Source organism: Ictalurus punctatus, chromosome 19 (genome assembly GCF_001660625.3).
Source record: "Ictalurus punctatus breed USDA103 chromosome 19, Coco_2.0, whole genome shotgun sequence".
In the NCBI taxonomy this organism is placed as follows: Eukaryota; Metazoa; Chordata; class Actinopteri; order Siluriformes; family Ictaluridae; genus Ictalurus; species Ictalurus punctatus.
Genome location: NC_030434.2, coordinates 2,074,911 through 2,146,999, shown reverse-complemented (window position 1 = coordinate 2,146,999; position 72,089 = coordinate 2,074,911). Strand labels below are relative to the sequence as shown.

The 72,089-nt window shown below is 43.5% G+C and overlaps 4 non-coding genes and 6 pseudogenes across 4 annotated transcripts; all 10 read left to right on the top strand.

The window, feature by feature from the left end:
* Nucleotides 1–8,590: 8,590 nt before the first annotated feature.
* Nucleotides 8,591–8,767, top strand: LOC124628211 (uncharacterized; annotated as a pseudogene).
* Nucleotides 8,768–9,217: 450 nt separating this feature from the next.
* Nucleotides 9,218–9,332, top strand: LOC128635485 (U5 spliceosomal RNA). The gene has a single exon (XR_008398458.1). It is a non-coding gene; the product is annotated as a U5 spliceosomal RNA (small nuclear RNA).
* An 11,314-nt stretch (nucleotides 9,333–20,646) lies between these two features.
* Nucleotides 20,647–20,822, top strand: LOC128635463 (uncharacterized; annotated as a pseudogene).
* A 461-nt stretch (nucleotides 20,823–21,283) lies between these two features.
* LOC128635484 (U5 spliceosomal RNA) lies at nucleotides 21,284–21,398 on the top strand. The gene has a single exon (XR_008398457.1). It is a non-coding gene; the product is annotated as a U5 spliceosomal RNA (small nuclear RNA).
* A 4,190-nt stretch (nucleotides 21,399–25,588) lies between these two features.
* On the top strand, nucleotides 25,589–25,696 carry LOC128635547 (uncharacterized; annotated as a pseudogene).
* A 4,851-nt stretch (nucleotides 25,697–30,547) lies between these two features.
* Nucleotides 30,548–30,674, top strand: LOC128635479 (uncharacterized; annotated as a pseudogene).
* Nucleotides 30,675–46,485: 15,811 nt separating this feature from the next.
* LOC128635546 (U5 spliceosomal RNA) lies at nucleotides 46,486–46,602 on the top strand. Its single transcript, XR_008398519.1, has one exon. It is a non-coding gene; the product is annotated as a U5 spliceosomal RNA (small nuclear RNA).
* A 1,931-nt stretch (nucleotides 46,603–48,533) lies between these two features.
* LOC128635540 (U5 spliceosomal RNA) lies at nucleotides 48,534–48,648 on the top strand. Its single transcript, XR_008398513.1, has one exon. It is a non-coding gene; the product is annotated as a U5 spliceosomal RNA (small nuclear RNA).
* An 8,960-nt stretch (nucleotides 48,649–57,608) lies between these two features.
* On the top strand, nucleotides 57,609–57,771 carry LOC124629260 (uncharacterized; annotated as a pseudogene).
* A 259-nt stretch (nucleotides 57,772–58,030) lies between these two features.
* LOC124629272 (uncharacterized) lies at nucleotides 58,031–58,139 on the top strand (annotated as a pseudogene).
* Nucleotides 58,140–72,089: the final 13,950 nt, after the last annotated feature.

Here is a 72,089-nt window from a genome sequence, read left to right as displayed (position 1 = left end):
TTTAAGAATTTTAGTTCGGGTGGCACATCGATTAACCCCATATCCCCATATAATGTTCTTTCAAAATAGAAATGACCTGGTGTGATAAACGTAAGATCGATGTGTGAGAGAGCAATTTTCCCAATGATCCGCACTAAGAGAGCATCTCCAGCCTGGCAATCCTTGTGCCACCAAATCCAATGTTTTCAATACATAAACTACAGCCCTGTAAGCGCTCCATTCTCCTGAGCCAGGACCCCCCCCCCCCCCCCCCCCAGCAGCACCCCCCTTTTCCAGTCACACGTGAGACACAGTCTTTGTTATTGTTTGTCAGCCATAGTTCAGGTGCAAAGCATAAGTTCATTCAATGTCAGGCTTGTCCAAAGAACACCCGGATCTCAGGATGTTGTCCTGTAGTGAACAATCAGTGATCCACTGCAGACCATACTTGATAACGTCCAGGAACATTTGTTGTGCTTTTATGGGGCGGAGGATGACCCCAATCATGTCCTGACGGCCTTGGGAGCGTGCAAGGGAGTCTATGACCACAGAGGAGTACACCACAGGGGAGCCCACAGCCCCCGAAGGAGACGCTTCCAGGTGTACTACCGATCTAGGAATTGTTAAGAGGAATAACGGCCTTGAGCTCTCACATGCAGTCATTTGGAAAAAGCGCGGATCCATAATAATATTATGTGGAATGGAATTAGAGTTATAGGTTACAATTGGGACATCTTATATATATATATATACACACATATATATATATATATATATATATATATATATATTCTATATACATCATACTATAAATAATGGTTACTGGGTGGGTTGGTTGTATCGCAAAACTCATCACTTCTGTTATCACAGCTTGCTGTAATAATGCTAGACTAAGTGGGCATGTCCTTTCAAGATATTGTTTACAGGGCAATAGTACTGGGAAACTGGAGACAGACAACTGGGAACACACATCTGCAAAACCCATCATTAAATGTTCAATTTATGCATCAGATCTAGGCCTTAAAACAGTGAATATTTATCGTGATTTACTATACCCTGATTTTAATAAAGCAGGAAGCTATTAAAAACAAGTCGATATGAGGAGTTCGGTTTTTAACGTGTTAAGACATGTGATGTTTACAGATCACTCAAGTTCGATATAAACACATCACAAGGCCCTGATTGTGTGGAGTCTGTATTTCTAAACTATTATTTCATCTCTTTCAATTTATCATTTTAATCTTTCATTAGACAAAGGGGTTATACTAGAAATTTGGAAATCAGTTTTCTTATTTATTTATTACATTAAATCAGGGACACCCAACTATATTAGATCATTACAATCCAATAACACGGCCTCCTCGCCTATGTCCCTTGTAGAAAGCTTTTTTCAGTAAACCGTTCACATGTTATCAGTCTGCAAGAAGTCTAAGGTCATACAAACATATCAGCACAACTGTTGTTTTGAAAGTCTTAAAACAATGTCACGGTTCCCTCTGCCCTTCCCTGTCTGTTGATTTAGAAGAGGCTCTCAACACAGTGAATCAGGAAATATTGCTGCAGAGATTAAATAATGTTGGTCTATCGAATCATTTAAAAAATTTACTAAAGTAATCCCCACTGCTCTAATCAAACGAATAACACCTCTCTTAAAGGGGTTTTCCACTCTCATGTATAGTTATCCCTGTAAAATAGTTCTAGTCCATTTATTTTTAAAAGTACAAACCCAATTGACAAGGATACATTCTTATCCCTTCCTGTTTTTCATTTACCAGAAAGATATTGAGAAAGGAAAACAAAATTCCTTTAGTCTGAAAATTTGTGGTGCACACTACCCGAACATATTAATATTCCATCTGTGCTAACGAGTGATAATCCCAATAAGATAGAACTAAAATAGAGTAAATGAGGTTGAGATCTAGATATGCATTTACAGTCCTCTAGCCACTTGTATTCCACTAATTTACATTCAAAACAACCTAGTGAATTTGGTTCTATGTGTACAGCACTAGTCTGTAGTCTAAATGGTATACATGCATGTACATGCATTTTGTTTCTTATTAATTTATAACTGTATCAAAATACTGTACTCAAAATATCACTCAGATCCTTCATACATGACATTTAAATGTTGCTCACTTTCGAGGAATGTGAATATGTATTTAACTTAGTCTAATAAAATTTATCATCTTGGCTGAATGCACAATTGTAAGAAGCATAAGATTCGCCCTATAATTTTATCCATTTCATTTAAACTGTATTTGACCATATTGAGGTAGTGTTAAATCTACTCATATCACAAACCACATTTCCCATCCTTCACTGCGGTCCACAAACATGGCTGGCTGCCATGGACCGCAATTCCCAGACCACACACACATAAAAATACCACACCTGCATCCAGTTCACAGCTCTCAGTTTTTATCAGTTTTCAGCTGCTGTATAACATATTGTCAATTCAATTCACTTCACAGGTTATCGAGTTTGTGACCACTGCTTTGTATTATTAAGTATTGTAACTCGTATACTTTATATGACATATCCATAGCACACCATATAGCACATATGTGTATACATATACACACCCACACATATATATATATTTGCATAACTACTCTATTTACCAATCTACGGTTCAGGAAAAAAACACTTCAAACTACACTATTGTAAAGGGACCGTAATTAAACTACCTCCCAAACTCATATCGGCACAACATGTCTGCAAAAGTAAGTAATCAAATCATCACCTTATTTTAATGTTACTGATCCAGATATCACATCTGTAACAGGCGTATAAAGAATTTAAAATGTGCAGACTACTACTGCCATCTGATCTTACTAATTACTTATCATTGGACATATACACAGCATTTAAAGAGAAAACATGCAGAAATTATTCAGCATTATACAACACAAATACCACACGCCAGAAGAATTCGCACTTACACTGCTTAAGATATTGTATAGCCACATACCCATATAGGAATCACCGATACAAATTAATTATGGTTACTCCAGCTCTTCTTAGCGAGTCAGTTCATGAAGGTAGACTGCTCTCTAATACCAAATGTTTAGGCTCAACATTATCTCAACAGGGAGGATGTGACCTCCCTGATACGGACCACATTGTGATCAGCCTGAGACTGTTACCTCGGGTCGGTTTTACTTTTCAGGGTTTTTTTTATTAATATCACTCAAAACGAACAGGTTCACATGTCAATTTTATCATTAGTCAGGAAAAGATGCCTCTGCAGAAGAAACTAAGTGGCACAATACACACCACATAAACTATTATTAAAGTTCTCTTCGGACTGTTAACATCAAGACATGCTGATTGATTTTAATTTTTACAGGAATATATCCACGTATATATATAGAACGTAAGATAAAGGATTGGGAAAAAAAGGGGTAAAAACAGAAATCTCTCGTACGCGCTCTCTCGCGCGCTCGGTGGTTTAGATAACCGTCACCATGGAACTCAAAACACTTTCATTCAGTTTCCAAACAGGGAAACACATGGAATTCAAATTAAAATGAAAAGAATGATTTGGAGCTCCGGCGCGCATGATTCTGACCAGCCGTGCACCCCATCTAAACATGGAACTGTGTACAATCTGCGCAACACGGTCTCAATCCAGTCTGGTGTCATGCCAGGAGACTGAGGAGCCAGGCCGGACGGAGACCCTCCCTCCTAACTTGGAACACGCACAGTAACACCATAATACTAAACAAACAACAAACACACATAAAACTCTTTTAGGCGAACCACACAGACAGTTTTGCAAAACACCCATCATTTTTGAGTTATGACAACTTTAAATTAATTTCAACCAATGAAGCGCATTGAGTTGGAGAAATCACCTTTTCCTCTACAGTCAAAAGGTCTTCCATTAAAACTCATTTAATAATCTGTATAATAACCACAAGTTTTTAACTTAATTACTCATAGAAATAATGTTGTTCCAACTAGTTTTTCCACACTATTTAAAAGGAATTTAAGTGTTATGTACTTATTTACCATAATTGTGAACACAATTTTTTTTAAAATATAATTTACTAACTTCAAGTTGAATAACAATAGTTACTAAAATGCTACAAATATAAATGAAATGAAATATAAATATAAATGGAATATAAATGAAAGGTCCAAATGGACTTTCTCCTTCACATTTGGAGCGTCGGACTCATTCATTTCTTAACAGTGACTTCTGGGGCCTGAAAATGCACACTTTTTTTTCCGCCTTCAGTCTTCCTTTTTCCCTGGATCACACAATCTGGGAATATGTTTTTATATATTACAGGTCTAGTAATTCTTCTTTACACAATGGGCAGTCGAACAGATGTCTAAAATATGTGCCATTGGCGTGCATGCTCCCCAAAATTTTTAACACACTTATACAGCAGTTATTGATACCAAATTAATTATAACACACACAGTCTCGCCGACTCACCGAAAGTATGTACCGGATTCGAAACATTCAAAGTCCGCAAGATATCTCACAATGCTCCGCATTACCCAGCTCACTCTGAAGAACACACACACACACCGAATTGTCTTACCTTTTTCCCCCTTGTCCTTCCACACAGACGCACAGATAAGAACGGACAGGAACACACACACATACACCCCCCCTTTCTATCAACAACGCAGGCAAGCTCACATACACACATTGTATTCCACATTATTACACTTATTTTACTACATGAAGTTTTCAAAGTATAAAGCACCTCCAAACCAGCTCCGTATGCATGAAGCTTACAGTCATACAAATTAAATCCAACTTTCTCCAAAGGAAAAATTTTCTTTTCTCTAAATCTTATCCCACTTATCCAATACAGGTATGGAGCTCATGTTCAGAGCACTAATAAATACATTTTCCCTGTCTCCAAAACTCACACGCTCTCACACCACACTCATATTATACATATTATAAGCACATATATTTTAAGCACACACATTTGTTAGTACATATTCCATTCATACACCGGGCATGCTGTATTGCACGACCCGGACCTGGGCCCAGGATTTATTCCCCTCTCTATCCAGCCCTGGAATCTAATCTATCTATCTTTTATCTAATCCTTTTCCAGCGGTATTAGGGGTCCCCACCAATGCAGCCGCCACTAGACTGCTAGTCAAGTCTAGTAGCCGGTATCTGGGGTCTGAGGCCTCATTTTTCCACCTGCTTTCTATCCCAGCCCTGGAGAATTTCTCTATTTCTCTTTTTTCTACCTTTTTTCTACCTCCTCCAGCGGTATTGCAGGACTTTCACTCACACAACACATATACCATTTCTTTATTACAATTAAAAAAGTACATTCTATAATCTATACTTCTCTTACCTCTTCTCACTCACTCCAGGTTCTTTTGGAGACCCACTTAGTCTTTCTTCCCACCCCGGGGCTTCTCAATCGTAACAACAGACCACTAAAACAGAGCTTTGAAATAACAGGCGTCTGCAATGCCTTTTCCTATACGGCCTGTCTGTTGCTTAGAGAGCGAAGTCCCACGGGAGAGATTCCAGACATATAGATCTTAGCCCAGTCCCTTCGTGGTCGCCAAATGTTGGCTCGAATTTAGCCTATTACCCAAAAACATTTAAAATTCAACTTAGAAGCCAATACTCACATCTACCTCTGAGACCAGTTGGAGATAGAAAAAATACACCAGCCGTGAGTGAGAAGAAGCAAGGGTCCAGCTTTATTGTTCCATTCCACCACACGAGATCCACACCGATGAGAATTCTCAGAAGTGATCCCAACTACCCTGAGCTTAAGCTCCAGTATTTATACTGTATTTACACACTAGATAACCCATAGGTTTCCAGAAAAGGCCTATTTCACTTACCCATAGAATTGAAACCCGGGGTTTTACTTTACACATAAAATCAGAACTCAGGCATTTCCAACAACCCAGGAAACAAAAACCCAGTGTTTCTATTTACCTAGGTTTTCAAAAACCAGGGTTCTCTTTTACCTAGGTCTTCAAAAACCAGGGTTCTCCCTTACCTAGGTCTTCAGAAACCATGATTCCCATTTCCCTAGGTAATAAAAATGACGTAAGCAAGACGACTAAACAACCGGGAGGGACCTTGGTCTTATCGTTATCTCGAGGGGGGGGCAGCCACCCTTATAACTGGCTTTCTTCATGGTTCTCTAAAAATTAAGGCTTTCCTTGCGAGACGAGAATCTTCACCATCTGAATCATGAGTAAGTTATATTTTCCTTTTTTTCCCGTACTTCTCATTTATAATTTATTTTCATATTTGCACTATATTTCTTATTTTATATATATTTATACTACTTGAAAAGCGGTTTACTGTACTTCCAACTTCTTAATATCATTACAGTTCTACTGTCCTGCATATCCTACTATTCTGTTTTTTATAGAGTTTCTCTATTACTATAAGATATTATTAAAGTTATTCATGTGTGTGTATGTATGTTGTGTCTTGACTGTACGAGTGTGTGTGTGGGTGTGTGTTTTTAGCACTCCTCAGCTCGTACACTTCTTTTTGACTTTTTTCCTATTACTGCTCTTAAATTGCTCGTAATTCCAATCCGCCTAATCCCGCTTCTATGTGTCTAGGTGCCGGTGCCCGTCGTCAGTCCCCTCTCTCTCCGTTACTGGACCTGGATCAGGGTTTGGACCTGGATCTGGATACTCATTACCAGCTTGTGCATCTCACTGCTGATATCATGATGCTACTTAACTATCTTCGCCGCACCCCCCCTAAGAATGGAGATCCGGGGTTCCCCCCTCTTCTTCGGTACAGAATCTGCCCCACGAACGTGCGTGTTGACGCTTCTACCCAGTCAGACCCAGAACCCCCCTCCAGCTTCCAATCCGAGGATGATGATGATGTCTTCTCCGATCCGGGCCCCGACCATCCGTCCCTCTTCTCACCCACCAGTCCGCCCGACTCTCAGTGGTCCGCTCACTTCACCCACCCTGATTTCCCCATGTCCCCAGGACGCACCCCATTTTCCTCCCCCTCTTACTCTCCTCCAGACTACGCACCCACCCGTCCTGTGAATTACCAATAAAATTACATTTTTTACTCATACTCAATCTCCCTCGTGTTTATTTCATGTCATTTTTATCCACAACAGACCCCAATTGATCGGGAGTTGGTGCTGTATGGAAAGGGTGCCCGCAACAACACAGAGCTGTGGAAGGTCGTGTCAGTAGCTAAGAGGGTGTTGTGGGGGGGCGGGGGGGCTGCATCAGGGAGCGGAAGCCGGGGCTGGAGCCTCAAAGCTTGTTCCATGCCTTCCTGAGAGGGATGGCCAGGGTGGAACAGCTGGGAGGCAAAGGGACAAGGGCAGACCGAGCCAGGGTGGGGTAGGGGCGGGTAATTAAAAATGGCGGGGATGGGAAAGGAAAGATACTTCCTTTAGGGAACGCTAGATTTGGGGGCACGGCTTCCTAAAAGGGTGGCAAGTCCAGGCCGATCGGGGGGGAGGGCCGAGGATGTGGGAAGGTAGAAGGAGAAGCTCGCATAGTAAAAGTAGGATACGCGGGGTGAAGGTTTAGGGGGATATGCATTGGAATAAGTGGGATGTGAATGCTTTAGGTAAAAGTAGGATGTACCTGGTGAAGGGTCACGTGGAGATGCATAGAAATAAGGGTGAGGGGATGGCTTTATGTAAAAGTATGAGACACTGGGTGAAGGTTCAGGTGGAAATGCTTTGAAACAAGTGTGATGTGAATGCTCTATGTAAAATAAAAATAAAAAAAAAAAAAAATCTGTTCTTATCAGAGGCAGCAGACACTTGCCCTCCTGAACCCAGTCCCACTGGGATAAAGGAAGAGCAAGTGTCACAAGAGATAATATGCCTCTAATTTGTTTTTAACATTGTCTCTGCATGTTCTAACACTGTTTTATACCTTTTTTTTTACCATACTGCTCATGGCCCTCACAATCTCAACAATCAATGTGAGAAGTGTGAGGTCCACCCTGAGAGCACAGAGTGTATTATCCCTTTTAAAATCTTTTAAGTCAGATGTGATTTTATTACAAGAGTGTGCTTTGCCCTTTTTATCCAGTTACAGGAAATGGGAAGACATGTGGACACCGGGACCCTCCGTGTGGAGTGGTTCCAATTTTAATAAATGTGATGGGGCCGCCACCGACCCTGGCCGCTCGTAGATGCGCCCTCACCTGCAAAGGCTACGGGAGCAGCGAGCCGGAGGGTAGAGGATCTCCTCTGGGCACCGGAAGTGACGGGCCTTGGCCGTGGCTGGAGAGCAGTGAGATGGGCTCCCTTGGTAAGGACTCACACCCGATCTTGGAAAAGAGAGGAGGCTTGAGTGGTTTTTTATTTTGTGTGTTTTATATAAAGATATGTATGTGCTTTTTTTAAATCAATTGTTTTATTTAACTATATTTAAACACGAAACGATTTTATGGACACTTTTATTCATGGTTTTTTACACACACAATTTATGTATTTATATATTTTTCCTTTAAACAGTTTTTAAAATAAGAAATTGTTTTATCTAAGTTTAATTATTTATTTATTTAAAACAAATTGTCTTGTAAACTGAGAAGGAAAAGAAAAGAAAAAACTGTGTACACTGTGAATATGGAAAAAAAGAAAAAGTGACAATAAAATTTTTTTCGAAAGAAAAATCTGTTCTTATCAGTTTAATACCTGATACGTCCTCCATTCGAGGACTTTATATTAAACGGATTTTTAGAGCGAGGAGCTGGAAGAGGGGCTTGCTCCGTCCGCTCCACGCATCGACCTGGTATCGCAGTACCTCCAGGAACGGTGCACCTTTTCAAAGGGGTCAAATGAAAGAAGAAGGAAGGAAGGAAGGAAGGAAGGGAGGAAGGAAATAAATAAATAAATGAATGAATGAATGAATGAATGAACGAATGAATGAATACGTATTCATGTTAAACGATTGGGGGGAAAAAAAAAAGTAGGAAAAAAAACAAAGTGACATATGGTACTTAAAAAAAAAAAAAAAAAAAAAAAAATTTCTTGTATTTAATTGTACAAAATGGAACAGGTGTCAGTCGTAAAGGTTTCAGATGTACTTAATTGGAAAAGGGAGGGGACCTATTAGGTTTTAATACAAACCACAGCCCACATCCAGCTCTAGACCAATCCTACATCTGTAGCTATCAAGGCTGTGCAGGTGTAAGGGGCCGGCGCAAGCCAACCTACCCTAGACCGGATTTCTAGGCCTCCGATGGAGTTTCGGAGGCCTGGACTGACTTCCTGTATAGCTCGGGTTTCTCTTCATTCACGCATAAATCTTTCGCCTTTTACTAAAGATTTCCGTGGAGAGGAACGTTGACGAGTTCAACTTATTTTTGTGAGCTTTGCTGAGGCAAAGCTGTATTTGTTTCACAGTTTAACGTAAGAGAGGGAAGAAGTTTGGCTTTGGGATGCAAGGTCGGTTGGGCGTGGTGCCTAGTTGCTCAATCCTCTCTGCGCAAGGTCTTCAAGCGCGTGGTCAGGCATGTCATCCAGGAGTGGAGGCTCTGCCAGCTGGTGCTCGTTAGGCCAGAGGCCATAACGGGTTATCGCTTCTCGGCCTTTTGGCTAAGATCAATCGGGTGAGACAGCGATCGGCTCTTTGGTGGCCATTGCGCTCAACCTTTTCGTGGTTTTGGGCAAAACCGTTCAGAGAGGAAATTTGTGCGGACCTTGCGACTTTCAGCTTTCGTTGGCGAATGGAACATCGTGCCTGTGAATCTGCGTTTGGGTAAGTACAAATCCATAAATTTATTTACTTTTTTCTCTTTTTTTCATTTTCAAAATATTTATTTCGTTTAGTCTTGTGTCTGTTTTACTTAATCTATTTATTTATTTATTTATTTATTTATAGGCTAGTGGTGCCTCCAAAATGTCGGCTGCTCGTGCCGGCATGAGGAGGCACCACAGCGTGCGCTTTTTGTTTAAAGAGGTGGATGGAAAGCTCCTGGGGATGTCACGCCTTGATTTCTCCAGGAAGCTAATCCAGAAATCTCTTGGTTTCAAACCTGACGAACTGAACTGTCTCGTGACTCTGCCCCTGAACAAAGGTTTTGATGTTAGTTTTAGGACTGCATCTGTGCTTAATGATTTCTGGCAACGGTTTGATGGTTGTAAGGCCCATTTCTCCATGTTCACCGTGGAGAAACTCTCTGATAATTCACTAAAAACGGTGATTGTTAGGATGTTTAATGAAACGGTGACTGGGGATGACATATGTGTATGGCTGGGTAGATTTTGCACTGTTCGCGGACAACCAGTCAAAGTGTTGGATGAGGACGGCATCTGGAATTGTTCCTGGCGAATTCCCATTAAACAATGGGAAGACGCTGGGGGCTACCAGGGCCTGAGACATCTGCCTTCCATGATTGTGTTGGGAGAGAACAGAGGCTACATCCATTACCAGGGGATGCCCAAACTCTGCCGTAAGTGTGGGAGGATGGGACATCTAGCCGAGGCGTGCCAGGAAATCATTTGTGGAAAATGTAGAGAAATTGGTCACGTTTTTGATGAGTGCACCATTGGCAGACGGTGCAATCTGTGTGGGGAGACAAACCACCTCTACAGAGATTGCCCAAAGAGCTTTGCCAACAAATTGAAAAGCAACAAGATGGCCGCCCCACAAACGCGACAAACCGAGCAAACAACGGAGAAGGAGGCGGGCCCTGTGGTTTTGGCGGGAGAGCCAGCTCTCCCGTCAGCCTCAGGGCCTGAACAGATACGGGTAAGTGGGGCGGCCTCAGGGGCGGAGTCAGACAAGCAGAGGGAGGAAGCCCCCCCCTCCCCGGAAAATAAAAGACAGGAAATGGAGGAAGGGGAGGAAGGGACGGCTTCCTCAATGGAGACAGTTTCAGAGTTAAGTGTGGTATCTGGGGAGAGTGGGCCAGACAGTCCCCTCCCAAATGCTCAGGTGCAGAAAAGACCTGCGGGATCTCCTCTGTTAGTAACAGAGGAGAAGAAACTGAGGGCAGAGCATAGGCGGGACAGTTCTTCCTCGGAAGACCTGAACCGCTTGTGGCCCTCAGAGCCCCCCAATGAGGTTGCTTTCTTGCACCCCCAGCTAAGAACATCTTCGCCAAAGGAGCCGCGAGAGGTTGCCTCCGCGGCCCGTGAGGCAGCAGACACTTGCCCTCCTATACCCAGTCCCACTGGGATAAAGGAAGAGCAAGTGTCACAAGAAATCATATGTCTTTAATTTGTTTTTAACGTTGTCTCTGCATGGTTTTAACACTGTTTCATACCTTTTTTTACCATACTGCTCATGACCCTCACTATCTCAACCATCAATGTGAGAAGTGTGAGGTCCACCCTGAGAGCACAGAGTGTATTATCCCTTTTAAAATCTTTTAAGTCAGATGTGTTTTTATTGCAAGAATGTGCTTTGCCCTTTTTATCTAGTTACAGGAAATGGGAAGACATGTGGACACCGGGACCCTCCGTGTGGAGTGGTTCCAATTTTAATAAATGCGATGGGGTCGCAATCTTAATAAATAATCCCAACATCGTGGTGAAGGGCAGCACAGTGGTGAGAGATGGACGGGCACTCTTAGCTAATCTGACCTTTTTAGATAGGGATTTTACTATTCTTAATGTATATGGTTTTACAGAAAAAAATGAAAGGTATGAACTTTTAGAAGACCTGCAGTCCCACATGCTAGGGAGGGTTCCTTTAATCGTAGCAGGGGATTTTAATTGTATTTTAACAGCTAAAGATAGGAAAAGGGTAGCAGGGGAGTGCGTAGTAGACAAAACATCGGTTTTACTCCAAGGATTAGTCAAAGATTTTAAACTAGTCGACTGTTTTAAAGCGTTGCATCAAAGAGAGGAGGGCTTCACCTGGTTCAGTGGTGATGGCACCAGAGCCTCTCGGATCGACTATGGTTTTTACACGGGACTGCCCGCCGACCGATGCTACACTGACCCCTCTCTTCTTTTCAGACCACATGATGCTGTCCTGCACCCTTTCACTGTCCACTGGTGTGACGGTAGGAGGAGGGCTGTGGAGGCTGAACTGCTCAGTGTTAGAAGACGAGGAAGTAGTCAGAGAGTACAGGGAGCAGTTCAGCCAATGGCAGACCCTCCAGGACTTTTATGAGTCACGAGCACAGTGGTGGGAGATGATAAAGGAAAGGACAAAAAGATTTTTTAAGAAGGTAGGAAAAGAAAAGAAAAACAGGGAAAAAAGATGCATGATGGGACTGCAAAAACGACTGCAGAGATATTTTAACCTTTTTAACTGTGGTATGGATTTTACAGACGAGATCAAAGCAGTAAAAGAAGAAATGCGTGTTTTATCGGATATACAAAGCAGGGGGGTCATTTTAAGAAGCAGAGAGAGGGAGATTGAAGAAGGGGAAAAGTGTACAAGATATTTTTTTTAAAAAGATTGTTTCAAGGGGAGGTATAATCACCGCAATAAAAGATGGAGGGAGGGAGTTAAAGTCAACAGAGGAGATTTTAGGTGGGGTGGAAGAATTTTATACCGACCTGTATAAGGAAAAATCTGTACACAAAGATACCCTGGAGGAAGTTTTAGCCTTTTTAGACAACAAGGTAAACAGTGAAACAGTGCTTTTATCCCAGGATTTCACGCTTTTAGAAATGCAAAATTCTTTAAAAGGTTTTAAAAAGGGGAAGTCCCCAGGAATGGATGGACTCCCCCTGGAATTTTATCTGACTTTCTGGGACATTTTAGCACATGACTTATTCACTGTTTTTAACGAATTTGAGACCTTGGACAGACTCCCAGACAGCTTTAGAACAGGGATAGTGTCGCTTCTTCACAAGAAAGGCGACAAGACGGACCTAAGGAACTGGAGACCGATCACGCTTTTAAACTTTGATTGTAAACTTTTTAGCAAGATTTTATCAGCACGTATGTCGACCGTCTTAGAGGACGTGATCCACCCGGATCAAGCGTGTGCTGTGCCAGGGAGGAAGATCACCGACAGCCTGGTACTGATCAGAGACGTCATCTGTTACGCGAGAGACAGAAACATCCGTCTAGCGGTCCTGAACCTAGATTTTGAAAAAGCATTTGACCGAGTCTCGCATCAGTTCCTGTTTCAGGTACTGGACAAAATGGGGTTCCCTGATAGGTTCATAGCCTGGGTGGGATTACTGTACAAGGGCATAGTAAGTAGAATGTTGGTTAACGGGCACGTGTCCAAGGCGGTGAATATCCGCAGTGGCGTCCGTCAGGGGTGTCCTTTATCTCCCCTCCTGTATGTGGCTTGCATAGAGCCACTGGCACAGATCTTGAGAAGGGATAAATGGGTCAAAGGACTCGAAGTGCCTGGGACGGGTGGACTGACCGCAACATGCGTTTTATATATGGACGACGTAACCCTTTTAGCCACAGACTTTTTATCCATGCGAAGAGCAATGGACCTGACTGACTGGTACGGTCGGGCCTCGGGTGCCAAGCTCAACAGGAGCAAGTCCGAGGCCCAGCTCTTCGGGCCGTGGGGTGACGTGGACATAGGCGGACTGGAATTGGTTTTTAAAAACGACTTACGGATTTTAGGAGTCAAATTTGACAAAGAGGGTGGAGGACGGGCAAACTGGGCCGACTTGTTAGGGAAAGTCAGGCAAAAACTGGGCTTTTGGGGACTAAGACAGATGACTTTTGAAGGTAAAGTTTTAATTTTTAAAGCAGTGATTTTACCTTTAATGTTGCTCGTGTGTTCTGTTTTTAGTCCCCCACGTAATTTTCTCTTAGATCTGGAGAGGGCGGTGTTTTACTTCGTCTGGGGGTCCAAGTGGGAGAGAGTGAAGAGGGAGGTCGTGAAGAAGAGACCGGAAAAAGGCGGGAAAGGCCTCCCGGACCCCCACCTGTTTTTAGGCAGCCGTTTCACCGCCCTCCACATCGCATACGCCGTGGCCCCGTCCAGAGAGAGCAAGACAGCGGCCATGACCCGTTTCTGGATGGGGTCGTACCTACGAAGCCTTAAGATTTTACCAATAGATCTCAAAACGCCTGTGTCTTTTAATCTGACAAAAGAGCATGATTTTATCAAGAAATTTTTAAAGAAAAATGTTTTAGAAGGAGAAGATGTTTCAGTTTTAACTAACCACAGGTCTCTTCTCTCTCTCGTTCAGGATCGGGAACCTGTGAGTCCAGTCCCCGGCCTCGCTCTAAGTGAGGCCAAACAAGTTTGGAGGAACGCCGCCCACCCTGCTCTTCAGAACAGGCACAAGGACCTGTCATGGATGGTGGCCCATGAGATTCTCCCGGTCAGGGCGGTCATGCACTCCCGGGGCATGGGCTCCAACCCCATCTGCCCACGACCCGGATGCAACGCGCCGGAGACCGTGCGACACCTCTTATGGGAGTGCGGCGCCGCGCGGGACCAGTGGACCACGACCGGCCCCCTGTATTTCCCGTGCCTGTCGGCAGGTGGGGTCCAGATGGACTACAAGCTCGCCATCCTCGGGGTGGGCCCAGGCTCGAAGGGCCTAACGGCGCAGAGGTTCACCACGCTCTGGCTCACCCTCAACGCCGTGAAGGATGCCATCTGGACCACCAGAAACCTGCTGGTGGGGAAACGCGTGACGGTGCCCCTCCATGCGAGCGAGCAGATGGCGAAGTCCACGCTGCAGGGGTACCGCGCGGCGACATTCGGAGGAGGGGGCCGGGGTTGCACGAGAAAGGTCCCGGCCGCCACCGACCCTGGCCGCTCGTAGATGCGCCCTCACCTGCAAAGGCTACGGGAGCAGCGAGCCGGAGGGTAGAGGATCTCCTCCGGGCACCGGAAGTGACGGGCCTTGGCCATGGCTGGAGAGCAGTGAGATGGGCTCCCTTGGTAAGGACTCACACCCGATCTTGGAAAAGAGAGGAGGCTTGAGTGTTTTTTTTATTTTGTGTGTTTTATATAAAGATATGTATGTGTTTTTTTATAAATCAATTGATTTATTTAACTATATTTAAAAACGAGACGATTTTATGGACACTTTTATTCATGGTTTTTTACACACACAATTGATATATTTATTTATTTTTCCTTTAAACAGTTTTTAAAATAAGAAATTGTTTTATCTAAGTTTAATTATTTATTTATTTAAAACCAATTATCTGTAAACTGAGAAGGAAAAGAAAAAAACTGTGTACACTGTGAATATGAAAAAAAGAAAAAAGTGACAATAAAAATTTTTTTTCGAAAGAAAAATCTGTTCTTATCGCTTCTCGGCCTTTTGGCTAAGATCAAGTGGACGAGACTGCGATCGACTCTCTGGTGGCCATTGCCCTTAATCTCTTCGTGGTTTTGGGCAAAACCGTTCAGAGAGGAAATTTGTGCGGACCTTGCGACTTTCAGCTTTCGTTGGCGAATGGAACATCGTGCCTGTGAATCTGCGTTTGGGTAAGTACAAATCCATAAATTTATTTACTTTTTTCTCTTTTTTTCGTTTTCAAAATATTTATTTCGTTTAGTCTTGTGTCTGTTTTACTTAATTTATTTATTTATTTATTTATTTATAGGCTAGTGGTGCCTCCAAAATGTCGGCTGCTCGTGCCGGCATGAGGAGGCACCACAGCGTGCGCTTTTTGTTTAAAGAGGTGGATGGAAAGCTCCTGGGGATGTCACGCCTTGATTTCTCCAGGAAGCTAATCCAGAAATCTCTTGGTTTCAAACCTGACGAACTGAACTGTCTCGTGACTCTGCCCCTGAACAAAGGTTTTGATGTTAGTTTTAGGACTGCATCTGTGCTTAATGATTTCTGGCAACGGTTTGATGGTTGTAAGGCCCATTTCTCCATGTTCACCGTGGAGAAACTCTCTGATAATTCACTAAAAACGGTGATTGTTAGGATGTTTAATGAAACGGTGACTGGGGATGACATATGTGTATGGCTGGGTAGATTTTGCACTGTTCGCGGACAACCAGTCAAAGTGTTGGATGAGGACGGCATCTGGAATTGTTCCTGGCGAATTCCCATTAAACAATGGGAAGACGCTGGGGGCTACCAGGGCCTGAGACATCTGCCTTCCATGATTGTGTTGGGAGAGAACAGAGGCTACATCCATTACCAGGGGATGCCCAAACTCTGCCGTAAGTGTGGGAGGATGGGACATCTAGCCGAGGCGTGCCAGGAAATCATTTGTGGAAAATGTAGAGAAATTGGTCACGTTTTTGATGAGTGCACCATTGGCAGACGGTGCAATCTGTGTGGGGAGACAAACCACCTCTACAGAGATTGCCCAAAGAGCTTTGCCAACAAATTGAAAAGCAACAAGATGGCCGCCCCACAAACGCGACAAACCGAGCAAACAACGGAGAAGGAGGCGGGCCCTGTGGTTTTGGCGGGAGAGCCAGCTCTCCCGTCAGCCTCAGGGCCTGAACAGATACGGGTAAGTGGGGCGGCCTCAGGGGCGGAGTCAGACAAGCAGAGGGAGGAAGCCCCCCCCTCCCCGGAAAATAAAAGACAGGAAATGGAGGAAGGGGAGGAAGGGACGGCTTCCTCAATGGAGACAGTTTCAGAGTTAAGTGTGGTATCTGGGGAGAGTGGGCCAGACAGTCCCCTCCCAAATGCTCAGGTGCAGAAAAGACCTGCGGGATCTCCTCTGTTAGTAACAGAGGAGAAGAAACTGAGGGCAGAGCATAGGCGGGACAGTTCTTCCTCGGAAGACCTGAACCGCTTGTGGCCCTCAGAGCCCCCCAATGAGGTTGCTTTCTTGCACCCCCAGCTAAGAACATCTTCGCCAAAGGAGCCGCGAGAGGTTGCCTCCGCGGCCCGTGAGGCAGCAGACACTTGCCCTCCTATACCCAGTCCCACTGGGATAAAGGAAGAGCAAGTGTCACAAGAAATCATATGTCTTTAATTTGTTTTTAACGTTGTCTCTGCATGGTTTTAACACTGTTTCATACCTTTTTTTACCATACTGCTCATGACCCTCACTATCTCAACCATCAATGTGAGAAGTGTGAGGTCCACCCTGAGAGCACAGAGTGTATTATCCCTTTTAAAATCTTTTAAGTCAGATGTGTTTTTATTGCAAGAATGTGCTTTGCCCTTTTTATCTAGTTACAGGAAATGGGAAGACATGTGGACACCGGGACCCTCCGTGTGGAGTGGTTCCAATTTTAATAAATGCGATGGGGTCGCAATCTTAATAAATAATCCCAACATCGTGGTGAAGGGCAGCACAGTGGTGAGAGATGGACGGGCACTCTTAGCTAATCTGACCTTTTTAGATAGGGATTTTACTATTCTTAATGTATATGGTTTTACAGAAAAAAATGAAAGGTATGAACTTTTAGAAGACCTGCAGTCCCACATGCTAGGGAGGGTTCCTTTAATCGTAGCAGGGGATTTTAATTGTATTTTAACAGCTAAAGATAGGAAAAGGGTAGCAGGGGAGTGCGTAGTAGACAAAACATCGGTTTTACTCCAAGGATTAGTCAAAGATTTTAAACTAGTCGACTGTTTTAAAGCGTTGCATCAAAGAGAGGAGGGCTTCACCTGGTTCAGTGGTGATGGCACCAGAGCCTCTCGGATCGACTATGTTTTTACACGGGACTGCCCGCCGACCGATGCTACACTGACCCCTCTCTTCTTTTCAGACCACATGATGCTGTCCTGCACCCTTTCACTGTCCACTGGTGTGACGGTAGGAGGAGGGCTGTGGAGGCTGAACTGCTCAGTGTTAGAAGACGAGGAAGTAGTCAGAGAGTACAGGGAGCAGTTCAGCCAATGGCAGACCCTCCAGGACTTTTATGAGTCACGAGCACAGTGGTGGGAGATGATAAAGGAAAGGACAAAAAGATTTTTTAAGAAGGTAGGAAAAGAAAAGAAAAACAGGGAAAAAAGATGCATGATGGGACTGCAAAAACGACTGCAGAGATATTTTAACCTTTTTAACTGTGGTATGGATTTTACAGACGAGATCAAAGCAGTAAAAGAAGAAATGCGTGTTTTATCGGATATACAAAGCAGGGGGGTCATTTTAAGAAGCAGAGAGAGGGAGATTGAAGAAGGGGAAAAGTGTACAAGATATTTTTTTTAAAAAGATTGTTTCAAGGGGAGGTATAATCACCGCAATAAAAGATGGAGGGAGGGAGTTAAAGTCAACAGAGGAGATTTTAGGTGGGGTGGAAGAATTTTATACCGACCTGTATAAGGAAAAATCTGTACACAAAGATACCCTGGAGGAAGTTTTAGCCTTTTTAGACAACAAGGTAAACAGTGAAACAGTGCTTTTATCCCAGGATTTCACGCTTTTAGAAATGCAAAATTCTTTAAAAGGTTTTAAAAAGGGGAAGTCCCCAGGAATGGATGGACTCCCCCTGGAATTTTATCTGACTTTCTGGGACATTTTAGCACATGACTTATTCACTGTTTTTAACGAATTTGAGACCTTGGACAGACTCCCAGACAGCTTTAGAACAGGGATAGTGTCGCTTCTTCACAAGAAAGGCGACAAGACGGACCTAAGGAACTGGAGACCGATCACGCTTTTAAACTTTGATTGTAAACTTTTTAGCAAGATTTTATCAGCACGTATGTCGACCGTCTTAGAGGACGTGATCCACCCGGATCAAGCGTGTGCTGTGCCAGGGAGGAAGATCACCGACAGCCTGGTACTGATCAGAGACGTCATCTGTTACGCGAGAGACAGAAACATCCGTCTAGCGGTCCTGAACCTAGATTTTGAAAAAGCATTTGACCGAGTCTCGCATCAGTTCCTGTTTCAGGTACTGGACAAAATGGGGTTCCCTGATAGGTTCATAGCCTGGGTGGGATTACTGTACAAGGGCATAGTAAGTAGAATGTTGGTTAACGGGCACGTGTCCAAGGCGGTGAATATCCGCAGTGGCGTCCGTCAGGGGTGTCCTTTATCTCCCCTCCTGTATGTGGCTTGCATAGAGCCACTGGCACAGATCTTGAGAAGGGATAAATGGGTCAAAGGACTCGAAGTGCCTGGGACGGGTGGACTGACCGCAACATGCGTTTTATATATGGACGACGTAACCCTTTTAGCCACAGACTTTTTATCCATGCGAAGAGCAATGGACCTGACTGACTGGTACGGTCGGGCCTCGGGTGCCAAGCTCAACAGGAGCAAGTCCGAGGCCCAGCTCTTCGGGCCGTGGGGTGACGTGGACATAGGCGGACTGGAATTGGTTTTTAAAAACGACTTACGGATTTTAGGAGTCAAATTTGACAAAGAGGGTGGAGGACGGGCAAACTGGGCCGACTTGTTAGGGAAAGTCAGGCAAAAACTGGGCTTTTGGGGACTAAGACAGATGACTTTTGAAGGTAAAGTTTTAATTTTTAAAGCAGTGATTTTACCTTTAATGTTGCTCGTGTGTTCTGTTTTTAGTCCCCCACGTAATTTTCTCTTAGATCTGGAGAGGGCGGTGTTTTACTTCGTCTGGGGGTCCAAGTGGGAGAGAGTGAAGAGGGAGGTCGTGAAGAAGAGACCGGAAAAAGGCGGGAAAGGCCTCCCGGACCCCCACCTGTTTTTAGGCAGCCGTTTCACCGCCCTCCACATCGCATACGCCGTGGCCCCGTCCAGAGAGAGCAAGACAGCGGCCATGACCCGTTTCTGGATGGGGTCGTACCTACGAAGCCTTAAGATTTTACCAATAGATCTCAAAACGCCTGTGTCTTTTAATCTGACAAAAGAGCATGATTTTATCAAGAAATTTTTAAAGAAAAACTCGCTCTAAGTGAGGCCAAACAAGTTTGGAGGAACGCCGCCCACCCTGCTCTTCAGAACAGGCACAAGGACCTGTCATGGATGGTGGCCCATGAGATTCTCCCGGTCAGGGCGGTCATGCACTCCCGGGGCATGGGCTCCAACCCCATCTGCCCACGACCCGGATGCAACGCGCCGGAGACCGTGCGACACCTCTTATGGGAGTGCGGCGCCGCGCGGGACCAGTGGACCACGACCGGCCCCCTGTATTTCCCGTGCCTGTCGGCAGGTGGGGTCCAGATGGACTACAAGCTCGCCATCCTCGGGGTGGGCCCAGGCTCGAAGGGCCTAACGGCGCAGAGGTTCACCACGCTCTGGCTCACCCTCAACGCCGTGAAGGATGCCATCTGGACCACCAGAAACCTGCTGGTGGGGAAACGCGTGACGGTGCCCCTCCATGCGAGCGAGCAGATGGCGAAGTCCACGCTGCAGGGGTACCGCGCGGCGACATTCGGAGGAGGGGGCCGGGGTTGCACGAGAAAGGTCCCGGCCGCCACCGACCCTGGCCGCTCGTAGATGCGCCCTCACCTGCAAAGGCTACGGGAGCAGCGAGCCGGAGGGTAGAGGATCTCCTCTGGGCACCGGAAGTGACGGGCCTTGGCCGTGTGCTGGAGAGCAGTGAGATGGGCTCCCTTGGTAAGGACTCACACCCGATCTTGGAAAAGAGAGGAGGCTTGAGTGGTTTTTTATTTTGTGTGTTTTATATAAAGATATGTATGTGCTTTTTTTTAAATCAATTGTTTTATTTAACTATATTTAAACACGAAACGATTTTATGGACACTTTTATTCATGGTTTTTTACACACACAATTTATGTATTTATATTTTTTTCCTTTAAACAGTTTTTAAAATAAGAAATTGTTTTATCTAAGTTTAATTATTTATTTATTTAAAACAAATTGTCTTGTAAACTGAGAAGGAAAAGAAAAGAAAAAACTGTACACTGTGAATATGGAAAAAAGGAAAAAGTGACAATAAAATTTTTTCGAAAGAAAAATCTGTTCTTATCAGTTTAATACCTGATACGTCCTCCATTCGAGGACTTTATATTAAACGGATTTTTAGAGCGAGGAGCTGGAAGAGGGGCTTGCTCCGTCCGCTCCACGCATCGACCTGGTATTGCAGTACCTCCAGGAACGGTGCACCTTTTCAAAGGGGTCAAATGAAAGAAGAAGGAAGGAAGGAAGGAAGGGAGGAAGGAAATAAATAAATAAATAAATGAATGAATGAATGAATGAATGAATGAATGAATGAATACGTATTCATGTTAAACGATTGGGGGGAAAAAAAAAAGTAGGAAAAAAAACAAAGTGACATATGGTACTTAAAAAAAAATAAATAAATAAAAAAATAAAATAATAACTTCTTGTATTTAATTGTACAAAATGGAACAGGTGTCAGTCGTAAAGGTTTCAGATGTACTTAATTGGAAAAGGGAGGGGACCTATTAGGTTTTAATACAAACCACAGCCCACATCCAGCTCTAGACCAATCCTACATCTGTAGCTATCAAGGCTGTGCAGGTGTAAGGGGCCGGCGCAAGCCAACCTACCCTAGACCGGATTTCTAGGCCTCCGATGGAGTTTCGGAGGCCTGGACTGACTTCCTGTATAGCTCGGGTTTCTCTTCATTCACGCATAAATCTTTCGCCTTTTACTAAAGATTTCCGTGGAGAGGAACGTTGACGAGTTCAACTTATTTTTGTGAGCTTTGCTGAGGCAAAGCTGTATTTGTTTCACAGTTTAACGTAAGAGAGGGAAGAAGTTTGGCTTTGGGATGCAAGGTCGGTTGGGCGTGGTGCCTAGTTGCTCAATCCTCTCTGCGCAAGGTCTTCAAGCGCGTGGTCAGGCATGTCGTCCAGGAGTGGAGGCTCTGCCAGCTGGTGCTCGTTAGGCCAGAGGCCATAACGGGTTATCGCTTCTCGGCCTTTTGGCTAAGATCAAGTGGACGAGACTGCGATCGACTCTTTGGCGGCCATTGCGCTCAACCTTTTTGTGGTTTTGGGCAAAACCGTTCAGAGAGGAAATTTGTGCAGACCCTGCGACTTTTCAGCTTCTGTTGGCGAATGGAACATCGTGCCCGGGAATCTGCGTGGAGGTAAGTACAAATTTATTTATTTATTTCTTCTTCCTTTTTTTTCGTTTTGAAAATATTTATTTCGTTTAGTTTTGTGTTTGTTTTACTTATTTATTAGAGCTTATTTATTTATTTATTTATTTACTTATTGGCTAGTGGTGCCTCCAAAATGTCGGCTGCTCGTGCCGGCATGAGGAGGCACCACAGCGTGCGCTTTTTATTTAAAGAAGTGGATGGGAAGCTCCTGGGGAGGTCACGCCTTGACTTCTCCAGGAAGCTAATCCAAAAATCGCTTAGCTTTAAGCCTGATGAACTGAACTGTCTCGTGACTCTGCCCCTTTAAAAACTTTTCTATCCCGTTTAAAAACTTTTAAGTCAGATGTGATTTTATTACAAGAGTGTGCTTTGCCCTTTTTATGTAATTATAGGAAATGGGAAAACATGTGGACCCTGGGACCCTCCGTGTGGAGTGGTTCCAATTTTAATAAATGTGATGGTGTCGCTATTTTAATAAAAAATCCCAATATTTTGGTGAAGGGCAGTACAGTGGTGAGGGATGGCCGGGCAATTTTAGCCAATCTGACCTTTTTAGATAGGGATTTTACTAAAACCATGTGTATGGTTTTACGGAAAAAAATGAACGGTATGAACTTTTAGAAGACCTGCAGTCCCACATGCTAGGGAGGGCTCCTTTAATCGTAGCAGGGGATTTTAATTGTATTTTAACAGCTAAAGATAGGAAAAGGGTAACAGGGGAGTGCGCAGTCGATAAAACATCGGTTTTACTCCAGGGATTAGTCAAAGATTTTAAACTAGTCGACTGTTTTAAAGCATTGCATCAAAGAGAGGAGGGCTTCACCTGGTTCAGTGGTGATGGCACCAGAGCCTCTTGGATCGACTATGTTTTTACACGGGACTGCCCGCCGACCGATGCTACACTGACCCCTCTCTTCTTTTCTGACCACATGATGCTGTCCTGCACCCTTTCACTGTCCACTGGTGTGACGGTAGGAGGAGGGCTCTGGAGGCTGAACTGCTCGGTGTTAGAAGATAAAGAAGTAGTCAGAGAGTATAGGGAGCAGTTCAGCCAATGGCAGACCCTCCAGGACTTTTATGAGTCACGAGCACAGTGGTGGGAGATGATAAAGGAACGGACAAAAAGATTTTTTAAGAAGGTAGGGAAAGAAAAGAAAAACAGGGAAAAAAGATGCATGATGGGACTGCAAAAACGACTGCAGAGATATTTTAACCTTTTTAACTGTGGTATGGATTTTACAGACGAGATCAAAGCAGTAAAAGAAGAAATGCGTGTTTTATCGGATATACAAAGCAAGGGGGTCATTTTAAGAAGCAGAGAGAGGGAGATTGAAGAAGGGGAAAAGTGTACAAGATATTTTTTTAAAAAGATTGTTTCAAGGGGAGGTATAATCACCGCAATAAAAGATGGAGGGAGGGAGTTAAAGTCAACAGAGGAGATTTTAGGTGGGGTGGAAGAATTTTATACCGACCTGTATAAGGAAAAATCTGTACACAAAGATACCCTGGAGGAAGTTTTAGCCTTTTTAGACAACAAGGTAAACAGTGAAACAGTGCTTTTATCCCAGGATTTCACGCTTTTAGAAATGCAAAATTCTTTAAAAGGTTTTAAAAAGGGGAAGTCCCCAGGAATGGATGGACTCCCCCTGGAATTTTATCTGACATTCTGGGACATTTTAGCACATGACTTATTCACTGTTTTTAACGAATTTGAGACCTTGGACAGACTCCCAGACAGCTTTAGAACAGGGATAGTGTCGCTTCTTCACAAGAAAGGCGACAAGACGGACCTAAGGAACTGGAGACCGATCACGCTTTTAAACTTTGATTGTAAACTTTTTAGCAAGATTTTATCAGCACGTATGTCAACCGTTTTAGAGGACGTGATCCACCCAGATCAAGCATGCGCTGTGCCAGGGAGGAAGATCACCGACAGCCTGGTACTGATCAGAGACGTCATCTGTTACGCGAGAGACAGAAACATCCGGCTAGCAGTCCTGAACCTAGACTTCGAAAAAGCATTCGACCGAGTCTCGCACCAGTTCCTGCTACAGGTATTGGACAAAATGGGGTTCCCTGATAGGTTCATAGCCTGGGTGGGATTACTATATAAGGGCATAGTCAGTAGAATGGTGGTTAACGGGCACGTGTCCAAAGCGGTGAATATCCGCAGTGGCGTCCGTCAGGGGTATCCTTTATCTCCCCTCCTGTATGTGGCTTGCATCGAGCCACTGGCACAGATCTTGAGAAGGGATAAATGGATCAAAGGACTTGAAGTGCCTGGGACGGGTGGACTGACCGCGACGTGCGTTTTATATATGGACGACGTAACCCTTTTAGCCACAGACGTTTTATCCATGCGAAGAGCAATGGACCTGACTGACTGGTACGGTCGGGCCTCGGGCGCCAAGCTGAACAGGAGCAAGTCCGAGGCCCAGCTCTTCGGGCCGTGGGGTGACGTGGACACAGGCGGACTGGAATTGGTTTTTAAAAACGACTTACGGATTTTAGGAGTCAAATTTGACAAAGAGGGTGGAGGACGGGGAAACTGGGCCGACTTGTTAGGGAAAGTCAGGCAGAAACTGGGCTTTTGGGGACTAAGACAGATGACGTTGGAAGGTAAAGTTTTAATTTTTAAAGCAGTAATTTTACCTTTGATGTTACTGGTGTGTTCTGTTTTTAGTCCCCCACGACACTTTCTTTTAGAGCTGGAGAGGGCGGTGTTTTACTTCATCTGGGGGTCCAAGTGGGAGAGAGTGAAGAGGGAGGTCGTGAAGAAGAGACCGGAAAACGGCGGGAAAGGCCTCCCGGACCCCCACCTGTTTTTAGGCAGCCGTTTCACCGCCCTCCACATCGCGTACGCCGTGGCCCCGTCCAGAGAGAGCAAGACAGCGGCCATGACCCGTTTCTGGATGGGGTCGTACCTACGAAGCATAAAGATTTTACCTGTAGACCTCAAAATGCCTGTGTCTTTTAATCTGACAAAAGAACATGATTTTATCAAGAAGTTTTTAAAGAAAAATGTTTTCGAAGGAGAGGTCGTCTCCGTTTTAACTAACCACAGGTCTCTTCTCTCTCTCGTTCAGGATCGGGAACCTGTGAGTCCAGTCCCCGGCCTCGCTCTAAGTGAGGCCAAACAAGTTTGGAGGAACGCCGCCCACCCTGCTCTTCAGAACAGGCACAAGGACCTGTCATGGATGGTGGCCCATGAGATTCTCCCGGTCAGGGCGGTCATGCACTCCCGGGGCATGGGCTCCAACCCCATCTGCCCACGACCCGGATGCAACGCGCCGGAGACCGTGCGACACCTCTTATGGGAGTGCGGCGCCGCGCGGGACCAGTGGACCACGACCGGCCCCCTGTATTTCCCGTGCCTGGCGGCAGGTGGGGTCCAGATGGACTACAAGCTCGCCATCCTCGGGGTGGGCCCAGGCTCGAAGGGCCTAACGGCGCAGAGGTTCACCACGCTCTGGCTCACCCTCAACGCCGTGAAGGATGCCATCTGGACCACCAGAAACCTGCTGGTGGGGAAACGCGTGACGGTGCCCCTCCACGCGAGCGAGCAGATGGCGAAGTCCATGCTGCAGGTGTCAGTCATAAAGGTTTCAGATGTACTTAATTGGAAAAGGGAGGGGACCTGTTAGGTTTTAATACAAACCACAGCCCACATCCAGCTCTAGACCAATCCTACATCTGTAGCTATCAAGGCTGTGCAGGTGTAAGGGGCCGGCGCAAGCCAACCTACCCTAGACCGGATTTCTAGGCCTCCGATGGAGTTTCGGAGGCCTGGACTGACTTCCTGTATAGCTCGGGTTTCTCTTCATTCACGCATAAATCTTTTACTAAAGATTTCCGTGGAGAGGAACGTTGACGAGTTCAACTTATTTTTGTGAGCTTTGCTGAGGCAAAGCTGTATTTGTTTCACAGTTTAACGTAAGAGAGGGAAGAAGTTTGGCTTTGGGATGCAAGGTCGGTTGGGCGTGGTGCCTAGTTGCTCAATCCTCTCTGCGCAAGGTCTTCAAGCGCGTGGTCAGGCATGTCGTCCAGGAGTGGAGGCTCTGCCAGCTGGTGCTCGTTAGGCCAGAGGCCATAACGGGTTATCGCTTCTCGGCCTTTTGGCTAAGATCAATTGGAGGAGACAGCGATCGACTCTTTGGCGGCCATTGCTCTCAACCTTTTCGTGGTTTTGGGCAAAACCGTTCAGAGAGAAAATTTGTGCGGACCCTGTGACTTTCAGCTTCTGTTGGCAAATGGAACATCGTGCCCGTGAATCTGCGTGTAGGTAAGTACAAATTCATAAATTTATTTATTTATTTCCCTTTTTTCGTTTTCAAAATATTTATTTTGTTTAGTTCTGTATTTGTTTTACTTATTTATTATAGTTTATTTATTTATTTATTTATTTATAGGCTAGTGGTGCCTCCAAAATGTCGGCTGCTCGTGCCGGCATGAGGAGGCACCACAGCGTGCGCTTTTTATTTAAAGAAGTAGATGGGAAGCTCCTGGGGATGTCACGCCTTGACTTCTCCAGGAAGCTAATTCAAAAATCACTTAGCTTTAAACCCGAAGAACTGAACTGTCTCGTGACTCTGCCCCTGAACAAAGGTTTTGACGTAAGTTTCCGGACTGCATCTCTGCTTAATGATTTCTGGCAACGGTTTGATGGTTGTAAGGCCCATTTCTCCATGTTCACCGTGGAGAAACTCTCTGACAATTCACTTAAAACGGTGATTGTTAGGATGTTTAATGAAACGGTGACTGGGGATGACATTTGCGTATGGCTGGGTAGATTTTGCACTGTTCGCGGGCAACCAGTCAAAGTGTTGGATGAGGACGGCATCTGGAATTGTTCCTGGCGAATTCCCATTAAACAATGGGAAGACGCTGGGGGCTACCAGGGCCTGAGACACCTGCCTTCCATGATTGTGTTGGGAGAGAACAGAGGCTACATACATTACCAAGGGATGCCCAAACTCTGCTGTAAGTGTGGGAGAATGGGACATCTCGCCGACGCGTGCCAGGAAATAATATGCGGAAAATGTAGAGAAATTGGTCACGTTTTTGATGAGTGCACCATTGGCAGACGGTGCAATCTGTGTGGGGAGACAAACCACCTCTACAGAGATTGCCCTAAGAGCTTTGCCAACAAGTTGAAAAGTAACAAGATGGCCACCCCACAAACCGAACAAACAGAGCAAACAACAGAGAAGGAGGCGGGCCCTGTGGTTTTGGCGGGAGAGCCAGCTCTCCCGTTAGCCTCAGGGCCTGAGCAGATACGGGTAAGTGGGGCGGCCTCAGGGGCGGAGTCAGACAACCAGAGGGAGGAAGCCCCCCCCTCCCCGGAAAATAAAGGACAGGAAATGGAGGAAGGGGAGGAAGGGACGGCTTCCTCAATGGAGACAGTTTCAGAGTTAAGTGTGGTATCTGGGGAGAGCGGGCCAGACAGTCCCCTCCCAAATGCTCAGGTGCAGAAAAGACCTGCGGGATCTCCTCCATCGTCGCCAAAGGAGCCGCGAGAGGAAGCCTCTGCGGCCCGTAAGGCAGCAGACACTCGCCCTCCTGAACCCAGTCCCACTGGGATAAAGGAAGAGCAAGTGTCACAAGAGACAATATGCCTTTAATTTGTTTTTAACCTCGTCTCTGCATGTTTTTAATACTGTTTTATACCTTCTTAACCATACTGCTCATGCCCCTCACTATCTCAACCATCAATGTGAGAAGTGTGAGGTCCACCCTGAGAGCACAGAGTGTATTGTCCCTTTTAAAATCTTTTAAGTCAGATGTGTTTTTATTGCAAGAATGTGCTTTGCCCTTTTTATCTAGTTACAGGAAATGGGAAGACCTGTGGACCCCGGGACCCTCCGTGTGGAGTGGTTCCAATTTTAATAAATGCGATGGGGTCGCAATCTTAATAAAAAATCCCAATATTGTGGTGAAGGGCAGCACAGTGGTGAGGGATGGCCGGGCAATTTTAGTCAATCTGACCTTTTTAGATAGGGATTTTACTATTCTTAATGTGTATGGTTTTACGGAAAAAAATGAACGGTATGAACTTTTAGAAGACCTGCAGTCCCACATGCTAGGGAGGGTTCCTTTAATTGTAGCAGGGGATTTTAATTGTATTCTAACAGTTAAAGATAGGAAAAGGGTAGCCGGGGAGTGCACGGTAGATAAAACATCGGTGTTACTCCAGGGATTAATAAAAGATTTTAAGCTAGTCGACTGTTTCAAAGCTTTGCATCAAAGAGGAGGGCTTCACCTGGTTCAGTGGTGATGGCACCAGAGCCTCTCGGATCGACTATGTTTTTACAAGGACTGCCCGCTGACCGATGCTACACTGACCCCTCTCTTCTTTTCAGATCACATGATGCTGTCCTGCACCCTTTCACTGTCCACTGGTGTGACGGTAGGAGGAGGGCTCTGGAGGCTGAACTGCTCGGTGTTAGAAGATAAAGAAGTAGTCAGAGAGTATAGGGAGCAGTTCAGCCAATGGCAGACCCTCCAGGACTTTTATGAGTCACGAGCACAGTGGTGGGAGATGGTAAAAGAACGGACAGGGAAATTTTTTAAGAGGGTAGGGAAAGAAAAGAAAAACAGGGGAAAAAGATGCATGATGGGACTGCAAAAAAGACTGCAGAGATATTTTAACCTTTGTAACTGTGGGATTGATTTTACAGATGAGATCAAAGAAGTAAAAGACGAAATGCGTGTTTTATCAGATATACAAAATAAGGGGGTCATTTTAAGAAGCAGAGAGAGAGAGGTTGAAGAAGGAGAAAAAATGTACAAGGTATTTTTTTAAAAAGATTGTTTCAAGGGGTAATGTAATTTCCACAATAAAAAATGGAGGGAGGGAACTAAAAACAACAGATGAGATTTTAGGTGGGGTGGAAAATTTTTATGGCAATCTGTACAGTGAAAAATATATACATAAAGATACCTTGGAGGAAGTTTTAGCCTTTTTAGACAACAAGGTCAACAGTGAAGCAGTGCTTTTATCCCAGGATTTTACGGTTTTAGAAATACAAAATTCTTTAAAAGGTTTTAAAAGGGGGAAGTCCCCAGGAATGGATGGACTCCCCCTAGAATTTTATCTGACTTTTTTGGACGTTTTAGCACACGACTTACTCACTGTTTTTAAAGAATTTGAGACCTTGGACAGACTTCCAGACAGCTTTAGAACAGGGATAGTGTCACTACTATACAAAAAAGGTGACAAGACAGACCTCAGGAACTGGAGACCCATCACGCTTTTAAACTTTGATTGTAAACTTTTTAGCAAGATTTTATCAGTACGTATGTCGACCGTCTTAGAGGACGTGATCCACCCGGATCAAGCGTGTGCTGTACCAGGGAGGAAGATCACCGACAGCCTGGTACTGATCAGAGACGTCATCTGTTACGCGAGAGACAGAAACATCCGGCTAGCGGTCCTGAACCTAGACTTTGAAAAAGCATTCGACCGAGTCTCGCACCAGTTCCTGATTCAGGTATTGGACAAAATGGGGTTCCCTGATAGGTTCATAGCCTGGGTGGGATTACTGTATAAGACAACCATGGATGGGGTCGTACCTACGAAGCCTAAAGATTTTACCAGTAGACCTTAAAACACTGGTGTCTTTTAGCGTCAGCAAAGAACACGATTTTATTAAAAAAATTTTAAAGAAAAATCTTTTAGAACGAGAGAATGTCTCCATTTTAACTAACCACAAGTCTCTTATGTCTCTTGTTCAGGATCGGGAACCTGTGAGTCCAGTCCCAGGCCTCACTCTAAGTGAGGCCAAACAAGTTTGGAGGAACGCCGCCCACCCTGCTCTTCAGAACAGGCACAAGGACTTGTCATGGATGGTGGCCCATGAGATTCTCCCGGTCAGGGGGGTCATGCACTCCCGGGGCATGGGCTCCAACCCCATCGGCCCACGACCCGGATGCAACACGCCGGAGACTGTGCGACACCTTATGGGAGTGCGGCGCTGCGCGGGACCAGTGGACCACGACCGGCCCCCTGTATTTCCCGTGCCTGTCAGCAGGTGGGGTCCAGATAGACTACAAGCTCGCCATCCTCGGGGTGGGCCCAGGCTCGAAGGGCCTAACGGCGCAGAGTTTCACCACGCTCTGGCTCACCCTCAATGCCGTGAAGGATGCCATCTGGACCACCAGAAACCTGCTGGTGGGGAAATGCATGACGGTGCCCCTCCACGCGAGCGAGCAGATGGCGAAGTCCACGCTGCAGGGGTACCGCTCGGCAACATTCGGAGGGGGGGGGCTGGGGTTGCAAGAGAAGGGCCCCGGCCGCCACCGACCCTGGCCGTTCGTAGATGCGCCCTCACCTGCAAAGGCTACGGGAGCAGCGAACCAGAGGGTAGAGGATCTCCGCTGGGCACTGGAAGTGATGGGCCTTGGCCGTGGCTGGAGAGCAGTGTGATGGGCTCCTTTGGTAAGGACTCACACCCGATCCTGAAAAAGAGAGGACACTTTAGTGGTTTTTAATTCGTCTGTTTTATATACAGAAATGTATTTGCTTTTGTATTAATCAATTGAACTATTTAACTATATTTAAAACCGAAATGATTTTATGGACACTTTTATTGGTTTTTTTTTTTTTTTTTTTTTTTTTTTTAAATACACAATTTTTTTCTTTAAACAGTTTTAAAATGAAAAATTTATGTTTTATCTAAGTTTATTTATTTATTAATCAAAAAATGTCTAAACTGAGAAGGGAAAAAATGTGTACACTGTGAATATGAAAAAAGAAAAAAGTGAATTTTTTCGAAAGAAAAATCTGTTCTTATCAGTGTAATACCTGATACGTCCTCCATTCGAGGACTTTATATTAAACGGATTTTACTAAAGATTTCCGTGGAGAGGAACGTTGATGAGTTCAACTTTTGTGAGCTTTGCTGTGGCAAAGCTGTATTTGTTTTACAGTTTAACATGAGAGAGGGAAGAAGTTTGGCTTTGGGATGCAAGGTCGGTTGGGCGTGGTGCCTAGTTGCTCAATCCTCTCTGCGCAAGGTCTTCAAGCGCGTGGTCAGGCATGTCGTCCAGGAGTGGAGGCTCTGCCAGCTGGTGCTCGTTAGGCCAGAGGCCATAACGGGTTATCGCTTCTCGGCCTTTTGGCTAAGTTCAATTGGAAGAGACAGCGATCGACTCTTTTGGTGGTCATTGCCCTCAACCTTTTCATGGTTTTGGACACAACTATCCAAAGAGAAAATTTGTGCGGACCCTGTTTTTTTTCAGCTTCTCTAGGCGAAGGGAACATCGAGCCAGTGAATCTGCGAATAGGTAAGTACGAATTCATTAATTTATTTAACTTTTCTCCTTTTTTTCATTTTCAAATATTTATTTCGTTTAGGTTTGTGTTTGTTTTACTTATTACAGTTTGTTTATTTATTTATTTATTTATTTATTTATTCATAGGCTAGTGGTGCCTCCAAAATGTTAGCTGCTCGTGCCGTCATGAGGATGCACCACAGCGTGCGCTTTTTATTTAAAAGAGGTGGATGGAAAGCTCCTGGGGATGTCACGCCTCGATTTCTCCAGGAAGCTAATCCAAAAATCTCTTAGTTTTAAACCTGACGAACTGAACTGTCTGGTGACTCTGCCCCTGAATAAAGGTTTCGACGTTAGCTTTCGGATTGCATCTCTGCTTAATGATTTCTGGCAACGGTTTGATGGTTGTAAGGCCCATATCTCCATGTTCACCGTGGAGAAACTTTGATAATTCACTTAAAATGGTGATTGTTAGGATGTTTAATGAAACGGTGACTGGGGATGACATTTGCGTATGGCTGGGTAGATTTTGCACTGTTCGCGGACAACCAGTCAAAGTGTTGGATGAGGACGGTAACTGGAATTGCTCGTGGTGGATTCCCATTAAACAATGAGAAGATGCTGGGGGCTACCAGAGCCTGAGACATCTGCCTTCCATGATTGTGTTGGGAGAGAACAGAGGCTACATTCACCATCAAGGAATGCTCAAACTCTGCCGCAAATGTGGGAGAATGGGACATCTAGCCGAGGCATGCCAGGAATTAATATGTGGGAAGTGTAGAGAAATTGGTCACGTTTTTGATGAGTGCACCATTGGCAGATGGTGCAATCTGTGTGGGGAGACAAACCACCTCTACAGAGACTGCCCTAAAAGCTTTGCCAACAAACAAGGGTAACAAGATGGCCACCCCACAAACGGAGCAAACAATGGAGAAGGAGGCGGGCCCTGTGGTTTTGGTGGGAAAGTCAACTCTCCCGTCAGCCTCAGGGCTTGAGCAGAAACGAGTAAGTGGGGCGGCCTTAGGGGCGGAGTCAGACAGCCAGAGGGAGGAAGCCCCCCCTCCCCGGAAAAGAAAGGACAGGAAACGGAGGAAGGGGATTAAAGGACGGCTTCCTCCATGCCGACAGTTTCAGAGGCAAGTTTAGTATCTGGGGAGAGTGGGCCAAACAGTCCACTCCCAAATGCTCAGGTGCAGAAAAGACCTGCGTGTTGGTAACACGTTGCGATTACCAACAGAGGAGAAAAAACTGAGGAACTGAGGGCTGAGCAACTGGGATAAAGGAAGAGCAAGTGTCACAAGAAATAATATGCCTTTAATATGATTTTAACTTTGTCTCTGCATGTTTATTTAACGGTCTTCTATACCTTTTTAACCATACTGCTCATGACCCTCACAATCTCAACTATCAATGTAAGAAGTGTGAGGTCCACCCTGAGAGCACAGAGTGTATTATCCCTTTTAAAATCTTTTAAGTCAGATGTGTTTTTATTGCAAGAGTGTGCTGTTATAGAAGATTTAGATCTCAGATATATGTAGCCTCAGTCCTACCGTTATTTCCAGCTTATTGTAAATTACAAGCTGACGTATTATGTTATGTGATGTTATGTGAAAATGATTAAAACTGTCTTATAATTAAACTATGTCAAGAACCCCAACCTTGACAGTCTGGGGAAACAGAACCACGCAAGACAGCAACATAGAGGAAGACAGACTGAAATGTCTTCTGGTTAGGCAGCACAAGACCTAAGAGATCTACACACTGGATATAAAAAGAACTGAAAAGTATTTTATTTAATTTTAATAGTGTTTTTTCCTCTGCTTTATGTCCTACACTGTTATATTATTTGTTACAAGTCTTTAAAAGTTGAGGATATTATATTTGTTTGTGCGCAGACTGTTTATCAGACTTGAAGTCAGTAGGGGCTTTTTCTCTTACTGGAACTTTTTGTCTTGGTAATTTTGTTGGTTAGTTCAGCTTACTCTGAGTTGTTTTCACATTGTGGACAACTTTTGGTTATTGTGGGAAACACTGCTGTCTCCTTTGTTTTATGGAGACTTTGGGTGGGTGTGTGTTTGGGGGATTGTGAGAGTAAACAAAACATGATATTCATATTCGGTTTCGGTCGGGAGTCGCTCGTTCATGTGACTACTCTTTGTTTTGCTAATTAAAGAGGCGTGCTCAGCTGTGAAACACCGCAGTATTTAATAATTAAGAAACGCTGAGGCAGAAGCGTCAGAACTTGTCAAGTGAAGACCGAGCTCGTGTTTGCCACAGGCGCAGACTGCGGCATACTCCCACAAAAGTACGCAACTTGGACAACCTACGCTCTCTGAATGTGGCCTCTGTAGATTCCCTCTCATTCTCTATAGGACTTTCTCTAACTGCCAATCTGCTGTCATCAAGGCAGATTTCATTCCTGCCTTTGTAACCCACTTCAACCTCAGTGTGCTGGCTCTGACTGAGACCTGGATCCATACTGAGAACACTGCCACACCCGCTGCCCTAGCCTCCAACTTATCCCATACCTCACGTCCCAACAGACGAGGGGGTGGTATAGGTTTGCTTCTCTCCAAAACATGGATATTTACCTGTCTTTCTCCCTCTTGCTCATGCACTTCCTTTGAATTCCTGTTACAGTCACTGACCCTGCCAAAATGCACTTTGTTTACCATCCTCCAGGTCAACTGGGGAAGTTCATCGATGAATTTGACACGCTACTGTCCACCATCCCAGAAGATGGAACGCCTCTTCTGGGCCTTGGTGATTTCAACATTCATCTAGACAAGCCACATGCAGCTGACTTTCTTGCTCTCCTTCCCACATTTGACCTCAAGCAGTTCACCACACCATAAATCCGGCAAACAGCTCAACCTCATCCTCACATGTAATTGCACCACACACAGTCTTCTCATTACTCCTCTCCACACCTCTGACCATTTCTTTATCCAGTTCTCCATTTCTCTCCCCTCACCCCCTTCACTGTCTCCACTCTCCATCTCTTTTCGTCACAATCTTAGCTCCCTTTCCCCCTCACATTTCTCCTCCGTTGTCACAACCTTACTTCCCTCTGATAGCCACCTCTCCTCACTTGACTTAAACACTGCAACTGACATGCTATGTTCCACCCTAACATCTTCTCTTGACAGCATTTGTCCCCTAACCTCCAGACCTGCACGCACATCACTCTCTAGCCCTTGGCTCTCAGAAGCTCTGCGTAACACCCGGGCCAAACTAAGAGCATCTGAAAGGAAATGGCGTAAATCTAGCAACCCAACTGACCTAACCAATTACCAAACACTTCTCTCCTCTTTTTCCAATAGCATCTCCATTGCTAAAGCCACATACTACCAAGAGAAGATAGACAGTTCTCCCAACACCCGCACTCTCTTCAAAACCTTTTGCTCTTTTCTCTGTCCCCCTACCTCTCTCACTGCAGATGACTTTGACATTTTCTTTTCCAACAAGGTTACATCAATCAGGAACCAGTTCTCAACCCCAGACATGCATAGACTGGCGCCTCCTTCATGTAACTCCCAACTGACTTCCTTCTCTCCCCTCTCAGAGACTGAGGTCTCTAAACTCCTCCTCTCTAGCCGTCCCACAACCTGTATTCTTGACCCTATCCCTTCTCACCTTCTTCAGTCCATCTCTCCCACACATCTTGAACACATCCCTCTCTACTGGCACATACCCTACCTCATTTAAGCAGGCCCGGATTTCCCCACTGCTTAAAAAACCATCACTTAATCCTGCTGTAGTTGACAACTACAGACCTGTTTCTCTCCTCCCTTTTCTTTCCAAAACTCTTGAAAGAGCCGTTTTTAATAAACTCTCCAATTTTCTCAAACAGAACAACCTCCTGGATGCCAAGCAGTCTGACTTCAAGAGCAATCACTCCATGGAGACTGCTCTTCTTTCGGTCCACGAAGCCTTACGACTAGCAAGAGCAACCTCTAGATCATCTGTCCTCATCCTACTTGACCTCTCTGCTGCTTTCGACACTGTGAACCACCAGATCCTCCTGTCAACTCTCTCTAGCCTGGGCATCACTGGAACGGTTCTGCGCTGGGTGGAATCTTATCTCTCTGACAGATCCTTCAAGGTATCATGGAGGGGAGGTATTTCTGAAACTCAGCAACTCAGCAACTCACAACTGGTGTTCCACAGGGGTCGGTTCTGGGTCCTCTCCTCTTTTCCATCTACACTACCTCTCTAGGGCAGGTGATCGAGTCTCATGGCTTCTCATATCATTGCTATTCTGATGACACCCAGATCTATTTGTCCTTCCAGCCTGACAATCCAGTCTCTGCACGCATCTCTGCTTGCCTGCCGGACATCTCGGTCTGGATGAGGGAACACCACCTTAAGCTTAACCTGGCAAAATCTGAGCTTCCCATCATCCCAGCCTGTCCCTCAATCAACCACAACCTCATTGTACAGCTCACCTCAACCACACTCAAGCCAACCAGGAAGGCCAGGAACCTTGGGGTGATTCTTGATGACGGCTTGACCTTTACAGACTGCATCTCAACAACTGCACAGTCCTGTATGTTCATCCTGTACAACATCAAGAAAATCAGATCCTACCTCACCGAACAGGCTACACAGACTAGTCCAGGCTCTTGTTATCTCAAAACTGGACTACTGCAACTCACTACTCTCGGGCCTCCCAGCCAGCTCCACCAAACCCCTTCAGATGATTCAGAATGCTACAGCATGCCTCATCTTCAACCAACCCAAGAGAACCCAAGTCACACCCGTCTTCATCTCCCTCCACTGGCTTCCTGTAGCCAGCCACATCAAATTCAAAGGTCTTGATTCTCACCTACAAGACCTTGTCTGGAACAGCACCCTCCTACCTCAACTCTCTCCTGACAGCTTACGTTTCCTCACGCAATCTGCAATCGATTAGCAACCGACGTTCAGAAGTAGCTCCTACTCAGCATGGCTCAAGGTCCCTTTCAAGAACCTTCAAACTAACTGTTCCTCAGTGGTGGAATGAACTTCCAACCTCAATCCGGACCACAGAATCTGTCAAAATCTTCAAAAAACAGCTAAAGACCCACCTCTTCCGTGAACACACAACCAACTCATTAAAAAAAAAAAAAAACTGCACTTACACCTCTACTCTGCGCACTTTGCTTCTTCTGGAACTCAATTAATGGATCTTGTATGGTAGCACTACAAATGTACCCATATGAAAACAGTGTAGCAGTGTATTTGTAGTGTAGTCAAAAGTAAGGTCAAGGGAGGGGGTAGCTAAGTGTCGTACAGGCTGATGGCTGTCGGCACAAAGGAACATCTGAAGCCAGGTACACAATATGGCACTGCACAACTTTCCTTTTCTGACACCTGCTTATCACTGAGAAGAAGAGAGCCAGTATTTACGTCTTTGCAAAAGCCGTTCACACATTTTGCGAACTGGCTAAAGCACGTCAATATGTTGGTCAATATGTTAAAACAACGATGCAATAATGGGGCACTTAGCTATTTCAATAAGAGGTTAAGAATACTTATATGCATATATATATATGCCAGGTGCAAAATAAAGGCAATAGACTATCAATCAGTGGATTATCATTTGCATATTTCCAGGGAAGAGACAAAGAAAAACAATGCTTTTTAATATAGAAAGAATTAAATTATTACACTGAAAAAAATTTAATAGATCACTTAGAATATACAGTGGGGGAAAAAAAAAGTAATGGATGCATCACTTTTTCAGTAAATATATTTCCAGTGAGGCTCTTCACATGAAATTTTCAACAGAAAAAGTAGAAAAAAATTAGAAGCAGTGGGAAATGTTTTGGTAAACAAAATAAAAACTGAAGTCAAAGATACCACCTTTGTGGCAATACTTTACACAAGAAAGATTTGTGGGGTTTCTGATGTGAGCACTGACCAATCAGCCGTTGCCTTAGCAGAACATATTTTTGCTGCCATAGCAGGGATGGGATGAAGTTCCGAGCTTGTCTGCCAAACATATGATGGCGCAGAAGTCACATCCGGTGAACTAAATGGCTTGCAGGCAAAAGTTCAGGAACAACGCCCCTGTGCAAGTTTTGTGCATTGCTGTGGTCATGTTCTCAATTTTGTGCTTTCACAAGCTTGCAGCACTCTGAAAGGTGCAAGGTGCCCCCCCCCAATTTGAACGACCTAGCCTCCAAAGTGCACTCAGGCCTTGGATAACATCATGAAGAGGCGATTTCCCAAAGCTGCACCTACACGATAGAACTATACATCTCGTTTTTTCAACACTGCCAAAGAGAAACACGAATCCTTGATAGAGCTCTTTGACAACATAGTGCAACAACGACACATTGGACTGGGATGAAAAATACATTCGGTCAGCTGGGGATTTTCAAGATCCCAAATTTATTATTCTTTTGGAGCTTTTCTGATGTTTTTTCCCCCCTCATACAGGGGGAAATGAAGAAAACAGCTGAGCACTTGCAAAACCAACAAGGAGCATCTTGACTCTACAAAGAGGAACAAAGGTGCTGACAAAAAGGAACAATATCAACATCTTTTTAATTTTAGACACCATTGATTTACATATGAAGAGGATTTCCTCCCTTGAAAAATTGGACTTTTCTAAATTTGTGGAGTATGATAAGACCTTTCCAGACACTGCATTCATCTCTTTGAAAGAAACATATGCATGTTTTTTCTATGATGTCCTTTTGCGCCGCAAGCTGAAAGTATTATATTCATCTCCTGAACTTGCAAAGATAAACGTCTCCAAGTTGACATTGTTCATGCGCTCCACTGGCCTGTGTAGTGGCACGGCCAAACTGTACAAACTATGTGAGCTGTTTTGAACAGTGCCATCCACTACTGCATCAATAGAGAGAACATGTTCTGCTTTGAAAAGGATCAAGACTTTCCAACGCAATGCTACTGGACGACAGCGCTTGAGTTGCCTTGCTCTGATGTCCATTGAAAAGCGGATGCTGCACCAACTGAAGAAATCGGACAGCTTCTTTGAAAAGGTTATAGATGAGTTCACAAAGAAGGATTGGAGAATGAATTATGTACAAATAACGTAGGAAAATACTTTTAAATTGACGCCTGCCATGGTGTTTCTTATTTGGCGTTTCTGATTTTGAGTGTGTCCTAAACTGGTGCCATACCATTTATCTACTGTGTTTAGTTATGTCATGTGAAAAATGGGGTGGGTTGCGTCACAGCATACCCGGTATAGAAAATATCTATGAAGTGTAATCAAAATGTATAACTAACTTTGTGCTTTGTGTTTGTCTAAAGCAAATTCACTCTATGGTAGTAAATTAAGAACTTGTGTTTGTCTAAACGCAGCTTCACTCTGTGGCAATAAATTAGACACATTCCAGAACTGGGTTTCTGAACTAAGCCCCCTAAGCTTGCAAATCAGTGACAAAAGAAGAGAAGAGTTCAAGGGAAAAGTACCAAGATGAGGCTATAGGGTGAAGTACGTGACATAGTAAAAAACCCAGGTCTGGTAAAACTTTTAAAAGGACATGTGCCACAAAGATAAGGTATCATATGGATGTGAATAATTAGTTAAGGCAATGGTGATTGGTCTATTCTAGAAAGAAAAGTTGGATGTCACACCTAGGAGTAATTTTATTGCATCAGGGAGGTATGTAAAAGACATGCTTGTGTATGTACAATTCGGACTCTCTGCAGACAGTCACACTTTGTTTGTTTTCAATCAAGTTTATTTACTTTTTGACATCTACTAAACTCTCTGTCTCTGAAGTTTTTGACTTAGGCTAAAAAGGTTGATTTTATTCACAACACCGGTTATAGAGGTCACCACTGATACACACACACACAGTATAGTCTCGTGTCAAAAACAAACACCACAAGGCATCAGTGATCAATTTATACTATTTTCCAATTTAGTGGTATTTAAATAAAGATGGAATGAGTTGTCAGAGGCTTAGTGGTGGTGGCTCTGAAGTCATGCGACCATGATGTAGTTTGTTTATAGCCTACATTTAGCCTTTTACTATTGCTGATTGTATTTAGGCTTCAAACATCAAGTAAATTGTGTTAATTTGTGAAGATTATCTTGAACAATAAATAAGTAAACTTTTGCTGGTCACAGAGCATATTTTCTTTATTAAACCAAAAGCCAATGCAAAACACCCCCCCGGAACCAGGGTGATGCTAACTTTCGGGTTCGCCTTCAAAAATGTGTCCTGCCAGCAGCACTCTATTAAATACAATGTATTAGTTTCATTTTTGTATTTTTCTTTTATTTCAGTTTATTTATTTTTGCAGTATAACGATTGTAACAATGGGTACATTTTCTAAATCCTCTGTATATATTTGTTTGTGAATGTTGTTCTGCAAGAAAAATAAAACTATTAAATACATCATATACCCTACCATTCTGAATGTATACAACTAGCTATGATAATACAACTGGCCCTGTAGTAACAACAAGCCACAATAAATGAAATACAACTAAAACTATTTTATACTACTACATGTGTCTTTAGGTATAGGCACCAATAACGGGATCCCGATTAGCGAAGGGCTAATTTGTGCTATCCAACATTCAGTGGAGTCAGCTAGCTTAGCTGTTGTAGCTAGCTAGCGCTTAGCACAGTTTCTGTACTAGTTAACTTATAAATGCACATTTGTACACAAATTGCAAAGACACCGTGTAGCTAAGTGTTTACATCAGAGTGTCTAATGGACTGAATGAGACCTATTATTTTTATTAACTACCATTTACTCTCCGTGCTCCCACACTCCAAGAGCGTTAGCATTGCTACAAACAAAGCATGTAAATGCTAACCTTTAACTCGCAATTCTCTGAAAATAAACATAGCAAGTCACAATTACCTCTTTATTTTTTGCCTCCTTGTCAGAAACAGGCTTCTAAAGGTGTTTATATTCCATAGGTATTTAAGATACATGTGTAGTATCTACCCTTATCTATGTACTATTTTTTTCAGGACTGCTCTGTATGGACTCGGTTGCAGAATAAAAAGCTTGATTATAAATAAATGTGCAAGCAATGTTTTCATAAATGTAAGACACGTGTTTAAGGAAGCGTTTGGGTCCGTTTGTGCATTTTGAAAAATGGGGGGGGGGGGGGGGGGGGGGGTTAATTTATACAATGATCTAGATCAGCCAATTATGTAGCAGTTGCACAATCTATAAAATCCTGCAGATACAAGTCAAGAGCTTCTCTGATCAGTCACTAGGTATTGTGGCTTGGTCGTTTGTGCCAGATGGGCAGGTCTGTATATTTTAGAAACTGCTCATCTTCTGGGGAGCTCTAATTGGCTTGACAAAAAGCACAGAGTTGATGATGGAAATCTGAAGAAAATTACCAGATTGGTTCAAGCTACCAGGAAATAGTTAATTCAAATAATCACCTTCGCAATCACCCTCACATATCATACTGGCCACTCCTTTTCAAAAGTGCGACTAAGGGCTGTACCAAAATCTGGCCTTAAGTATTTTGCCTGGCAGGTGCAAGCAATTTAGGTTAATCAGCCTGGAGAATTCTGGGCAACTGAGTTCTCCTTGACAGCTGCCTGCTGCTGCTCTTACAGACGTCATCATCATATGAAAAAAGTACAATGTAGTAAACAATTAAGAGCAGATAAAGAACTAAATCTTGGTCAAAAACAAATAAGCATAGTGAACAACTAACATTATTGAATGACTAATCAATAGAATGAAAGAAGAAGTACTTCATTGAGATTATCATATGATCAAAGTATAATGTATTAAACAGATAACAGCAGATACTACACTAAAGCTTAGTCAGTAAACATAGTAAATACCAGAGTTGGGGTACTCAATCCAGGACTCAGACTCAAGTCATGCATTCGGGGTAATTTGTACTTGAGCTGGACACCGACTCGGACATTTTGGACTGTGAAATTTTTCTGAGTACAGTCGAGTCCATGTCATGTGCAACATGAAAATAAAGATAAAAAAAAATTACAGCATAAAATTAAGAAGGCAAGAAATTAAGGAACGTCTCTCTGCCTGACCCGGGGGCTTTCTGTTTGCACGCACTTGAAACTCGTGCACAGAAAGCCGCCTCATCCTGCGAGTACCGAATTGAGTTCTCTTTAGCGGTTTCTTATGCTTGGACGGTCAAATAAATACACACACATCATGCAGGTCTGGCTGAGTTTTCATGCAAACACTGTCAGTTATGTCTTAAGTGAATGTAAACAGTGGGGGGGGGGGGGGGGGGGTCGGTGGTTTGTATTGGATATTGGATCTGTGCATTAGGTTACAAGAACAGAGCTGTGTTCAGAAATGAGTTTGTTGTCATTCATAGACAGATTAAAATCAGTAATAAAGCATGCAGCTTGTTACGATGACATACTGCTAAATGTAACTACTCTGTACTCTTTCTCAGCCTATGTAACTGTGGGGGAGAGGCATCAAATAATTGAAATGTCAAATCGAACTGGACGACACAGTATAGTTTGATAGAAATACTCGAGAACTTTTCCCACCCTCAGTGTGAAATTACACTATGAGAATTAAGACAAAAACCATCAGACCTTAAAAAGTAAAAAGCCCCTTTTTGAGTTTTCCCAGGCCAGCCTCCCATCTCCTCAATTGGTAATTGGCCAAACACTCCTGTTTGCACTAGCTATCAAAGCTATTATAGTTTTGGAGGCCTGGTCCAACTTCATATATAGCACAGATTTCTCTTAATTTATGCACTTTTAAAAAAATAAATAAATAAATAAAAATAAAATAAAAAAAATAATAATAATAAACCTTTTACTAAGGTTACCTTTTCTGTGGTGAGTTATATTGCTAAGTTCAACTTTTTTGTTGGCTTTGCTGTTGCAAAGCTGTATGTGTTATGCTTTAACAATAACAGTGGAATGGGTTTTACTTTGAACACACCACCAAACATGTCTTTGTTTTTGCATGTCAGGCTTCAGGAGGAGTTTTTTGGAGTAGAGTCTGGTTGCTCAACTCTCTGTAGCTAATCCTTTTACAACTCCCTGCACAAGGTCCTCAAACATGTGTTAACACACCAGGTTATTGCTTCTTATCATTTTGATTAAGACTATTGTTCAAGTGATGGAGACTATATTCCTTTCAGGGCCGGCCAGTCCAGTGAGGTCCATCATCTTGTTTTGCAAAATGATGATTCCGTCAGGAGTTGAAGAAAGAGACATTGTACTGTTTTGGCAAGTTACTGTTTGGAAATTAAAAATCTGTGCAAGAAATGTCTTAATTCTTTTGGTATGTGGAATGGTAAAAGAAGATTTGTTAATAAATTAAGAAATGCCCCACTGATGACTTGATCTACCCACCAAGGAGTTTTGCCAAAAGGACCCACCCGAGTCCTTTTGAAATTTCCTGGGCATATTGAAGAAGGTGTGGTGCAAATTGGCACATTAAGGGAGACTGCAAAGCCCCTCAGTGCCGACTCTGTGGTTCATCAAACCACCAGACAGGAGTGTGCTCTGTCCCCATGGCCTCCAGTTTGTGAGGAAGCAGAGGGCACCTCTTTAGAGACAGAAGTCATTTGCCAATTAATTCAAGGATGGAAAAGACATTGGGGGGCTCCTACATCAAAACACCACCCTTCAGTTATATCAGCAAAGGAAAACAGACCTCCCACTGATGAAGTACAGGTGCCAGGTATCTCAGACACACCAGAGGCAGCAGATAAACCTTCTATTCACACAGCAACAATATCAGGAACAGAAGAAGGGCCTACAGGTAAGCCTGCTTCACAGTTCAGGATCTCCAAGGTGGGCCTCCACTTGGAAGATTGTGCCAAGCATGAGAACTTAAATGAGGCTGCTTCAAAGGACAAGGATGTAACCAGACTGCCATGCTTACACAGTCCCATAATAACCTCAGAGTGATAGCCTCAGAAATCTGCATGCCTGCAGTTCAAGAGCCTGACAGTGCAGCAAATGCTAAGCATGTCAGGCAGATGGTCTTGGCAGAGGAAAATAAATTCCTTCAACCTGAATTACCTTCCACAATCCTATTTGGGAGTCAGGGGGTATGTCAGTGGGAATAGAGACTGTTTCACTGTTAATGACAGCAGATATGCAATCTCCTGTAGACAGGTCAGACAGTCCTTTTCCAGGAGAGGTGGAAACTGCAGCGTAAGCAGCAGTAGCTCAAAAATGCCCAGTGGACATTCACTGATCACTATCCTCCCCAGAGAATGGACAGTGAAAATGCCCAAATTGGGCCCAAAGTGTCAATATTTTGTGTGGCCACCATTATTTTCCAACACTGCCTTCACCCTCTGGGGCATGGAGTTCACCAGAGCTTCACAAAGTGGTCGTCTTGGAGGTGTGTTTGGGGTCTTTATCATGCTGGAATACTGCATACTGGTCATGTTCTGCATCAGTATGTCACAGTACATATTGGCATTCATGGTTCCCTCAATGAACTGTAGCTCCCCAGTGCCGGCAGCACTCATGCAGCCTCAGACCATAACACTCCCACCACCATGCTTGACTGTAGGCAAGACACACTTGTCTTTGTACTCCTCACCTGGTTGCCACCACACACGCTTGACACCATCTGAACTAAATAAGTTTATCTTGGTCTCAGAAGACCATAGGACATGGTTCCAGTAATGCATGTCCTTAGTCTTCTTGTCTTCAGCAAACTGTTTCGGGCTTCCTTGTGCATCATCTTTAGAAGAGGTTTCCTTCTGGTACGACAGCCATGCAGACCAATTTGATGCAGTGTGCGGCGTATGGTCTGAGCACTGACAGGCTGAGCCCCCACCCCTTCAACCTCTGCAGCAATGCTGGCAGCACTCATACATCTATTTCCCAAAGACAAGCTCTGGATATGACGCTGAGCACGTGCACTCAACTTCTTTGGTCGACCATGGCGAGGCCTGTTCTGAGTGGAACCTGTCATGTTAAACCACTGTATTGTCTTGGCCACCATGCTGCAGCTCATTGTCAGGGTCTTGGCAATCTTCGTATAGCTTAGGCCATCTTTATGTAGAGCAACAATACTTTTTTTCAAATCCTCAGAGAGTTCTTTGCCATGAGGTGCCATGTTGAACTTCCAGTGACCAGTATGAGGGAGTGTGAGAGCGATGACATGGTTTGATGGATGATGGTTTGGGGTTGCTATGCTGCATGCAAGAAAACCTTCAAACATTCTTCAACTGAAAGAATATTGCATGGAATAGTGGTAAAATATTCCATCAAGCTGATGTGTGAGAGACTGGTGGCCAATTATACAAAATTCCTGCAAGAAGTTATTTCTGCTAAAGGGGACAATACTAATTTCTGAGGCCAAGGGTGTACTTACTTTTTCCACAGAAGAATATCATAACTATTTATATTTCTGTTGAATAAATGATTGAAAAGGCTATTTTTCATTGTGGTTTTGTTCAAGTATATCAACTTCATTAATAGGCACTGTTTCAAAGATAATCAAATGTTTGCTTGTCCAAATATGTCAAAATATTGCCAGCAATTTCCATGGGGTGTACTTATTTTTTCACATGACTGTAAATGCTGATGGTCTGGGGAACATTCAGGGGTAAAAGACTCATCTCTCCATACCTGTTGGTAGGGTGGGATGAGGAATTTAGGAAAGCAACATTGGGAACAATAGAGCAAAATGAGTCAGAAATGGAGTTAAAAGACAATTAACTTGTGCTGAATGTATATTTATTTGTTACACATCTATCAGTGTATATGCGTATGAATATTTATGTACATATGTGTGCATACACATCCATAACTACAGTGGTGCTTGAAAGAATTTTCTATATATCTGCATAAATATGAACTAAAACATCAGATTTTCACACAAGTCCTAAAAGTAGACAAAGAGAACAAATGAGACAAAAATATTATACTTGATCATTTATTTATTGAGGAAAATGATCCAATATTACATATGTGACTGGCAAAACTATGTGAACCTCTTGGGTTAGCAGTTAATTTGAAGGTGAAATTAGAGTCACATGTTTTCAATCAATGGAATGACAATCAGGTGTGAGTGAGCACCCTGTTTTATGTAAAGAAAAGGGATCTATAGGAATCTAACGTGTGGGAGCGATGTTTGTGGAAGTGCATGAACAAAGGATATTTCTGAGGATCTCAGAAAAAGGTTGTTGCTGCTCATCAGGCTGGAAAAGTTGCAAAACCATCTCTAAAGATTTCGGACTACACCAATCCACAGACAAACAGATTATGTACAAATAGAGGAAAGTCAAGGCCATTGTTCCTCTCTAGGAGTGGGGGCCAACAAAGATCACTCCAAGAGAAAGAATTGTAGTAGTCTGCAAGGTCACAAAAGAACCCAACTAAAGGTCTCTCTCACATTGGCTAATTTTAATGTTCATAAGATAAGATACAATAAACTTTATTGATCCTACATTGGGGAAATTGCCAGAAATGTATACATCTACACCCTGGATTCTCACTGGCATAGACTGGGGTGGCCTCCTGCGGAGGTCAACTACCATCTCCTTTGTCTTGCTGGCATTGAGGCAGAGGTGCTTTAATTCACACCAGTTGACAAAGTCAGCGATGACCTACCAGGATTCCTGATCGTTTTCCTCTGATACTTGTCCAACATTGACTATCATCATAGAACATCTGCATGTGGCAACTGCTAGTGTTATGCCTGAAGTCCGCTCTGTATAGGGTGACGAGAAAGGGAGCGAGCACTGTACCCTGAGGTGCTCCCGTGCTGCTAACCACCACATCAGACATACAGTCCTGGAGCCATAAATACTGTGAGATAGTTGATGATCCATGCAGCCAGATGGCAGTTAACTCCAGCTCTCAAAAGCTTCCCCCTAAGTAGTGATGGCTGAATTGTATTGAAAGCACTGGAGAAAAAACCCTGATCCTCACAATGCTCCTGGTATTCTCTGGATGTAGAAGTGATCTGTGCATCATATAAATAATGGCATCATCAACCCCAATGCCTGATTGGTAAGGGAACTGTAGTGGGTCTAGCTCTGAGCTCACTAGGGTCCACAGGAAATAAATAAATAAATAAATAAATAAATAAATAAATGTTCAAGTTGAGCAATTGTACAAAATGGAACAGGGGTCAATCGTAAAAGGTTTCAGATGTACTTAATGGAAAAAGGGAGGGGGCCTAATAGTTTTTTTTAAAATACAAAATAGGGTTAGAAGAAGGAGAAAAAAAGTAGGGGAAAAAAACAAAGTCATGGTACTTAAAATAATAATAATAATAATTATACAAAATGGAACAGGTGTCAGTCGGAAAGGTTTCAGATGTACTTAATGAAAAAGGGAGGGAACTTTTAATACAAACTATAGCCCACATCTAGCTCTAGACCACTCCTACATCTGTAGCTATCAAGGCTATGCAGGTGTAAGGGGCCGGCGCAAGCCAACCTACCCTAGACCGGCTTTGTAGGCCTCCAATGGAGTTTCGGAGGCCTGGGCTGACTTCACTTATAGCTCTGGTTTCTTTTCGTTCACGCATAAATTTTTCGCCTTTTACTAAAGGTTTCCGTGGAGAGGAACGTTGACGAATTCAGTTGGTATTTGTGTGGGCTTCGCTGTGGCAAAGCTGTATTTGTTTTACAGTTTAATGTAAGAGAGGGAAGAAGTTTGGCTTTGGCATGCAAGGTCGGTTGATCGTCTGGCAAAGAAAATATTCTGGCAAAGGCCATCACTTTGAGGGTGGGAAAAGTGATGAGTCTCATCATCCACCCGGACCAGACATGCGGTGTGCAGGGTCGGACGTGTGCCCTAAATTTATGCCTAATACGAGATGTCTTAACTAAGGCAAAGGAGCAAAGCCGGCCCTTGGCCTTGCTGAGCCTAGACCAGGAAAAGGCATTTGACCGGGTTAGCCATGCTTTCCTTTTTGCTGTGATCAAGAGGTTGAGTTTTGGGCCAAGGTTTATAAGGGTGGTGAAGCTGTTGTATGAGGAGGTGGGTTTGCATCAACATCTTTCTGTTGAGGCCGGTGAGGCAGGCGGGTGGGGTGAGACAAGGGTGTCCGCTCTCCCCGCTGCTATACATGTTGGCAATTGAGCCGCTAGTGGCTAGCCTGCAAGCAGACCAAAGACCGGCAGGGTTCCATGTCCCTGGGGGGGGGATGCAGAGCCTTAGTCTCGGTTTACGCGGATGACCTGACTCTCTTTATAACAAATGAGGAGTTCCACAGGGCCAGGCCTCAAGCACTTTGGTGAACTCTGAGAAGTCCAGGGTTATGTCATGCAGATCCTGTCAGGGTACATCAAGTGCTTGTTGTGGCTACCCAGTATGCCCGGATGGAATAAAGATCTTAGGCATTAATTTCTTCCATTCAGCCAGCGGCACCAGGAATCAGGCCAGTGTGCTGAAGGTACAGCAGCGCCTTGCCCTATGGGAAACCAGAAGGCTGTCAATCAACAGCTGAACTCTTGTAATAAAAATGGACATCTTGTACAGGCTGATCCATATAGCCAATGTTTTTCCATGCCCACTTGTTGGGGGGGCAGGTTAGAAAGATCAGTCTTTCATTTTATCTGGGGAGGGAGGACAGAGCTGGTGCAGAGAGCTGTTATGTACCTTGGGCCACCTCCCTGTAAGTGAATGCCTGTATTGCTTTGGGAGTGTTAGGACACGAAGAGACGGTGGAGCATGAATTTTGGAAATGTCCCTGCATACAAGTATTTTGAGGACTAGTGAAGGAGTGGTGGAGAAACTTCCCCAACGTCCCCTTGAATGATAACCTGGTAAGGTTTGGGGAGGGATTGGAAGCCTTGGACCCAGGGCAATGCAAGATTGCGTGGTTAGTTGTCTCAGAGGGGAAAGTGTTTGTGAGCACAGAAGCCAAGGCTGGTGCTGGGCTCCATTTTCTGCAGCTTCCTAGGCAGAATAAGATGGATAGGGGAGAGACAGGAAGCTTGGCGACTGTACAGGGAGGTGTGGAGGAGCTAGTCGGGGGTTCCCAGGACGGGGATGGGGTACGTCGGGCTTATGGTCCCTGTTGGCCACCCTGGTTTCAGGCTTTGGTGCAGAGAAGGAGGGACCCTCACGCCAAATGCAGTCTAGGCAGGGGTTTTGAAGGGAATGGAGGGGAAGGGACATGGGGATGAGTAGGGAAAGGTTAGGCAAGCATTTGCATATGACAAAAGAAAGGGATTTCTTCCTCATGGGAAAAGGTAGCTTTCACTATAAGAGGGGTTCGAAAGTGTATATTTCAGGTGACAGTATTGCCATTCTTAAATAACAGTATTTGGGTTTATTGCAGAAAACTGGGTTTTCTTTCACGTTTTTTTCAACTAATAACGGAACAGGGTTCAATCGCAAGGGTTTCAGATATACTTAATGGGAAAAGGGAGGGGACCGATTTCGAACCTATATACCAGCCCACATCCAACTCTAGACCAATCCTACATCTGTAGCCATCAAGGCTGTGCAGGTGTAAGGGGCCGGCGCAAGCCAACCTACCCTAGACCGGATTTCTAGGCCTCCGATGGAGTTCCGGAGGCCTGGACTGACTTCCTGTATAGCTCGGGTTTCACTTCATTCACGCATAAGTCTTTCGCCTTTTACTAAAGATTTCCGTGGAGAGGAACGTTGACAAGTTCAGCTTATTTTTGTGGGCTTTGTTGTGGCAAGGCTGTATTTGTTTTACAGTTTAATGTAAGAGAGGGAAGAAGTTTGGGATGCAAGGTCGGTTGGGCGTGGTGCCTAGTTGCTCAATCCTCTCTGCGCAAGGTCTTCAAGCGCGTGGTCAGGCATGTCGTCCAGGAGTGGAGGCTCTGCCAGCTGGTGCTCGTTAGGCCAGAGGCCATAAAGGGTTATCGCTTCTCGGCCTTTTGGCTAGCATCAAACGGTAGAGACTGCGATTGATTCTTTGGTGGCTGTTCTTCTCAGCTTTTTCGTGGCTTTGAACAAAACCATTCAAAGAGAAAATTTGTGCGGATCCTGTTATTTCTTCAGTGCCGGTTGGTGAAAGGAACAGCAAGCCAGTGGACCTGTAGAAGGGTAAGTACAAATTCATCAATTTATTTTTCTTCTTTTTTCGTTTTCAAAATATTTATTTTGTTTAGGTTTGTGTTTGTTTTACTTATTTATTATAGTTTATTTATTTATTTATTTATTTATTTATTTATTTATTTATTTATTTATTTATTTATAGGCTAGTGGTGCCTCCAAAATGTCAGCTGCTCGTGCCGGCATGAGGAGGCACCATAGCGTGTGCTTTTTATTTAAAGAGGTGGATGGAAGGCTCCTGGGGATGTCACGCCTTGATTTCTCCAGGAAGCTAATCCAAAAATCTCTGAATTTCAAACCAGAAGAATTGAACTGTCTGACTCTGCCCCTGAATAAAGGTTTTGACGTTAGCTTTCGGACTGCATCTCTGCTTAATGATTTCTGGCATCGGTTTGACTGTTGTAAGGCCCATTTCTCCATGTTCACCGTGGAGAAACTTTCTGATAATTCACTTAAAACGGTGATTGTTAGGATGTTTAATGAAACGGTGACTGGGGATGAAATTTGCGTATGGCTGGGTAGATTTTGCACTGTTCGCGGACAACCAGTCAAAGTGTTGGAACAGAGGCTACATCCATTACCAGGGGATGCCCAAACTCTGCCGCAAGTGTGGTAGAATGGGACATCTAGCCGAGGCCTGCCAGGAAATAATTTGTGGAAAATGTAGAGAAATTGGTCACATTTTTGATGAGTGCACCACTGGCAGACGGTGCAATCTGTGTGGGGAGACAAACCACCTCTACAGAGATTGCCCTAAAAGTTTTGCCAACAAACTGAAGGGCAACAAGATGGCCACCCCACAAACAGAGCAAACAGTGCAAACAATGGAGAAGGAGGCAGGCCCTGTGGTTTTGGCGGGAAAGTCAATTCTGCCATCAGCCTCAGGACTTCAGCAGAAATGAGGAAGTGGGGCGGCCTTAGGGGCGGAGTAAGACAACCACAGGGAGGAAGCCCCCCATCCCCAGAAAAGAAAGGACAGGAAATGGAGGAAGGGGAAGAAGGGACTGCTTCCTCCATGCAGACAGTTTCAGAAATAAAGTTTAGTATCTGGGGAGAGTGGGCCAGACAATCCACTCCCAAATGCTCAGGTGCAGAAAAGACCTGCGGGATCTCCTCTGTTCGTAACAGAGGAGAAAAAACTGAGGGCAGAAAAACGGCGAGACAGTTCTTCCTCGGAAGATCTGAACCGTTTGTGGCCCTCAGAGCCCCCAAATGAGGTTTCCTTCTTTAGCTAAGAACATCATTGCCAAAGGAGCCGCAAGAGGATGTTTCTGCGGCCCGTGAGGTAGCAGACACTTGCCCTCCTGAACCCAGGCCCACTGGGATAAAGGAAGAGCAAGTGTCACAAGAAATAATGTGCCTTTAATATGATTTTAAGTTTGTCTCTGGAAGTTTTTTAACACTGTTTTATACCTTTTTATCCATACTGCTCATGACCCTCACAATCTCAACAATCAATGTGAGAAGTGTGAGGTCCACCCTGAGAGCACAGTGTGTTATTGTTTTTTAAATCTTTTAAGTCAGATGTGATTTTATTGCAAGAGTGTGCTTTGCCCTTCTTTTCTAGTTACAGGAAATGGGAAGACCTGTGGACCCCAGGACCCTCATTGTGGAGTGGTACCAATTTTAATAAATGTGAAGGTGTCGCTATTTTAATAAAAAAAATCCCAATATCTTGGCTAAGGGCAGCACAGTGGTGAGGGATGGGCGGGCACTTTTAGCCAATCTGACCTTTTTTAGATAGGGATTTTACTATTGTTAATGTGTATGGTTTTACGGAAAAAAATGAAAAAGGTATGAACTTTTAGAAGACCTGCAGTCCCACATGCTAGGGAGGGTTCCCCTAATTGGAGTTTAGGAGGTAGGACCCCTAAATACCCCTTCTGCATGGGGTCCTACCAACGAAGCCTAAAGATTTTACCAGACCTAAAAACACTAGTGTCTTTTAATCTGAGCAAAGAACATGATTTTATAAAGAAGTTTTTAAAGAAAAACCTTTTAGAAGGAGCAGATGTCTCTGTTGTAACTAACCACAAGGCTCTTCTTTCTCTTGATCAGGATTGGCAACCAGTGAGTCCAGTCCCCGGCCTCACTCTAAGTGAGGCCAAACAAGTTTGGAGGAATGCCGCCCACCCTGCTCTTCAGAACAGGCACAAGGACTTGTCATGGATGGTGGCCCATGAGATTCTCCCGGTCAGGGCAGTTATGCACTCCCAAGGCATGGGCCCTAATCCTATCTGCCCACTGACCCTGGCCGTTCATAGATGCACCCTCAACTACAAAGGCTACGGCAGCAGCGAGCCGGAGGGTAGAGGATCTCCGCTGGGCACAGCAAGTGACGGGCCATGGCTGGAGAGCAATGTGATGGGCACCTTTGGCAGGGACTTACGCCCGGTCTTGAAAAAGAGAGGACACTTAGTAATTTAGTGGTTTTTGATTTGTCTGTTTTATATATTTATATGGTTATTTATTCATTTTTAACAACGGAAATGATTTTATGGACACTTACATTCATGGGTTTTATGACAACATACACACTTTTTTCTTTTAACAATTTTCAAAAAAACTTTGTTTTATCCAAGTTTATTTATAAATCACAAATGTTGTCTATGGACTGAAGAAAAAAAAATCTGTTTAAATTGTGGATTGCGTGGTTTGTTGTGTCAGAGGGGAAAAGGGCAGTTTGCAGGTGGAGGGGAAAGTGTTTGCGAGCACAGAAGCCAAGACTGGAGCTGGGCTCCATTTTCCACAGCTTCCTAGGCAGAATAAGATGGTTAGGAGAGAGACAGGAAGCTTGGCGACTGTACGGGGAGATGTGGAGGAGCCAGTCGGGGGTTCCCAGGACGGGGATGGGGTAGGTCGTGCTTATGGTCCCTCTTGGCCACCCTGGTTTCAGGCTTTGGTGCAGAGAAGGAGGGACCCTCACGCCAAATGCAGTCTAGGCGTGGTGCCTAGTTGCTCAATCCTCTCTGCGCAAGGTCTTCAAGCGCGTGGTCAGGCATGTCGTCCAGGAGTGGAGGCTCTGCCAGCTGGTGCTCGTTAGGCCAGAGGCCATAACGGGTTATCGCTTCTCGGCCTTTTGGCTAAGATCAATTGGTAGAGACTGCGATCGACTCTTTGGTGGCCGTTGTTCTCAGTCTTTTCGCGGCTTTGGACAGAACCATTCAAAGAGAAAATTTGTGCGGAACCTGTGATTTTCAGATTCGGTTGGCGAATGTAACATCGAGCCAGTGGACCTGGGACAAGGTAAGTACAAATTCATTAATTTATTTATATTTCTTTACTTTTTTTCGTTTTCAAAAATATTTATTTCGTTTAGTTTTATTTGTTTTACTTATTTATTGTAGTTTATTTATTTATTTATTTATTTATTTATTTATTTATTTAGAGGTTAGTGGTGCCTCCAAAATGTCGGCTGCTCGTGCCAGCATGAGGAGGCACCACAGCGTGCGTTCTTTATTTAAAGAGGTGGATGGAAAGCTCCTGGGGATGTCACGCCTTGATTTCTCCAGGAAGCTAATCCAGAAATCTCTTAGCTTTAAACCGGACGAACTGAACTGTCTTGTGACTCTGCCCCTGAATAAAGGATTTGACGTTAGCTTTAGGATTGCATCTCTGCTTAATGATTTCTGGCAACGGTTTGATGGTTGTAAGACCCATTTCTCCATGTTCACCGTGGAGAAACTTTCTGATAATTCACTTAAAACGGTGATTGTTAGGATGTTTAATGAAACGGTGACTGGGGATGACATTTGCGTATGGCTGGGTAGATTTTGCACTGTTCGCGGACAACCAGTCAAAGTGTTGGATGAGGACGGCATCTGGAATTGTTCCTGGCGGATTCCCATTAAACAATGGGAAGATGCTGGGGGCTACCAGGGCCTGAGACATCTGCCTTCCATGATTATGTTGGGAGAGAACAGAGGCTACATTCATTATCAAGGGATGCCCAAACTCTGCCGTAAGTGTGGGAGGATGGGACATCTAGCCGAGGCGTGCCAGGAAATCATTTGTGGAAAATGTAGAGAAATTGGTCACGTTTTTGATGAGTGCACCATTGGCAGACGGTGCAATCTGTGTGGGGAGACAAACCACCTCTACAGAGATTGCCCTAAGAGCTTTGCCAACAAGTTGAAAGGTAACAAGATGGCCGCCCCACAAACGCAACAAACGGAGCAAACAACGGAGAAGGAGGCGGGCCCTGTGGTTTTGGCGGGAGAGCCAGCTCTCCCGTCAGCTTCAGGGCCTGAGCAGATACGGGTAAGTGGGGCGGCCTTAGGGGTGGAGTCAGCAAACCAGAGGGAGGAAGCCCCCCCCTCCCCGCAAAATAAAGTACAGGAAATGGCGGAAGGGGAGGAAGGGACGGCTTCCTCAATGGAGACAGTTTCAGAGTTAAGTGTGGTATCTGGGGAGAGTGGGCCAGACAGTCCCCTCCCGAATGCTCAGGTGCAGAAAAGACCTGCGGGATCTCCTCTGTTGGTAACAGAGGAGAAGAAACTGAGGGCAGAGCATAGGCGGGACAGTTCTTCCTCGGAAGACCTGAACCGCTTGTGGCCCTCAGAGCCCCCCAATGAGGTTGCTTTCTTGCACCCCCAGCTAAGAACATCTTCGCCAAAGGAGCCGCGAGAGGTTGCCTCCGCGGCCCGTGAGGCAGCAGACACTTGCCCTCCTGAACCCAGTCCCACTGGGATAAAGGAAGAGCAAGTGTCACAAGAGATAATATGCCTCTAATTTGTTTTTAACGTTGTCTCTGCATGTTTTTAATACTGTTTTATACCTATTTTTACCATACTGCTCATGGCCCTCACAATCTCTACCATTAATGTGAGAAGTGTGAGGTCCACCCTGAGAGCACAGAGTGTATTATCCCTTTTAAAATCTTTTAAGTCAGATGTGATCTTATTACAAGAGTGTGCTTTGCCCTTTTTATCCAGTTACAGGAAATGGGAAGACATGTGGACACCGGGACCCTCCGTGTGGAGTGGTTCCAATTTTAATAAATGTGATGGTGTCGCCATTTTAATAAAAAATCCCAATATTGTGGTGAAGGGCAGCACAGTGGTGAGGGATGGCCGGGCAATTTTAGCCAATCTGACTTTTTTAGATAGGGATTTTACCATTCTTAATGTGTATGGTTTTACGGAAAAAAATTAACGGTATGAACTTTTAGAAGATCTGCAGTCCCACATGCTAGGGAGGGTCCCCTTAATTGTAGCAGGGGATTTTAATTGTATTTTAACAGCTAAAGACAGGAAAAGGGTAGTGGGGGAGTGCACGGTAGATAAGACATCGGTTTTACTTCAGGGCTTAGTAAAAGATTTTAAACTAGTCGACTGTTTCAAAGCTTTGCATCAAAGAGAGGAGGGCTTCACCTGGTTCAGTGGTGATGGCACCAGAGCCTCTCGGATCGACTATGTTTTTACACGGGACTGCCCGCCAACCGATGCTACACTGACCCCTCTCTTCTTTTCTGACCACTTGATGCTGTCTTGCAGCCTTTCACTGTCCACTGGTGTGACGGTAGGAGGAGTGCTGTGGAGGCTGAACTGCTCTGTGTTAGAAGACAAAGAAGTAGTCAGAGAGTATAGGGAGCAGTTCAGCCAATGGCAGACCCTCCAGGACTTTCATGAGTCACGAGCACAGTGGTGGGAGATGGTGAAAGAAAAGAAAAATAGGGAAAAAAAGATGCATGGTGGGACTGCAAAAAAAGACTGCAGAGATATTTTAAACTTTTTCACTGTGGGATTGATTTTACAGATGAGATCAAAGCAGTAAAAGACGAAATGCGTGTTTTATCAGATATACATAGCAGGGGGGTCATTTTAAGAAGCAGAGAGAGGGAGATTGAGGAAGGGGAAAAGTGTACAAGATATTTTTTTTTTTAAAAGATTGTTTCAAGTGGAGGTACAATCACCGCAATAAAAGATGGAGGGAGGGAGCTCAAATCAACAGAGGAGATTTTAGGTGGGGTGGAAGAATTTTATAATCAATCTATATAAGGAAAAATTTGTACACAAAGATACCCTGGAGGAAGTTTTAGCCTTTTTAGACAACAAGGTAAGCAGTGAAGCAATGCTTTTATCCCAGGATTTCACGGTTTTAGAAATGCAAAATTCTTTAAAAGGTTTTAAAAGGGGGAAGGAATGGATGGACTCCCCCTAGAATTTTATCTGACTTTCTGGGACATTTTAGCACATGACCTACTCACTGTTTTTAAAGAATTTGAGACCTTGGACAGACTCCCAGACAGCTTCAAAACAGGGATAGTGTCACTTCTACACAAGAAAGGTGACAAGACAGACCTCAGGAACTGGAGACCTATCACGCTTTTAAACTGTGATTGTAAACTTTTTAGCAAGACTTTATCTGCACGTATGTCGACCGTTTTAGAGGACGTGATCCACCCGGATCAATCATGTGCTGTGCCAGGGAGGAAGATCACCGACAGCCTAGTGCTGATTAGAGACGTCATCTGTTACGCGAGAGACAGAAACATCCGGCTAGCAGTCCTGAACCTAGATTTCGAAAAAGCATTTGACCGAGTCTCGCACCAGTTCCTTTTTCAGGTATTGGACAAAATGGGGTTCCCGGATAGGTTCATAGCCTGGGTGGGATTACTGTATAAGGGCATAATCAGTAGAATGTTGGTTAACGGGCACGTGTCCAAAAAGGTTTATCCGGTTTATCCTTTATCTCCCCTCCTGTATGTGGCTTGCATTGAGCCACTGGCACAGATCTTGAGAAGGGATAAATGGATCAAAGGACTTGAAGTGCCTGGGACGGGTGGACTGACTGCAACGTGCGTTTTATATATGGACGACGTAACCCTTTTAGCCACAGATGTTTTATCCATGCGAAGAGCAATGGACCTGACTGACTGGTACGGTCGGGCCTCGGGCGCCAAGCTCAACAGGAGCAAGTCCGAGGCCCAGCTCTTCGGGCCGTGGGGTAACATGGACAGAGGCGGACTACAATTGGTTTTTAAAACCGACTTACGGATTTTAGGAGTCAAATTTGACAAAGAGGGTGGAGGACGGGCAAACTGGGCCGACGTGTTAGGGAAAGTTAGGCAAAAACTGGGCTTTTGGGGACTAAGACAGCTGACCATCGAAGGTAAAGTTTTAATTTTTAAAGCAGTCATTTTACCTTTGATGTTACTTGTGTGTTCTGTTTTTAGTCCCCCAAGAAACTTTCTTTTAGAACTGGAGAGGGCGGTGTTTTACTTCGTCTGGGGGTCCAAGTGGGAGAGAGTGAAGAGGGAGGTCGTGAAGAAGAGACCGGAAAATGGCGGGAAAGGCCTCCCGGACCCCCACCTGTTTTTAGGCAGCCGTTTTACCGCCCTCCACATCAGGTACGCCGTGGCCCCGTCCAGAGAGAGCAAGACAGCAGCCATGACCCGATTCTGGATGGGGTCCTACCTGCGTAGCTAAAGATTTTACCAGTTGACCTTAAAACACCTGTGTCTTTTAATTTGACCAAAGAACACGATTTTATTAAGAAGTTTTTAAAGAAAAATCTTTTTAGAACGAGAAGATGTCTCAGTTTTAACTAACCACAAGTCTCTTCTCTCTCTTGTTCAGGATCGGGAACCTGTGAGTCCAGTCCCAGGCCTCACTCTAAGTGAGGCCAAACAAGTTTGGAGGAACGCCACCCACCCTGCTCTTCAGAACAGGCACAAGGACTTGTCATGGATGGTGGCCCTCCCGGTCAAGGCGGTCATGCACTCCCGTGGCATGGGCTCCAACCACATCTGCCCACGACCCGGATGCAACGTGCCGGAGACCGTGCGACACCTGTTATGGGAGTGCGGCGCTGCGCGGGACCAGTGGACCATGACCGGCCCCCTGTATTTCCCGTGCCTGTCAGCAGGTGGGATCCAGATGGACTACAAGCTCGCCATCCTCGGGGTGGGCCGAGGCTCGAAGGGCCTAACAGCGCAGAGTTTCACCAGGCTCTGGCTCACTCAACGCCGTAAAGGATGCCATCTGGACCACCAGAAACCTGCTGGTGGGGAAACGCGTGACGGTGCCCCTCCATGCGAGCGAGCAGATGGTGAAGTCCACGCTGCAGGGGTACCGCGCGTCGTCATTCGGAGGAGGGGGCCGGGGTTGCACGAGAAAGGCCCCGGCTGCCACTGACCCTGGCCGCTCGTAGATGCGCCCTCACCTGCAAAGGCTATGGGAGCAGCAAGCCGGAGGGTAGAGGATCTCCTCTGGGCACTGGAAGTGACGGGCCTTGGCCGTGGCTGGAGAACAGTGTGATGGGCGCCCTTAGTAAGGACTCACACCCGATCTTGGAAAAGAGAGGACACTTTAGTGTTTTTTTTTTTTTTTTATTTGTTTTGTTTTATATATAGAAATGTATTTGGGGTTTTTTAAGTCATTTATTCATATATATTTAATTCCGAAATGATTTTATGGACACTTTTATTCATAGTTTTTTATACACACACAATTTTTTTCTTTTAAAATAAGAAACTTGTGTTTTTTATCCAAGTTTCTTTATTAATCACATGTTTTTGAATTAAGAGGAAAAACTGTGTACACTGTGAACATGGAAAAAAAGAAAAAAAAAGTGACAATAAAATTTTTTCGAAAGGAAGAAAAATCTGTTCTTATCAGTTTAATATCTGATACATCCTCCATTCGAGGACTTTATATTAAACGGATTTTTAGAGCGAGGGGCTTGCTCTGTCCGCTTCACGCATCGACCTGGTATTGCAGTACCTCCAGAAATGGTGCACCTTTTCAAAGGGGTCAAATGAAAGAAGGAAGGAAGGAAGGAAGGAAGGAAGGAAGGAAATAAATAAATCAATCAATCAATCAATAAATAAATAAATAAATAAATATTCATGTTAAACAATTGCACAAAATGGAACAGGGGTCAATCGTAACTGTTTCAGATGTACTTAATGGCCGAAGGGAGGGGACCTAATAGGTTTTTAATACAAAGTAGGGTTAGAATAAGGAGGGGGGGAAAAAAAAGTAGGAAAAAAAAAACCAAAGTGATATTTGGTACTTTCACGCATAAATCTTTCGCCTTTTACTAAAGGGTTCCATGGAGAGGAACATTGAGGGTTTCAGCTAATTTTTGGGGGAATTGCTTTCAGCATAGCTGTACTTGTCTCACGGTGGTTTAATGTAAGACAGAGCTGGGGTTACACTTTGGAACACAAGATCTGTTGGGGGTGGAGTCTGGCTGCTCAATCCTACCTGTAGCTGATCCTTTCGTAGCTCAAGGTAATGCCTACCGTCACAGCTCCAAAGCTGTGCTGGGGGTGCATTTCAGGCCAGAGGACATAACAGTTTATCGCGTCTCTGCCTTTTGGCTAAGTTTCTTGTCCTGCTGGGCATGTTCTTAATGCCTGTTTCAGCTACATACTGTTTACTATACTTCTTTCGCTGGGTTCTTTGATTTGACCATATGCCAGCTCAAGGACTGCTCCACCTTTTTTCCAAGATTTAATGAGCAAAAGTGCCATTAGGGCCTGAGTGGAAGGGAGCTAATTGCTCTGTTTACTCTTAGCCTTTGGTAATACACATGTACAATCCTTTTATCAAAGAAAAGAACATTGTGTTGTTTTTGGCACAGTACTACTCAGAAATTAAGAAAGGCAAGAAATGTCTTAACACATTTAGCATGTGGAACGGCAAAAGATGAACGGCAAAAGATTTCTGTATTTTCCTGGGCAACTAACTTACTGCCGAAGGTGTAGTGTAATTTGGCACATTAAGGCGGACTGCAGGGGCAGTCAGTGCCGGCTCTGTGGCTCCTTTAGAATACATATTAAAAAAGCATAATTAAAAACTACATAGTATGAGGTCTTCCGGCTGAGCGATAGATGGAGTAAGGTGCAATTTTCGGGGCTCCTGAAACAACCTTTAATATATGTTATAGGCACTTTTTTGTGGAGTGTTTTTGATGCAAGTCGTGTCCAACACCTTACTATTAACTTTTGATGTCCAAAATGCCAGCAATAGCCACAGGCGGGAACATTTAATCTGCTCCGCTTCAGCGGCCTGCTCCACACGCTGCATCCTCGCCTCGTAGTGATCCCTCCTCCCCCTGTGACGGTGTTGTTATGCCCGCTATCCCCCAGGGTTTCAAGGAGGAGCTTCTCGCTTCACTCTGACACGAAATGGCGGCCATTTTCAAAACCGAGCTCCAGGCAGCCTTGGGCGAAAACTTGGCCTCTATTAAGGAAGAGCTACAGACTGTAAAGGCGGAATTAACAGTCAATATTATGGTTATCCAGTCGGAGGTAAGCAAATTGAAAAATACCGTGGGTGAAATGGAAACTTTGCTCTCCGCCTGCTGTGATGAGACCACTATGCTACAGGCTAAATTGGAGCGCCTTTTTGCCAATCTGGGGAGGGTGGAAAATAAGTGCGAGGATCTTGAAGCTAGATCACGGCGCAACAGTCTGAGAATCGTAGGTGTCCCTGAAGACTCGACCAGCGCGTCCACACCGGCAGCTGTTTCCACTCTGCTTAAAGAGGCTTTTAAGCTGGACAAAGAGCCACTTCTGGACTGTGCTCATCGCACTCTGCAGCCGAAGCCCAAACCTGGCGAGCGCCCCGTCCTATAAGCGCTCGACTCCATTATCGTGCGGACTGTGACATCTTTCAACGGGCCAGAGCCCAACAACGGATGAAGGTTTGGTGACATGGTTATCTCCATCATACCACGAAGATAGCCTGTGCTTGTGCTGCCTTCAATGACTGCCGCCGCACGCTCCGTGAGTTACCAGGAATACGGTTTGGTCTGCTTGATCCGGAACGTCTTCGCGTTACACATGACGGAACCGAGAGGTAGTTTAAATCCGCGGAGGACGCCAGAGCCTTCATTAAGACACTGATCAAGTAAGAACACTGATAACAGGCTGATTATCCGTCTCCAGAAGTGAAATGGACGACTATTGAATCTACAACACATGATGGTGCAGTGACTATGTTTATGTGCGGGTATGTGCGAATGTATGTTCTAATCTGTACAAAAAACAAGTTTGGCTCCCGATTTGTTGATTTACTGAGATATAAAAAATAATCTCTAACTTTTTTCTCCTTTTATAAATGTGGTTCTCAGTGTACTTAAGTTTGTTTGTTTTTTCCAATGTGCCATGTCTTTCAATAAATGGTGTTTTTTTTTTTGTTTGTTTGTTTTTTTTTTTAAACTACAGAGTATATTCTAGATATTACTATAGGTTTGTACTGAGTTAGAAAAATCCTGTAGTATTCTGTGTCCCCTTGTGCTCCTCTGCACAACACTTAAATCAGCATCTAGACACGTTGTGTACATACTTGTGTAAGTTACAGATATCTCTATGGTATGGAGTTTTTGGACCTAAGGGAACTATGGTTTTGGGGCATCCGGGTGACTAAAGAGAGAAAAAATTAAGGCAACATCTAGACTGGAGTAATAAATTGTGGCGAAAACCCTGCCTAAGACAAGCACACTTTTCAGAAAAGTATAAAAGGCCCATATTATGGTTGCATGAATTTAGACACTCTGCAGACATCTCACTTTATTGTTTCAATAAAGCTTCATTTATTTGAGACATCTACAACCATGTAAGTATGTTTTTCAATTAGAGTGTAGAGATTTTCTACAACATATTTTGTGATCCTGACATGATTGAGAAGAAAGCCAGGAGGGTTTCCCTGCTTTGGGCTAACTGCACAAACAAGCTGCCACTAATGAAGGTAAGCATTTTTGCTTTTAGTTAAAGTTGTTTGTGTGGATCACTGAAGATCAGTCTGTGGTGGTAAGAACACTCTTAATAAGGCTACTCAAAAAAAAAAAAGAGCTAAATTAATTAAGGAGGAGTTTTGGATCTCAAAAAGTGTAACTACATGAAAAAAATATGTCTGTTGTTGTTAAGATGAAGTATTTGGTAACCAGTGAGCTTGCATCCTGCTGTTTTAGTGGACATGGAGAAACTAGGCAGAGGTGAGTGGATCGCACTGTGTAGATATGAGCAGTATATACAGCAAGCAACAACGTACAGTCCAACTATGCAAATAGTCCATGTACATATCGCATATGAACAATACTATACACATATAGCAGCTGTATGGTATGATTACTGTGGACATAAGAAAAGCTTTGAAGCAGTGATGTGATTTGTGAGCAATGCAAAAAGTACAGTATGGTACCCATATGAAAACAGTGTAGCAGTATATTTGTAGTGTAGTCAAAAGAAAGGTCAAGGGAGGGGGTGGCTAAGTGTTGTACAGCCTGATGGCTGTTGGCACGAAGGAACATCTGAAGCCAGGTACACAATATGATACACAATATGGCACTGCACAACTTTCCTTTTTTGACACCCGCTTATCACTGAGAAGAAGAGAGCCAGTATTTATGTCTTTGCAAAAAGCCGTTCACACATTTTGTGAACTGGCTAAAGCACGTATGCACTTTTGTAAAATATAAGGTCTTTGAATTGGCCACAGCAACAAGTACTTCTTTAAAGCTAAATTCTTAAAGTTCTCATTTCAAGCAGTAGTCTCTTTGGTCAGTATGTTAAAACAACGATGCAATAATGGGGCATTTAGCTATTTCAATAAGAGGTTACGAATACTTATATGCATATATATGCCAGGTGCATAATAAAAGGCAATAGACTATCAATCAGTGGATCATCATTTGCATATTTCCAGGGAAGAGACAAAGAAAAACAATGTTATTTAATATAGAAAGAATTCATTAAATTATTACACTGAAAAAAATAAATAGATCACTTAGAATATACAGTGGGGGGAAAAAAGTAATGGATGCATCAACATTTTTTTTTCAGTAAATATATTTCCAGTGAGGCTCTTCACATGAAATTTTCACCATGAAAAAGTAGGAAAAAAAATTAGAAGCAGTGGGAAATGTTTTGATAAACAACATAAACACTGAACACTTTTGTGGCGGTACTTGTGGATGCGACAACAGACGCTTCAAACTTTGCAAAGCTGTCAACAGTTTGGAGGTACGTTACCAAGGACGGCATGGCAGAAGAAAGATTTGTGGGATTTCTGATGTCAGCACTGACCAATCAGCTGCTGCTTTAGCAGAACATATTTTTGCTGCCATAGTAGGGATGGGATGCGGTTCCGAGCTTGTCTGCCAAACATATGATAGCGCGGAAGTCACATCTGATGAACTAAATGGTTTGCAGGCAAAAGTTCAGGAACAACGCCCCTGTGCAAGTTTTGTGCATTGCTGTGGTCATGTTCTCAATTTAGTGCTTTCACAAGCTTGCAGCACCCTAAAAGACTGCAAGGTGCCCCCCCGCAATTTGAACGACCTAGTCTCCAAAGTGCACTCAGGCCTTGAATAACATCGAAGAGGCGATTTCCCAAAGCTGCACCTACACAATGGAACTATGCATCTCGTTTTTTCAACACTACCAAAGAGAAAAAATCCTTGATAGAGCTCTTTGACAACATAGTGAACGACCCATTGGACTGGGACGAAAAATACATTGTCAGCTGGGGATTTTCAAGATCCCAAATTTATTATTCTTTTGGAGCTTTTCTGATTTTTTTTTTTTTTTTTTTTTTTTTTTTTCCTTTTTCATACAGACGTGCTTTTCAACATTCTCCAATCAAAGGTTTTTGACATTGGGTTTTGTGTAAGGGAAATGAAGAAAACAGCTGAGCACTTGCAAAGACAATGAGAAACATCTTGACTCTTCAAAGAGGAACAAAGGTGCTGACAAAAAGGAACAATATCAAGATCTTTTTAATTTTAGACACCACTGATTTACATATGGAGGCTTTCCTCCCTGGAAAAATGGGATTTTTCTAAATTTGTGGAGTATGATAAAACCTTTCCACACACTACATTCAACTCTGTGAAAGAAACATATGCATGTTTTTTAGACGATCTCCTTTTGCACCGCGAGCTGAAAGTATTATATGCATCTCCTGAACTTGCAAAGAGAAACGTCTCCAAGTTGACATTGTACAGTTTGGCCATGCTTCTACGCAGGCCAGTGGAATGCATGAACAAACTATGCGAGCTGTTTCGAATGGTGCCATCTACTACTGCATCAGTAGAGAGAACAAGTTCTGCTTTGAAAAGGATCAAGACTTTCCAACGCAATGCTACTGGACAATGGCGCTTGAGGGACCTTGCTCTGATGTCCACTGAAAAGCGGATGCTGCACCAACTGAAGAAATCCGACAGCTTCTTTGAAAAGGTTATAGAGGAGTTCACAAAGAAGGATCAGAGAATGAATTTTATGTACAAATAAGGTAGGAAAATACGTTAAAATCGACACCTGCCATGGTCTTTATTTGGCGTTTCTGATTTTGAGTGTGTCCTAAACTGGTGCCATGCCATTTATCTACTGTGTTTAGTTATGTCATGTGAAAAATGGGGTGGGATGCTCGCCTCTGATCACTGAGGTCACTGCTCGTCACACACACACAGAGTACAGTCTCGTGTCAAAAACAAACACCACAAGGCATCAGTGATCAATTTATATTATTTTCAATTAAGTGCTATTTAAATAAAGGTTGAATGAGTTGTCAGAGGCTTAGTGGTGGTGACTCTGAAGTCATGCGACCATGATGTAGTTTGATTATAGCCTACATTTAGCTTTTTACTTCTGCTGATTGTATTTAGGCTTCAAACGTCATGTAAATTGTGTTAATACGTGAATATTATCTTGATGAAAAATAAATACGTAAACTTTTGCTGGTCACAGAATCCATTTTCTTTATTAATCCAAAAGCCAATGCAAAAATCCTATTGGCTTTTTTCGGGAACCAGGGTGATGCTAACTTTCGGGTTCGCCTACAAAAATGTATCCTGCCAGCAGCACTCTATTAAATACAATGTATCCGGTTCATTTTTGTATTTTTCTTTTATTTCAGTTTATTTCTTTTTGCAGTATAACGATTGTAACAATGGGTACATTTTGTAAATCTCTGTATATATTTGTTTGTGAATATTGTTCTGAAAGAAAAATAAAATAAACTATTAAATACATCATATACCAAACCAGAGGTTTTCAAAGTGGGGGCTGCCAGGGGGCACCTGGGGGGGGCCTCAACAATTTGGTGTGAAAAATAAATAAATACATGATTTACAAGACCTTGTGGCCAAATAAAACTCGCAAGTAAGAGGCTGCATACACAAAGTATGGATTTACTGTAGCACATAAGAATGGCAGTGAGTGCCCAAAATGCGTTCTCTGCCTGGAGATTCTCTCCAACGAATGTTTAAAACTTTCTAAACTTCAGCGTCATTTGAAACAAAAGCACCCAACAGAGGCTGAAAAGACAATGGATTTTTTCAAACAAAAAGAAGAGAATTTGGCTAGACAGTCGACCATATTCGTGCAGCAAGCTACTCTCCCCGAAAGGGCACTGAAGGCATCGTTTTTGGCGTCATACCACATAGCTCGAATCTAATGGACTTGACTGGTCTCGTTGTGTGGGGGTGTGTTCGGACGGGGCCGCAGCCATGACCGGGAAGAGCAGTGGAGTGACCGCTCATATCAAACTGAAAGCCCCGAATGCAGTTACCACACACTGTAAGCAACACTGTGAGGCTCTCGTCATGAAGAGGATTGACGACGAGCTTAACAAAAGGTATTACAAGACGTTATAAAAGTTGTGAATTACATCAAAGTCCACCCCATGAAACACCGACTGTTCACTTTGCTTTGCAATGAGATGGGCATGGATTGCTGGGTTGCTGCTTCATTCCATTATGCATTGGTTATCACGGGGGGCGGGTTTGAACCACGTATATGAATTGAGGGCGGAGATTGCGGAGATTCTCTCTTGTGAAAAGCATCAGCTGGCAGACCGTTTTACAAATGCAGCCTGGAATACATGTCAGATATTTTCCACCACCTAAATGTATTGAATCAAAGCATGCAAGGGCGCGACACCTACATATCGCATGTGCAAGACAAAGTGCGTGCTTTTTCAAAGAAGATAGTGCTGTGGTCAAACAAGCTCCAAGAGGGAATTACAGAAATGTTTCCATTACTTCAACAAGAGCTCCTATCATCTGGTGAGCTGGGCACCATCTCTCCGCTGATCCAGTCCCACCTTCAGCACCTACAGGGATACTTCAGAGACTATTTCCCTGACCTTGAAAACACGTATCTAAACTGGGTTAGGAACCCCTTTGCTTCTGGTGTAGGTGCAAGTCTCGATTTAAAGGCACAGGAGGAACTGATTGACTTGACAAAGTCATGTGACTTAAAAATGAAATTTGAGTCTGTTTCCCTTTCTAACTACTGGCTGCATGTGAGAAAAGACTATCCTGCCCTGGCTGAGAAAGCTCTGAAATGCCTTCTCCCTTTTGCAACAACTTACTTGTGAGTCTGACTTTTCCACTTTTAAAATACTTAAGACACAGAGCATGTCTACATGTGGACAATGACATGCATATAGCACTGACAAACAAAGCCCAGGCTTGACAAACTGTGTTGGAGCCACCAAGCCCATCCCTCCGACTAGTATGTTTTCTCTTTCTCACTCTCAGACAACCACACACACAGAGAATCAATAATGTAATATAAATATGTAATTATTAATTTTAAAAAAGGCGGGGGGTGGGGGGGGGATATATTCAGAAGTCTGTATTTTTAATGTGTTTTAAAGACATCTTGCAAAAGGGGGGCCTCGGTCAAATGTTCATGCCATTTGGGGGGCCTTGCCCTGGAAAAGTTTCAGAACCACTGTACCAAACCATTGTGAATGTAGACAACTAGCTATGATAATACAACTGGCTTTGTAGTAACATTAATAAACAATAAATGAAATACAACTAAAACTATTTATTACTACTAATTGTGACTTTAGGTATAGGCACCAATAACAGGATCCCGATTAGCGAAGGGTAATCCAGTGATGTGCTAGCCAACATTCAGTGGAGTCAGCTAGCTTAGCTGTTGTAGCTAGCTAGCGCTTAGCACAGTTTCTGTACTAGTTTACTTATAAATGCACATTTGTACACAAATTGCAAAGACACCGTGCAGTTAAGTGTTTATATCAGAGTGTCTAATGGACTGAATGAGACCTATTATTTTATTAACTACCGTTTACACATGGTGTTTCCACACTCCAAGAGCGTTAGCATTGCTACAAACAAAGCATGTAAATGCTAACCTTTAACTCGCAATTCTCTGAAAACGAACATAGAAAGTCACAATTACCTAATAACAGGCTTCTATATATGTATTCATATTCCATAGGTATTTAAGATACATGTGTAGTATCTGCTCTTATCCATGTACTATTTTTACAGGACTGCTCTGTGTGGACTCGGTTGCAGAATAAAAAGCTTGGTTATAAATAAGTGTGCAAGCAGTGTTTTCATAAATGTAAGACATGTTTAAGGAAGCGTTTGGGTCTGTTTGTGCATTTTGTAAAACATCACGAAGTTTGCACTTCGAAAAACTGGGGGGCCTGTATGGGTTAAAATGGTGTTTTTGAACAAATGAATCTTTTACAAAATAGAGACCAGTAAAACCTCAAAATGTAAAGGGTCATCAGCAACGCAGAACTATCCTGGGGCAAATTTCACTAATTATATTTAGACACACATTTTATTTACATTTACTGTCCACTTTATTAGAAACACCTGCATATTCATACAATTATCTAGATCAGCCAATTATGCAGCAGTTGCACAATCTATAAAATCATGTAGATACAAGTCAAGAGCTTCTCTGATAGGTGACTAGGTATTGTGGCATGGTCGTTTGTGCCAGATGGGCAGGTCTGTACATTTCAGAAACTGCTCATCTTCTGGGAAGCTCTAATTTGGTTTGACAAAAAGCAGAGTTGATGATAGAACTCTGAGGAAAATTACCAGGACATAGTTAATTCAAATAATCACCTGTGCAATCAACCTCACATATACTGCCCACCTATTTTCAAAAGTGCAACTAAGGGCTGCGCCAAAATCTGGTCTTAAGTATTCTGCCTGGCAGGTGCAAGCAATTTAGGTTAATCAGCCTGGAGAATTCTGGGCAACTGAGTTCTCCTGGACATCTGCCCTCTGCTGTCTGATGGCACAGCCTCTTATAGACGTCATCATATGAAAAAGTACAATGTAGTAAACAGATAAGAGCAGATAAAGAACTAAATCTTAGTAAAAAACAAATAAGCATAGTGAACACCTAACATTATTGAATGACTGATCAATAGAATGAAAGAAGAAACACTTCATTATGAGATTATCATATGATCAAAGTATAATGTAGTAAACCGATTAGAGCAGATACTACACTAAAGCTTAGTCAATCAACCATTAACCATAGTAAATAGTAGAGATGGGGTACTCAATCCAGACCTCAGACTCGAGTCTGGACCAGAGTCCAGTTATGAACAAACTCACACTTGTCATGCACTCGAGTTAATTTGTACTTGAACTTGACACGGACGCAGACATTTTGGACTGAAATTTTTCTGAGTACAGTCGAGTCCATGTCACGTGTGACCTGAAAAAAAGATTTTAAAAATAAATTACAGCATAAAATTAAGATGGCAAGAAATTAAGGAACGTTTCCCTGCCTGACCAGGGGGCTTTCTCTTCGCACACACTTGAAACTCGTGCACAGAATGCTGCCTCATCATGCTAGTACTGAATTGAGTTCTCTTTAGCGGTTTCTTATGCTTGGAACGTCAAATAAATACACACACATCATGCAGGTCTGGCTGAGTTTTCATGCAAACACTGTCAGTTATGTCTTAAGTGAATGTAAACAGTTGGGGGAGGGGGAATTGGATGTGTGTATTGGATATTGGATCTGTGCATTAGGTTACAAGAACAGAGCTGTGTTCAGAAATGAGTTTGGTGTCATTCATAGACAGACTAAAAGCAGTAATAAAGCATGCAGCTTGTTATGATGACGTACTGCTAAATGTAACTACTCTGTACTCTTTCTCAGCCTATGTAACTGTGGGGGACACAGTAACATAACCTCAGAGCGATAGCCTCAGAAGTCTGCATGCCTACAGTTCAAGAGCCTGACAGTGCAGCAATTGCTAAGGATATCAGGCAGTTGGTCTTGGCAGAGGAAAATAAATTCCTTGAACCTGAATTACCTTTCACAATCCTGTTTGGGAGTCAGGGGGTATGTCAATGGGAATGGAGACTGTTTCACTGTTAATGACAGCAGATATGCAATCTCCTGTAGACCGGTCAGACAGTCCTTTTCCAGGAGAGGTGGAAACTGCAGAGTAGGCAGCAGTAGCTCAAAAATGCCCACTGGATATTCACTGGTCTATGGAGGGAAAAAGCCAATAAGATAAGTCCAAATAACACCAGACACACACAGCATTGCCTTCCACTATCAGATATACAGTAATGTGGAAAAAAAATAAAATAAAGTACACCCAATAGAAATTGTTGTTCTTGGTTTTGTTTTTTGTATTTTACATATTTGACAAGCAAACATTTGATCCTCTTTGAAACAGTACCCATTAATGAAGTTGATGCACTCTATCAAATGACACACAAAATTTACATTTTGTAGTAATTTTCACAATTTAAATAATAAAAATCTGATCAGTCATATGGAAAAAGTTAGTACATCCATACAATTATCACACCTTCAAATACATAAAATTTAAATCAGTTGTTCAAGATTGGGTGCCAGTGATTAGAACCTGCTTAGGGAGTGCAGATGGAACCTTATTTATGGAATCTTATTTATACCTTTCTTATATATAGTGTCTGGTGTTCCCTTTATTATTGAGGTTGTGTGGTGTCTTCATGGCAAGATCTAAAGAGTTCTGTAAGGTGTTCAGAAAAAAAAGGTTGTGGGTGAGTCTCACAAGGGATTTAAACAGATCCCCAATTTTTTAAAAATCCATTATTTCCCTGAAAGGAAAATCATTTACAAACAACTGCCAATTCGTTCAGAACTGGCCATCCCAGCAAAGTCAGAACAAGAGCAGATCATCTGATGCAAAAAGAATTCTCCAGGGACCCCAAAATTTCCTCACAGAATCTGCTAGTAAGTCTCGCAACTGTTGGTGTCAAAGTGCATACTTCTACAATTAGAAAGAGATTGTACAACTTTGACCTGCATGAGAGACACACCAGGAAAAAGCCTTTGCTGTCTAAAAAAAGAACATTAGAGCAAGACTACAGTTTGCCAATGAGCATATAGGCAAAGACCAGGCCTTTTGGAATAAGATGCTCTGGACAGATGAGTCCAAGATGTTTGGTGTGTTTGGTGGTGACCAAAGACAGCTTTTTAGGAGAAGCACTTCATATCAACTATGAAGCACAGTGGTGGAAATGTTATGGTTTGAGATTGCTAAGCTACATGCAAGAAAACCTTCAAACATCTTTCAACTGAAAGAATATTGCATGGAATAGTGGTAAAAATTTCCTCAAGCTCATGTCAGAGACTGGTGGACAATTATACAAAATTCCTGCAAGAAGTTATTTCTGGTAAAGGGGGCAATATTAATTTCTGAGGCCAATGATGTACTTACTTTTTCCACAGAAGAATATCATATCTGTTGATATTTCTGTTGAATAAATGATTGAAAAATCTATTTTTCATTGTAGTTTTGTACATCAACTTCATTAATAGGCACTGTTTCAAAGATGATCAAATGTTTGCTTGTCCAAATATGTCAAAACATTGCCAGCAATTTCCATGGGGTGTACTTATTTTTTCACATGACTGTAAATGCTGATGGTCTGGAGAACATTCAGGGGTAAAAGACCGTCATCTCTCCATACCTGTTGGTAGGGTGGGATGAGGGATTTAGGAAAGCAACATTGGAACAATAGAGCCAAATGAGTCAGAAATGGAGTCAAAAGACAATTGACTTGTGCTGAATGTATATTTATTTGTTACACATCTATCAGTGTATATGCATATGAATATTTATGTACGTGTGTATACACATCATTAACAACAGTGGTGCTTGAAAGTATTTTCTATATATCTGCATAAATATGAACTAAAACATCATCAGATTTTCACACAAGTCCTAAAAGTAGACAAAGAGAACAAATGAGACAAAAATATTATACTTGATCATTTATTTATTGAGGAAAATGATCCAATATTACATATGTGACTGGCAAAAGTATGTGAACCTCTTAGGTTAGCAGTTAATTTGAAGGTGAAATTTGAGTCAGATGTTTTCAATCAATGGAATGACAATCAGGTGTGAGTGAGCACCCTGTTTTATGTAAAGAAAAGGGATCTATAGGAAGCTAATGTATGGGAGTGATGTTTATGGAAGTGTATGAACAAATGATCATGGAATGAACAAAGGATATTTTTGAGGACCTCAGAAAAAGGTTGTTGATGCTCATCAGGCTGGAAAAGTTACAAAACCATCTCTAAAGATTTTGGACTACACCAATCCACAGACAAACAGATTATGTACAAATAGAGGAAAGTCAAGGCCATTGGTACCCTCTCTAGGAGTGGGGGGCAACAAAGATCACTTCAAGAGAAAGAATTGTAATAGTCTGCAAGGTCACAAAGGAACCCAGGGAAACATCTAAGCAACTAAAGGCCTCTCTGACATTGGCTAATGTTAATGCTTATAAAATAAGATACGATAAACTTTATTAATCCCACACTGGGGAAATTCCCTCATTACAGCAGTTCAGTAACAAAAAACAGATAGGAAAGAATACGCATTAAATAGGAATAGAATAAAAAAAAATTCTAAAACGTATATTTTATATATATATATATATATATATATATATATATATAACACACACATAATGGAAATAGAAAAATAAGTATGTATGTACAGACGAATACAAATATGAATATATACAGATGAGTAACACTTTAATATACAAAAATGGATTGTTGCACAGATAACACTAGAGGGTGAGCAACAAATAATAATAAATGAATAAATGTTCATATTGCAGAATTATTGTGAATGTATAGGTTGATGATGCAAATCAGCTAATAATGCTACATTATGTTGTTTTTTGTATTAAAGAGTCTGACCGCTATAGGGATGAAGGACCTGCAGTAGACCAGGACAGAGCTAGCCCTCTTAACCAGTTTTTTAAGAAGTTTCCTGTCCCTCTCTGTGCTCCCAACTCCCCAGGAAACTACTGCATAGAAGATAGCAGATGTTACCACAGTGTCATAGAAAGATTTTAGCAGGGTCCTGCACACACCAGAAGACTTCAGTCTCCTCAGCAGGTGGAGACAATTTTGGCCCTTTTTATACAGGACATCTGTGTTTATGGACCAGTCCAATTTATTGTTTAGGTGAACACCCAGGAATGTATACGTCTACACCCTGTCAACACCCTAGATTCTCACCGGCATAGACTGGAGTGGCCTCCTGCAGAGGTCCACTACCATTTCCTTTGTCTTGCTGGCATTGAGGCAGAGATGGTTTAATTCACACCAGTTGACAAAGTCAGCGATGACCTCCCAGGATTCCTGATCATTCTCCTCTGATACTTGTCCAACAATGACTAGCATCATAGAACGTCTTCATGTGGCAACTGCTAGTGCTATGCCTGAAGTTCGCTCAGGGTGAAGAGAAACGGAGCGAGCACTATACCCTGTGGTGCTCCCGTGCTGCTAACCACCACATCAGACACACAGTCCTGGAGCCTTACATACTGTGGTCTGTCAATGAGATAGTTGATGATCCATGTAGCCAGATGGCAATTAACTCCAGCTCCCAATAGCTTCCCCCTAAGTAGTGATGGCTGAATTGTATTGTAATCACTGGGGGGGAAAAAAAACCCCGATCATCACAATGCTCCCAGTATTCTTCAGGTTTAGAAGTGATCTGTGCATCGGATAAATAATAGCATCATCAACCCCAATGCCTGGTCGGTAAGGGAAATGTAGGGGGTCTAGCTCTGAACTCACTAGGGGCCACAGGAGATAAATAAATAAATAAATACGTTTCGAATTCGGTGTTCAAAGGCCGGACTGCAATCCACTGACCCATGCTCCTGAGAGCCACAGAAGCGACACTTGCTGCTGTTGCAGGCAGATTTTGTGTGTGCAGCTGCTCCACATTTCCAGCTGTTTACTGGCTGCCTGGGATAATACCGGAAACCTCTATGAGGCCCGATGG